Here is a 54,382-nt window from a genome sequence, read left to right on the forward strand (position 1 = left end):
AAGGATTCTTAGACTGAATTGAAAAAAAGAACCAAAAATACATTCAGAAATATATTTATAACACAATTACTAAACAAACACAAATAATACTATTTCAATTCAATATAATTCAATTCCAATAAATACTATTTTGAATTACTAACTCAAAATCAAACATTTTTGGCACCATTTTGCCATTAATATTAATTTTGTGGTGGTAAAACTCTCCTTCTCCACAGAGAAAATTCAGGTAGGTCCCATGATTTTCTTCTCACTCTTAGGTAGTAGGTAAGTTGAATATTTAATTTTCAATTTATTAATTAGGATGTCACTGTCCTAGATATTAATCAAAATTCAAAACTTGGGTTAGCATCAAATATGCCTTCTCTCAGCCTAGGCCTATTTCATACTGAAAGTCTACAGTGAAAAACTGGTGTGGAATATGCTTAGTTTCATCTCTTTTTCTCCATTTTGTCTCCCCAGGTAGCATCAAGAACTTTGGAGCCAGCATATGGGAAGGCAAGATTAGAAAAAAGCAGGCTTCACATCATCTAGGCATACAGGTATTTAAAGCTGTTGTCTTTCCTTCTTGGAAGCTCTAATTAGCTAGTATTCATTAACAATTTCTGTCTCTGCATGCAGTGCCAACCCAGTTTCATTTGGGCATCTTTCCATGTCTCAGGTGTTTCTCCTGAAAGACCTCACACAACCAGTCTGTCTATAGGGCCATAATATCACTCCGCAAACCATATAGATTCTGTCTTCTTGGCTCATTCTCCTGCCCTCTTTCCTCAGCCTCTCTCCTTCTTGGTATCAGTCACTGTTCCAGGATTTTCATCTGTTTCTGGGTCTCACAGTGGCCCTTCCAGCCCTGGCACTGAAGAGCCCACCTGCTGAGGTTGTGGAACTACAGCCAAAGTACAGAAACGGTGAGACCCTACTATGTAGGAGGCTCTCTGGGTTAGGGCAAGAGAGAAAGGAGGAGCCTGGGGAAAGGATCATGATGAAAGTTTTCTGGTTGCCAGGCCTTGCTCAAGCTTAGTCTCTCTCCGTAAAAAAATGACTCTAAGGGTTGGGAAGGTAGTCCTGGAGACATCTGTGAGTCCTTGGCCTCTCCATCAGTGAATCCTGGAGGTGTCAATAAGGTTTATTCTCAGGTCTGGAGCACTGACAAGAGCTTCTTGCTCTGTGCCTCCTGTACATGTGGCAGAGGCCTAGGCAGGGTGATGATCCTCTAGTCCAGGCTCCACAACAACAATGACATAGAATCTGATAACCCAGGAGACAGCAAAGCTAACAGGAGTCTGCACCTTAATGAGAAATTGACTCTCTGAAAGAAATTGGGAAGCGCCACATCTACTATCCTATTTTAAGTTAACTGTGCTTGTGTCCATTCTGTTCTTCCAAAGGCTTTAATACATTTGTATTATGTTACTGTTAGGTTTAAGCCATCCTTGTGGACTTTAAATTCTGGGCTGAGGCTTGAAGTAAATGATACAGGAAAAAATGGTAGCAGCTTAAGGCAGCTAGAGGTAATAGAGAGCACAGAAATCAGACATATATGAAAAGAGTGGATAGTATCCTGAGCCAGATGACTGACTGAGGTGGAATGATAATAAAGATAGATTTGTGGAGAAGGCAAGTATTTACCATGGACAAATGGAAATATTGGGGATGGGAAACCTGATCAAATAAGTGAGTTTATAAATCAGCCAAAAGGAAAGGGTCTTGAGTTACTGACATATGGACGTTAAAATAAAAAGTGGGGTTATATGAAAGGTAGACTATTAGGGTAAAGAAAGATCTCTTTGGTTACTGTGTGAAGCATAGGTTATGGTCTTCTACTTCCCACAATGGAAACCTAGATAATTTTTACCAATCATTTTGTAAAAGACAATTGAGAAAGCAAAATTTTATAGGTTCAAAACATAAACGAGCTGACAAAACAATAAGGGATTACTGGGGAGAGATCTGGAAAAGATCAGAATGCAAAGAGCTGTTTTGCGACAGTTTATTCCCTGTGGCAGTAAGGGGTGAGGGAAGCTGATATAAAAATGTTGATAAGGGACTGAGCTGAGATTGAGGTAGCCTTGTAAGGCTGGCAATAAACATCGAAGTCTAGGGTCTATAAAGGCCAAGGAACCTAGTAAACCACCCTCCCTCTTGAGTTGATATCTCAAAGGATTCCACTGCAGGTGTAAGTGGGAACTGGACGTAAACTGGCCCGCATACAAATTGATGCCTGGTTTCAAGTCATTTGGGTGCCCTAGAAAACCACACTGCCTGGACTTGGATTAAAGTGGCCCCATACTGTTACTGCCGCCAGATTACTGAGTTTTCCAAATATGGATTTTAGAAAACTAAATTTTCTTGGGAAAAAATAAAATCAAATTAGACTTCAAGTTATTCCTATAAACAAATTTTCAAATACAATATACACACAAAGATAGGCACACAAGGAAACAACACAGCATGAGTAACAATCAGGAGAAATAACAAGAAAAATCGAACCTTTCGTTAGGCTGATCAAGACAAAAAAAGAAAGAGGGTACAAATAACCAATATCTGGAATGAAAAAGAGGTCCTGATTATGTATTCTGAAGTTATTTAAAAATGAAATAAAAATAAAATACATGATTCTACTTAAAAATAAAAATTAGATGAAGTGGACAAGTTCCTAGAAAAGCTATCTTTTTCCAGGAAGAAAAATTGAAAAATAAACTGAAAAGGACATCAGAAGACATAGAATACCTAAATAGTGCTGTAACTTTTGAAATTGAACCAACGATTTAAAATTTTCCATAAGGAAAACTCCAGGCTCAGATAGCTTTATTAGGAATCCCACCAAATATTTTGAAAGAAATAACACCAACTTTACATGAACACTTGTAAATATTTGAAAAAGGTAATATACTTGACAAGCATAATTTTTCTCACATTTATTGCCCTACGCTGTTAGGATTTGTGTTCTTTCAGATTTTTGGGAATCCTATCTCATTACTCTTTATATTTCTGATAGTAGCTATTGGAGTTTCCAGAAGTTATCACCCACGTTCATGAAGCTGCTTCCTCAGGACCAACTGTGCTCCTGTGGGTATTCTCATGGTACCACTGGTGGGCAGTGGTGTACAATTATCCCAAAAGACTCAGAAAAACCTGTTAATTAAACAACACCAATGTCATTTGGCATCCCAGGTTGAGAATTTATTTCTAGTTACATTTTTCCACCCAAGTTAATTCCAGTAAGCTGTTCAGAGGTTCTGCAGTGAGATTGAACAATAACACAAGATCCTTTAATAGCTAAATTACAACAACACTGAGATGCTATAAACTTTACTGTAAACTCCTTCCCTTTTTAATATTCCTAAGAAGAAATTAAAATTCAAAGATTAAATTCCCTTGTAAGAAAAATTCCCGACACACAAAAATAAAAATAAGTTACAGTTTTGGGGCCAGTGGTGCAGTGGTTAAGTTCGCACATTCTGCTTTGGTGGCCCGGGGTTCGTGGTTTGGATCCTGGGTCTGGACATATGCACCACTTGTCAAGCCATGCTGTGGCAGGAGTCCCATATAAAATAGAGGAAGATGGGCATGGATGTTAGCTCAGGGACAGTCTTCCTCACCAAAAAGAGGCGGATTGGCGGCAGATATTAGCTCAGGGCTTATCTTCCTCAAAAAAAAAAAGTAATAAAAAATAAAGTTTTAAATCAAATCATCTTTTGTCAGTTAAAACTTAAAAGACATTAAAGTAACCCCTAGCCTCTGATATTTTATTTGGCTCAGTCTCAGCCTGAAGGAGGTTCTCAGTGTCTGGGTGGAGTTGAGATTGTTTGAGCAATTACTGTCTGGACCATCTCACAGTAGACTTGGATAATTTCTTTCAGGACCTTGGAGGTTGTGTTGGTTCAGTGCCAAGACTCTCATGAACTACAGTTAGTGAGTTCAAAGAATTAATAAGACATAAAAAATTGTCACATTACAGACCCCAAACTCACTGGACTTTTAAAAAGCTAATCTCCAACCCTAGAGCAGTTATACCAAACAGATTTGCACTCCTAGAATCCACATTTAACGTCTCCAAAGACCATAACAGAGATCTAGCCACATGTGACGAAGGGACAGCAGATAAAGTAATTCTTTGTCTAGCTTCAGTAGGCTGCCAGTCTGTTGGTGCCCATGGATACCAGTTAACCCAGAACAGTTGAATTTAAACTCAATTGTGAGGAAACCTTCCAGCACAATGTTGACATTAAGCATTTACTACTTGGGGCGGGGGGAGGGGGGGGCGGTGAGTGGAACCACCACTTCTGTGCCATTTTTCCTGTTAAGTTTATTCAAAACCTCTTCGTTTTCACTTCCCTTTTGAGTGAGGTGCTTCTGACACCTTGGCTCTGAACTGAGTGGAGCATCTCTTAAGTGACAGTGTCTGCACTCTCGGGTGAGCAGACCGGCTGCTGCTTGTTATAGAACTGCTTTGGCCTAAGAAGCCTGCAACCTGGGAGACATTTTCACCTTGCCCCCTCATTTATTTCAGATGGGAAGTGTATCTTAGCAGACTCCGGAAATGAAACTGCTGTATATGTTTCTGAAGCCCGTGTCCCAAGAGGCCCACTGAAAACCAATCCTTCCCAAATGTGCACCACAACAAACTGACTTTCCTCCTCTTATGAATTCTATAAATTTATTGGTCACATTTCCATAAGATACAGGCAAGATCTGCATGTCCATTTATAATAAGTATACAATCTTGAAACTTACTCAGTAATTCTTTAAATATTTTCCACTCTTGAGCCTAGGGAACACCACATGAATTCAAAATTGATTCCTCCAGTTTGTTCCTCAGGCCTAGATGCACAGTGGAATTTAGGGTGACTGATACAGGGAGCCTTTCTAGGCTTGACATTATCAATTTGGAGCTAGATCTTTACTGGTGTTTTGTAGCACACAAGGAAATTTATAGCTAAAAAATATTATTCTAGTCATCACTGTCTTAAAAAGCTATACAGGTTTCTATTTTCTCTAAAAAACATTATCTGCTTCAGCAGTGACTGCCTAGAAAAGCTAAGTAGGCTACCTTGGGCTTTTGTTGAGCCATTCTTGTAGTCCCCAAGGATCTGTGGCTGGGCAGCCCTTCTGATCATCCACGTGTCTACTCCCCACACTTAAACCCCTGCCTCATTTGTTCCTGTTTATAAAGGGCTTCGCTCCTCTCTTCAGACCTCTGATGAAGTTCTTGTACCTTTTGCTTATTGATATCCATGAGTGCAGTCTTGCCTCTGTAGAAACATACACTGGCCTATAAACAAAGCCAACAGAAGCTGATGTCACCCATCAAGGTCAGAAAGCCAGCCTCTCACCCATCTTAGTAAAGTTAAAAAGGCCCAGTATGAGCCTCTTCAATCTACAAAATATCCTGCTCTCTTATTTTTATTTATTTATTTATTTTTTGAGAAAGATTAACCCTGAACTAACATCTACTTCCAATCCTCCTCTCCTCGCTGAGGAAGACTCGCCCTGAGTTAACATCCGTGCCCATCTTTCTCCACTTTATATGTGGGATGCCTGCCACAGCATGGCCTGCCATGCAGTGCCATGTCCATACCCGGGATCCAAACGGGCAAACCCCAGGCCACCAAAGTGGAACTGCGAACTTAACCACTGCACCACTGGGCCAGCCCCCTGCTCTCCTATTAAAGCCCAAGGCTGAAAGCCACAGAACCTGGTCCCACCAAAACCTCACCTTGAAAATATATGATGTCCTTATGTTTGTTCTTTATTTTTTATTTCTGTTAAATTTAAGCCCATGCCCCAAATATTTGTGTCTCTGAGAATTTGCTCTCAAAATTCTAGATTCCCCCCCAGTTAAGGGCAAGTACATAGATCTACACTGTATATAGTCCTCTCTACCAGCAGCCTTGCATCCAAGATGAAAAGTGTGGAGCCCAGTTGAACATGCTTCACTTATTGTTCCCCAAAATTTACCCATTAGATAGGTCATTTCACCTCTCCTGTAGTGGAGTGAGTTAAGGAGCAGAGAGAGGAGCAGAGTTGGAGTTATACACACATGGAAGAAAGCAAGTGTTCTCTCACCACAATCACTCATTAATTTATTCATGCAAATTTAAAAGTGATTCTGTTCAGTTTAGTTGCCAGATTTAGTAAATAAAAACACAAGACTCCTAGTTACATTTGAATTTCAGACAAACAATAACTACTTTTTAGCGTAAGTATATCCTAAACATTGTATGGGACATAGGTATAGTAAAAATTGTTTTTTATCTGAAATTCAAATTGAACTGTATTTTATCTGGCAACACTACAATTAATGTCATGCATTGTGCTAGGTTCTGGGACTAAAATGTGAATGTGACATTGTCCTTGCCTTACAGAGAGGAAGATAGAAAATCCAATATTTCTGGCACTAGGTAGGCAATAACATTCAAAAAGCTACTTTCTGATCATCTCTTTCCAACCACAGGAAACAGTTGTTAGCAGGAATCACCAACATCTTCACCTTTGACCATGAAAAGAATTATATTTGGTCAAGTGTAGAATAAGTCTGACTTTGACATACTACATCTCAAAGCTATCCATCGTCAATTGATCCTTCCTTTTGTTGACAGCTGTGCTGTCATGTGAGCCAGAGCCTTTTCTTCCCTAATGATACGCTACTGAGAAATGCTGTCAAAGAAACAGGAAATTACACTACACTGTGGTGAAGGAAATCAAAGTGTTAGTGAAGCACATGAGAGGAACACCTAGCTCAAATTCAGAAGGTCAGGGAAGAGCTCTTAGAAGAAGTGGCACCCACACTCTGTAATCGTAGTTTACTATATGAATATAAAGACACCAATTCAAAAAGATATGTGCACTCTATTTCATTGTAGCATTACTTATAATAGCCAAGACATGGGAACAACCTAAGTGCCCATAGACAGATAAAGGGATAAAAAGGATATGAAATACACACACACACACACACACACACACACACTGGAATACTATTTAGCCATAAAAAGATGAAATTTTGTCATTTGCGACAACATGGATAGATTTTGAGGGTATTACGCTAAGTGAAAGAAGACAGATGGAGAAAGATGGATGTCACTTGATTTCACTTGTGTATGGAACATAGAAAACAACAATGACAAAGAAGTACATAGATACAGAGAATAGATCAGTGGTTACCAGAAGAAATCAGGGTTGGGGGAGAATAGGAGTAAATGGGGACATTTATAGGGTGATGAATGGAAACTAGATTTTTGATCGTAAAGATGATGTAGTGTATATGAAGTCAAAACATAATGTTGTACACTTGAAATTTATATAATGTTATAAACCAATATTGCCTCTCTCTCTCTCTCTCTCTCTCTCTCTCTCTCTCTCTCTATATATATATATATATATATATGGCAAAAAGTTAAAGTAATCAAAACAGTATAGTACTGGGATAAGAACAGACATATATACAAGTGGAACAGAATAGACAATCCAGAAATAAACTCACACATATATCATCAACTGATCTTTGACAAGGGTGACAAGAATACACAATGGAGAAAAGATATGTCTTCAACAAAGTTGTTGGGAAAACTGGATATCCACATGAAAAAGAATATAATGTGACTCATCTTACACCATACACAAAAATAAAGTCAAAATTGATTGAAGACTTAAACATAGAACACCAAAGTGTAGAATACTTTGAAAAGAACATAGGGAAAAAGACCCTTGATATTGGTCTTGGCAATGATTTTGTGGATATAACACCAAAAGCTCAAGAAACGAAAATAAAAATAGACAAGTGAGACTACATCAAACTAAGAAGCTTCTGCACAGCAAAGAAAACAATTGACAGAGTGAAAGACACCCTACAGAATAGGAGAAACTATCTGCAAACCATATATCTGATAAGGGCTTAATTTCCAAAATATATAAGGAACTCTTCAACTCAATAGTAAACAAATTTATAATCCAATTAAAAAATAGGCAATGGGCATTTCTCCAAAGAAGACATATTAATGGCTAACAGATATATAAAAAGGTGCTGATCGTCACCAATCATCAGAGAATTGCAAGTCAAAAACCAATGAGATATGACTTCAGACCTGTTAGGATGGCTATTATCCAAAAAACAAAAGGTAGGTGTTGGCAAGGATGTGGAGAAAAGGAAATTCTTGTACACTGTTAGTGGGAATAAAAAAATGACACAGTAGCTATGGAAAACAGTGTAGAAGTTCTTCCAAAAACTGAAAATAGAACTATTATATGATCCAACAATCTCACTTCTGGGTATTTATCCAAAATAATTGAATTCAGGATCTTGAAGAGATATTATTAGCACTGCTATGTTCATTGAAGCACTATTCACAATAGCCATGATGTCGGAAAAACCTAAATGTCCATCAACAGATGTGTGGATAAAGAAAACGTAGTATACACATACATTGTAATAATGCTCAACCTTAAAAAAAGAAATTCTTCAATATGTGAATGTGACAGCATGGATGAACCATGAGTACATTATACTAAGTGAAGTAGGCCAATTACAGAAAAACAAATACTGAATGATTCCACTTATATGAGATATCTAAAGTAGTCAAATTCATGGAATCGATGAGTGGAATTGTGGTTGCCAGGAAGATAAAATGTGGAGTTACTAATCAGTGGGCATAAAAAGTTTCAGTTAAGCAAGACTAAATTAAATTAAGCCCTAGAGATACGAGAATAATGTATTGTATTACAATAATGTATTATATACTTAAAAATTTGTTAAGAAGATAGGTATCACGTTGTATTCTTACTACAGAATCTAAAGAATACTGTAGTCATGTGGTATCACACTCAAAAAAATCATGACTTTTTAGACATTGGCTTGTAACTATAATTAGATCGTCTGCTCAGAATCAGCCCCAGTGGTCTCCCAGGGGACTACAGCATGTTCCCCATTTTGAAACACAGAGATGGACACATACATAGATCCAGACACAGAAAAACCAGACACCAGTAAACCAGTTCCAAGATTTGTGGTAGAAAGTCCTACAACTGTTCCCACTCTGAATGGTCATACATTTCTATCCTGGTATTTAGATTGCTGAGAAGAGTCTGTCTCTATATCTAGAGCATTCATTCCCAACAGTGGTGATATTGATATTGGCCCTGATATCAGTTGCTCTACATTAAACTAAGCATATATGAGGTTAAAACCTGAAGCACTCATCTCCTTTCCCTGCTTACTCCTTGGCTTCCTGGCACCAGAATCCACCATCCACCATGGAGGCAGACAACCAAGGACACCTACCTGAGGATTTCTTTATCTCACAATACTCCTCCTTGCATCAGTCTCAAAGACTAAGTGCAAGCTGGTGGGAAAGCACCAACTAGCAGGGCCACAGTGTCCCCCTCCCTACAAGCAGCTGCATTGCTCACAACCTTTTAAAACCCTTGCCTCCCATCTTTCAAGGAGATGAGATGAATTTGAGGGCTGACTCTTGTCTCCCAGCTGATATCACCTGAAATAAAAACCCTTTCCTTCCCATAAGCCTGGCATTCCAGTTTTTATTTGGCCCTCTTGTGTGGTGGGTAAAGAACTCGTGTTTGTGTCCTGTAATAATTTGGTGAGTGAGCCAGGAGGCTCTTTACTCATGGCTCCACAGTCTCAGGCCAACTGGGGTTTCCTGTAATCAGTCCAGCAGCTGCCTAGGTGATTTGCCCCAGGAACTGTCCCTAGTACTTTCTGTCTGACTCAGCACCACTGACCCTAGACACATTTTCTTGTGGCAAGGACACAGGCTCTAGATTCATTTGTGGTTTTTGGCTTCTGGTGAGTAGACGGACTTAATCTAGAACAGGGTAAGTCACCTCAGACATGCCCATGAACTCCCTTACCCTCCAGTTGGGGCCTTTCCATTTATGGTGGGGCCATCTGCAGTCCCTTCCATTCACAGAGTGGCCATCTGGGCCAACATTCAACCCACACCACATGAAATTAACTTAGTGGCTAATATCAGGTGCTAGAAGGATAATAAAGTTTCCCCTTCCAAGGTAAATTGGTCTAAGATTAAATGTACACTTAGAAAGGGGGAATTTCTTAAATGATTTGTGCAGACTTTTTTAAAAGGGTGATACATTGTCCGAAAGTTTCAAAACTACAACTGCTATGTCTTTGTGTATATGTGTGTCTATATATATATGTTATGTGTATATATGTGTGTGTGTGTGTGTCTTATATGATATTTTACCTCAGATGGAATGGTCAAAATTAAGAGGTCTATTTAATTGGCTTAAAGTGAGCACTTACATTAGCTTTTTCTAAATGTAATAAAAACTAACCCAAATGTCTTTCAAGTTAACATAATTTAAAATAACCTTTAAAACATAAAATAAATAAAAGCTTATTTAAGTTTGCTGTTTTGATCTAACATAGTTGTGTCCTCAAAGTTATCAGTATTGGATATGATGCGGACATACAGCTTGGGTTTACTGGTCAAATAAGCTCATGTTTTCTCTGTTACAAAATTTGTCAGTGAGATTAGTAACTCATAGTAATAGCTGATTTTTTTGGATGTCTCATGAGGTTTTTGTGGACAATATACATATAATTTTTGAGGACAGATAAACTAGATAGATTAAAAAAGATAAAAGTTCTTGGACGAATTTTTAACAATTATGTTTTGTGGTATATACATTTGAAAAATAACTTTCAAAATCTTTTTGTTAGCTTAAAACTTTAGTTTTGCTAAACTAAGTAAATTATAAAATGTGTTGAGTATCTAGTTCATTTCCACATAAGATAAAATATTAAAAATTGATTACTAACCATACATTTGCCTGCCTTTGGTTTCTTATGTAAAAGAAATGGAAAGATGCTTGAGTTTGTTGATAAACATGTTTTGTGCATGCTGAGGAATTTTCTATGGGAAAGCTCATTTTTCTAGAAAGTCCGTACACGAGGAAAGTAAAATGAATGTTTTCAGTAAAAGAGGTATAAAAAATGGGTATATTTTTGTTTATTTTGTTAAAGAAAGATAAATTTGTCCTAAAGTACTAGGAGGGAAAAAAGGAGACATGGGACAAATTCTAATTGTAAAAAAGGAAGTTATACAAAGCTTATGGAGAAATAATCCTGAGGAAGAAACAGTTATACATTGTCAAATTGACTAAGATTAAAATGAATTTAATTAATAATTACATTTAAAGATCAAAAGCAAGCTGATGTAAAAGTAGAATTTGACTTTCTCTCTCTTAAAAAGATGATTCTCTTGAACATTTGACCTGCTCTTGATTAAGAAGTTATAACAGGTTTTTCTTTATTTTTGAGTAAGTCTACCTAAAAGATAGAAGATCTATGCTTTGTTAAAATAATTCCCTGTGTTCAAAATCACTGAAGTCTCTTAATTAAAGTTTTTTGACTGTTTTGACTCTCTGTTTACTTTTGACATCTTCTGTTGTCACCTTGGTTGAATGGATACCTAAGTATTGTTTGCTATTGGACCAAGCGTTTTAAAACCTTTTGATATTTTTTGAAAAACTTCCTCCAAACTTAAAGTCTTCTTTTGACTTAAGAAAATTGAGAATTTCCAATCAACTCTGAAACTTCTCAAAATTTGTTCACTCTTTGTGCAAAGAGGAAGATATTAAACTAACTAAACTTATTTGGTATGTTAAACTACATGGGAAGTATTATAAAATAAATGATAATAAGCCTTCCTAGGTTATATTATGTGGGTAAATGTTATTGATATGCGTTTTAAAAGTTGTATAACATTCCTAAAATTCTCATCTGTACTGATTGTGAGTCACAATTCTGGTTATTATCTTAAAGTGTTGTATGTCACAGAAATAGCCAGTTTCTTAGTCAATTGCCATTTTTAAGTCTTTTGTCATTTTCAGCCAGCTGTTTTACTCTGGGTTTTTTTGAAAATATGTTTCATCTTCAGCCAGATTCATGGAAAGGACTCTTATCCTTGCTCTAGAATACAGGTTTCTAATAAACTTTCAGATTATGAAACTGAAATGGGTAAGAAATTACAGAACTGTAAGTGAAAAGCTGATGGCTTCATAAAATTGGTAACAGAAGATCAAGAATTGATTACATGAAACCAAATGAAGTGGTAAGGATGTGTCCAATTTTTATGACTTTTGATTGAAATATTGCTGATTTTCAAATTTTTTTTTATATTTAAGGAAATTTTTTCTCATTTCTCTTAAGGAACTATGTCTTATAGCAGTTTGTAAACAAGTTTAAAAAATTTGTCTTTTTCTTCCTACCTGATTCCACCAGAATTTGGAAATTCTTAGTGAATTAGTATTGTTTTCATGATAATATGGTTGTTTGCATAAGTTCAATAAGAATCTTTTTTCCTTACGTCAGGATGCAATTGAAAAACACTAGTTGTATAACCAAAGCATTGACTGGAATATCATATTTGAGAAAAATATATATAGACTCAGATATGACCAGACAACTTTTAAGAATGAAGGTTAAATTTATGGAGTAAAGCCATTTGGTAAATATTGGCCTAACACCTTGCTTACAGGGTTCCCAGCAGCCTTACCAGGTAAGTAAAGAATGTCACTTTTCTGGCAAGTGCAAGGAACCTCAAACTATTGTGGGGAACCTCAAAAAAGAGAGGAAATCACCCAAATCTATAGGTATTACAGACAGAATCTGACAACAAGTCCTTGGTATGGGTTTCCTGACCTCAAGAGGCCTTTAAATTTCAATTTAAAGGTACCAGGAATCTGCAGAGTTGGGGTCAATTTAACAATTTAACAATTTAAATTAACTTTAACAATTCCTTGTTAAAAGTTCCAGCAAAGCAGATTTAAAATAGCCTATATAAATTACTATTCTTACTGTACTTATGTAGACAATTGGGATAAGTTTTTTAAAACTAGACTTATTTTACAAACAGTGAGTCTTAATTTGGCTATCTTTGATAAAAATGAGTGTGATTTTAGAGAGAAAAATTACTTTTCAATAAAAACTTTGTGGATGTTAGATTTTGATTCTGTTAATTGTCTCTGAGGTTTTTGTTTTCCATCTGTAAAACTGACTGGATCCTGAATTCTTCTAGTCTCCTGAAATATCTGTCTACAAATCTCCAAACTAACATTTTCAATTTTTCCCATCATTTTCATTTGGAATCATTGAGAACTGAACCTACCCTTTTTCCTGAAGTCCTGCAAACTGAAGCTGAACATCTTGATATAAACTTAAAAAATGTTCACGTCTGTTGCTATATTAGCCACTCAGAAATATACCTGAGTGCCTGGTGACACCATCAGAGACCTTTCAAACTGCAAAAGATGCTTTGACACTGACTTCTAGAAATCTTCTTGATTGGCTGGCCCCTGGGCTCAGGAGCTGGTTTATAACTTGCTCGAACCATTAACCTTGTTTTTTCTTTTTGTTTATCTGGAAATACTTCTTATTAAATACCTGATTACTTACTTACACAATGTTGGCCTAACTTGGGGGCCCACCTGCATCACCGCCTTAGTAAGAGACTGGTTCAAAGAGATGAATCAACCTATGCCCCTTATCAACAGTTTTATTACAGGGAAACTGATATCCAGAGCATATCAAGAAGCTGAAGCTTCCCAGACCCCAACTCTGCAGATTCCTGGTACCAGAATCTACCACCCACCATGGAAGCAGACGATCAAAGACTCCCACCTGTGGCTTCCCTTATCTCACCACCCTCCTCCCTGAAAGAAGCCTCACAAGGCCAAATATAGGCTGGTGGGAAAGTGCCAACCAGCAAGGCCACAGTCTCCCCCTCCCTACAAGCAGCCACATTCCTTGCAATCTTTAAAACCCCTTGCCTCCCATCTTCCAGGGAGATGAGAGGAATTTGGGGGCTGATTCTCTTCTCCCAGCTGATATCAAATAAAATAAAAACCCTTTCCTTGACATAAGCCTGGCAGTCCAGTTTTTATTTGACTCTTCTTGTGTGATGGGTAAAGAACCTGTGTTTATGTCCAGTAACAATATCATCCTCAAGGCAGCAAAAATTGTTTCTTGTGAGGTGAAAAATGTCTTATTTTTATGTATAAAACATAGGTATGTATACAGTACATAAACATATATACAGTATATCTGTGGTCTTAATGTTTCATGGAGGAGGGAGTTGGCTACATAAAATTGTCAAAAAAGGCCCCTTCAGGGAGTGATAGTGAAAAAAATGTTGAGAAACACTGGTCCAGACTTTCTCACAGTCCCTCAAAAATATTTATTAAATTCCTACGTTCAAGAAAGAATTGTTAGAGGCAAGGGGCATATAATGGTGGATAAGATAAACATGGGCTGTTAGTGTTAGTCAGGGAGAAGACACAAAAACAGTAAGAAAATAGAGGAAATAATTACAGATTAAAATAAGTGCTGTGAAAAAGGCACAAAGGGGCCTGAAAGAGAAAATAGTCAAATGAGACCTCTTTGACCACAAGGCCATGGGAGGTATCTCTGAGAAGGACTTTGGCTTTGAAAACAGGGCTTCTTCAGTGTAAGCTGTTTTTGCCTTTTTCTAGTGCAAGTGACTCCCTTAAGCTTTGATTGCTGAGACCTACACCTCAAAGATGGCAGTCTTGAATAAATACATTGCCAGCCACCAGACAAAGAGCCACACCACCTGCCATCCCTTGAGCCCAGCCTCCTAGAGTCCTTTGTTTTAGAGATCTTCGTTGATTTCTGGCAGCTGGCCATTTGGGTGGCTTGATTTTTCTCTTCCCTTGCTTTAAATTTTCAGTCTTAAGTTTTAAATTCACCACCCTAGGCCCCCACTCTCAACCTCCATAAAAGCAGAGTGCCAGGCTTGTGACCTCACTATGCAGCCCCATGTGTGCTGTGTCCTTCTCAAGACCTATGAGTAAGCAAACCTTTTTTTTTCAACATTTTATTGTGGTTAATTAGGAAGGCATCTTGTAGTCATAGTAAGAACCACAGCATTACTCATCCATAGGCTGTGACCAGCACCAGACAAGATCCTATTTGTATGGTTATTCTTTTATCTCTTAATTTACACGTATCTGGGAGACTTAGTGGCAGCCCCTTTTGCTAATCTGTGCTTTTCTATTATTTTCCTCTTCAGCAGCTTCACGTCAGCTTATGTAAATATAAAAAAAGCTTTTGCGTCTGCTTTGACACTTTGTATGACTAACACCATAAATCATAGTAAGACACCACCCTCACCAGGTGTGTCTATATTAGGAGCCTCAGTGGAACCAAAGGTTTTGTGAATTGGTAATAAAGGGGTTTTCCATTTGAAAAATGAAGAAAATATTGTTTGAATACTAGCAAATCTACAGTTTGGCATTTTCCGAGAACCCAGGCACAACTTTGGCGATTTCTCCTGAGAGACTTGAACTGTTGGAAGATGACCACCAATATCTAAAAGTGCACAGTTGCCAGTGTTGAAATACAAACAGAATTTAGGAAGCTAGCCATGTTAATATTTTTAGAACCCAAGGCAAGACATGATTCTTTACTTCCCCTTTTATAATTATTGCAGAATTCATCTGAGTGCAACTCTCCTGTCCTCCTGTGTGGATGGAAGATATGCTGGATTTTCATGAGACAGACTTTCCTTGCCCTCAGTGAGGACAAGGTCACCATGCATCTGTGGCTGCTGCTGCTCATCCTGGGTGAGTAGATGATTGGACTGGGACAGGGGCCTCAGTTTCTAATGTCAGCCAGGGGAACAACCAAGGCGCTTGTCTCCACTTCCACTTAGAGTTCAGAGACAGCTAGTAGGAGAATGAAAATGAGCAGAGCTGGGTTCCCAGTGTTGGGGAACATAATCCATAACCAATGTGTAAGTCAAAATTAGGGTGAGTTTATTATGAACCAGATCTGAGGGGCATATAGCCTGGGAGAGTCGTTTCATGAAGGAATGGAGCACTCCAAAGAAGCGGGAGTTGACACAGTAGTTATATGCTATCAAATAGTATGTATCATGTATGATTGGAATATCCCTTTTACAATAATCACGAGATTGGTTTGCTGGCACAGCCATTCACACAGCAGGTAGCAGGTCTGTGGTCTTGAGCTGGGTGGTCATAAGGTGAACGCAGCAGGCCAAGAATTAATTCCTAGTGTAGGGAGAGATGTTTATCCTTAAGGAAATGCCAATGTGGGGAAAGTTACATCTTTATCTTAAAGGGCATTGGTCTTGTCTTTTGGGCATAGTAAATACTTAAAGCAGATATACAATGCATATTCAACGGCCACATCAGGCCTTTTTGGAAAAATAAGATCAGACCGAATTAGTTTTACACCAAATTGCTTCCTCATATACTCCAATATATCCTATTGTTTGCTATTTATTTATCACCAGGAAAACCAAAGGCTCTGATTAAAACTAGCAGAGCAAGTCGAGAATGTCACCCATTTAATTTTCATCTCATAGGAAGCTTGGATTTTTCTTTCTGCCAAATCACAGCTCTAAGACCCTCAGATAAAAAAATTACTTCCAAAACTTAGGCGAGTGAGGGAAGACCTACTGAGAAACATGACATCCTTCCTGAGATTTTAAGCCAATATTGAATCAGAGATTGAAAAAGTAGGAGGAAGAAGGTCCAAGAAATGAGGAGGAGGATAAACCATTTCTCCAAGCCCTTTTCTGCCTCTGCATTGCTACTTTTTAGCTAGAGAAGAGAAGGAGGGAATGAAGTATGCAACAGCAAAGAGATGAGACTGAGTTGTGAATACAATCAATCAAGTTTATAAAATAAATTATAGACTACTTTTTGTTTGTTTATTTGGGGGCTATAGGTGGTATAGAATTGATGTAACCAGCAAAAGGGTTCTTCTATTATCTGCAAAGGCAAGCCAACAGTCAAGAGGCAAGGTGGTAGGAGAGAAAGGGTCTTTTCATTACAGCTTGTTAGCAAGTAGGAAGATGGCAGACTAGTGTTCTAAAGAACCATCTTAAAACTACAAAATTTTGAAACAGTTATATAGGGCAAGTGGGCTGAAGGGGGGTGGTCATGCAATGTTGACCATTTGGTGCTGTAGTCTTGGAGACTCCAGATCATCCCTTCCTCTTGTCACTGGTGATGGATACCAGCAGAAGGATTTTTCCTGAAGGTCATTACATCCCTGGGAAAACTTAAAGAACAAAGTTATTGGCTTATTGGAATAGGGAGGTCTACGTATAAGCCAAGATTATTAAAATAGCAAAGCATGCATATTTCTCACAAGCAGGAGTGTACTTATCCAGGCTACGTGCAAACTAAAGCATTGCTGACAAGGAAAAAGGGGGGGATGTTTTGTGGATCAGGGTCATTTATAGTCCTAACATTGTTCCCTGCTATAAGATGGCTTTCCCTCATGCTAACTTATGTTAACCATTGGCTGTATTTATCTTAGCTATTTAAGCAGCACTAACAATTTCTCCCCTGTCAGTTGTATCCCTCCACCCCAGGGCATAAGCATATGCTGGTGTAGATAATAGGGCCGTCGTGTCCAGTCTGCTACTTCCTGCTGAAGGTGGGTGGCATGTGGGCACCATGGCATGGGATAGATTTACTCTCTTTTAAAAATGAGCCAGGGGTGTCTAAGGGGGAACCGTTGCACTATTGACTTGGAAGCTTTGGTGGTTAAGGTGGATATACATTTTATTCCACTTTTAATGGCTAAATATCTTACTAAACCTACTAATATTACTGTTAGGCCACTTTTTATGATACCCACAAGAATGTATTGAATTCCTGCTGGTATCCAGGAGAAAAGGTTAGTAAACCAGTCACCTGTTCCTGACAGGAAAGGGGTTTTATGATTTTAGGTCATTTGTATCCAGGTGGCTTGTTCTCTTATTTTATTAACACTGGCTTCTACTTGGGAAGAAGTATTGATACAAGCACGGCCGGTGGTGTTAGCGACCATGCACACACCGCCTTGTTCTGCAAGGATGTCATCCAGAGCTGTTCTGTTATCCAAGATGACTTTGGTTAAAGAGTCAAGAGGGGTTTGTAAATTAGCAAGAGCTAAAGCTGTTTCACTAGCTGTCATTTCAAGAGTACGAGATGTTGGTGGGCTGCAACTCCCCACCAATGTAACAGAAGGTACCCAAAGAAATAAGCATCCCCATCAGGAATTCCACAAGGAAAATCTCTGCTGAATTTAGTGAGCAGTTTTAGGGAGTTTGCCCTATGTTTAGTTTCTTCATTAGAGCATAAATTAAAAGGTATTATTAGGGTGCCCTATAGATGTTGTCCTGAGTCTGCTCTACTCCATAGACAGTTGTGTGCCCAGGTGATTCCATTATGACTGCATATGAATATATATCCTTTAGGGGTACAATACATATGGTCAATGTCTGTGCTGATGGCCAGTGCAGGATTTTTCACCCAATTGTGACCTGGAAAATTTGAGTCTGTAGGTTCTCTAGGAGTGATTTTTATTGCAGACAAGGATGGTTTGGTGTTTATAATAAGTTGTGTATCTATGCCAGATTTAATCACAAGCCTTTTTGAAACTTCATAAAGAAATAAAATCCAGCATCCAGGGAGGTGACATTGTTAATATGGATTGAAAAATCCACATTATTTCTCTTATTGGTATCTGCAACTTGTGACCCCAGGGAAATGGTGTCCATTAAAATGGAAGAACTGTTCATAGCCCATTTCAATTTTTCTAAACTAGATAACAGGGCCCATTGGGGAAGTAGAAGGTAAGGCACAATGTAGGATAACATTGTTGCCAGGTGTTACACTGAGCACCATTTTTATTTGAATTATCTGGGGAGGCTTAGTGTCTGATATTTGAGTTCATGAGTGAGAGCTCTTGTTTGAAAATAACATCAACGAATTTCTTAATTTTTGCTGTCTAAATCCATATGTGGGAATTTCAATTGGGGAAGTTGTACATGTGGGCAACGTATTGATTTCTGGAGAAGACATATTTGTGCAGTTTTCTCTTTAAGGGTACAGTGAAGCAGGTAATATTTCCCTGTATTTCAGCTGAGAACTGGGCTATTCTAACCCAATATATAACTCTTCTGATTATAGGCCTTTTGGTCTAACCTGGAGGAACCTGGGAAAAATTACATATGGGGCAGACCAACAGATCCCGATTTTCAAAAACAGAAGAGGGCTTGGGATGGCAAACCCAGCATTTAGTGACATTAGTAGAAGTTGCAATAACCTGAGTGATACGGACCAAAGCACTGCTTTTCCAGGTTACAGTAATAGTCAGAAGAGAAAACAAATATAAAAGGCTAAGTTTTTTTCTTGAATACATATTTTAATTCTTTAAGGGGGTTGACTTGCTAAGTATGCCTTTTATTACAAGGTGTACTTTCCTGTGAGGTTGGACCTGCCTTTATCTCAGAGTGATGTAACCACACTTTTATTCTAGTGAGCCTGACAGATGAGTGTGCGGTCAGCAGTATGTCAAAAGGGCCCGCCCATCTGGCAGCTAGTTGATTTTCAGGTCCTTGTTCCATCCAAGTCTTCAGCAGTACTCGGTCACCAGGATGGAAAGGATGGAGGTGTACATCAGATGGGCAAGCTGACCTGTTAGAGGCAAACTCTTGAATAGAAGTTAGTATAGCACTTAATGATTTGACATAAACTGAGTGTGACATCCGCTAGAGTCTCAGGTGATTCGCCTGAGAAAGAAGGCTGCATAAAATTTCAAAAGGGCTCAGTTTAAGCCTACTTCAGGGAGCCACCCTAATCCACAGCAAGAAAATAGGCAACACTTTGTCCCAGGTGAGATGAGTGGGGCTTTTTTTCCTTTTTTTTTTTTTTTTTTTTGAGAAAGATTAGCCCTGAGCTAACATCTGCTGCCAATCCTCCTCTTTTTACCGAGGAAGTCTGGCCCTGAGCTAACATCCATGCCCATCTTCCTCTACTTTATATATGGGACGCCTACCACAGCATGGCTTGCCAAGTGTTGCCATGTCCGCACCCGGGATCCGAACAGGCGAACCCTGGGCCGACGAAGCAGAACGTGCAAACTTAACCACTGCACCACCGGGTCCGCCCCAATGAGATGAGTTTCTTGACAGTTTTTAACAATATTTCTTTTTAGGGTATGATTCATCTTTTCCGTTTTTCCAGTGGATTGGGGTCTCCAAGCTGAATGCTGTGTCCATTTAATATTTAACGCCTTGGAAACCTGCTGAGTGAATTGAGAAACAAAAGCAAGTCCATTGTCACTCTGTAAGATATTAGGCAGGCCAAATCCAGGAATGATCTCCTTTAATAGAACCCTGACAACTTTCAGTGGCCCTCTCCAATTGGATGGGGAGAAAGCCTCTACCCACCCAGAAAAGGTATCCACCAATACCAGTAAATATGGGTAATTTCCAGCAGCATAGGGCATTTAGGTGAAGTCTATCTGCCAGTCTTCCTTTGGCCGTTCCCCCACGTGTTAGACTCCTAATTGTTGAGGCCCTGGAGCACTTTTGGGATTATTTTTTGCACAAATCATACAACTAGTAGTTACTTGTTGCACAGTCTTTTTAAAATTAGGTCCCAAATATATTTTTTAACCCAATGTATTGTCTCTTCCATAATGGGTGTTCTCATACATCCATTTTAGGAGTGGGCAGAGGAGAGCTTCAGGTGCAAGAATTAGTTCTTGGTTATAATCTTCCAGCCTGCCTGTGGGTCTGAGGTAAAATCCCAGTCTCTTGCACACTCTAAGTCCCTGTCTGAGTAAGCTGGCTGATATTCAGACAAGTTTATTTGAGGAAGCAAAGGGCCAATTATGGCAGAGCCTTTTACCACTTTCTTGGCTGCTTGGTCAGCCAGGTGGCTTCCTTTAGCGACAGGGGCTTTGTCCTTTTGGTGACCAAGTGTATTATGGCCACTTGCAAGGGCTCATTAATTGTCTCTAATAACTGTCATGTTTCTATAGCATGTTTCATTTCTTTTGTATCAGCAGCTAAGAGTCCCCTTTCTTTCCCTATCACCCTGTGGGCATGGACCACTGAAAATGCATACCAGGAATCTGTATGAATGTCCACCTTTCTTCTCTGAGATACGTGTAAGTTTCGGGTTTGGGCTGTGATTTCTGCCTTCTGAGCTGAGGTTCCTAGAGGTAGGGCTTTGGCTTCTAAAGTCTCATGTAAGGTCACAACTGCATATCTGGTGCTTCTCTGACCTTGATCCGTGAAGCTGCTGCCGTCTGTAAACAGTTCCAGTTCAGGGTCCTCAGATGGTTGATCTTTTAGGTTTGGTGGTCTGGAATAAACCATTTCTATAACTTGTAAACAGTTTATGGTCTGTTGTTTGTGAAGTTTCATTGGGGAGCAAGGTGGCCGGATTCAGGATTGAAGAGACTTGCAACCTGACATTTCGGATATCTATCAGAATGGCATTCAGCTTGGAGACTTCAATCCACTGGAAAAACGAATCACACCCTAAAAAAAGAACATTGCTAAAATCTGTCAAGAAACTCATCTCACCTGGGACAAAACATTGCTTATTGCCCTGCTGTGGATTAGGGTATCTCCCTGAAGTAGGCTTAAATTGAGCCCTTTTGAACTTTTATATGGCCATCCTTTCAGGTTTCTTCTTTCCCAGGCGAATCACCTGAGACTCTAAAGGATGTCACACTTGGCATTCTAACGTCTGTCCAAACGACTGATGTTGGACTTTGCCAGAAACCCCAGTTATCGGAGTTGACCTGGTTGATTTTTTGGTCAGTTTTGTATTTAAAACAGCGTAGGTGGCGCCAGTGTCTACTAGAAAATCAATCAGTTTGTCCACCACTGACAATTTTACCTGAGGCTCCTGTGGGGAGAAATATGAATAGGTTATTTTAGGTTCAAAGGAGCCCCAGGACCCCTTCAATCTTTGTCAGAACAAAGATCCTTTTCCACCATCAAGGGGGCTTTTTCCTTAGTTTTCTCACCTAGGGGGAGGTTTTGTTTCTCTTAGGAAGATCCTTCCTGCTTACAATAAGAACATTGATTTTTCCTGAGGGGGTGCTTACCTGGTGTCCCAGTCTCTTCTTCCAGTAGTTTATATTCTTGCCACTTAAGGCAGAGGCCAGGAGGGTGGCAATTGTCTGGCACGCCCTCTTGTTTAATTCGGTGTTCTCAGCTATTCTAGACCATAAAAGCAATATGTATAAGCTGAGAATGGTCCATTGCTAAAACCCCATCCATTTTTGCAGTTTTCTCTTAATGTCTTGGGCGCTTTGCCCTAAGAAAGTCATGTTGACCATCCTGAGGTTTCCAGGGGCCTCAGGATCAGAGCTGGTGTAATGCCCGTAGGCCTGGTAAACTCTTTCCAGAAATTCAGAGGGGTCCTCATCAGGTTTCTGTTGCAGTCCCTGAATCTTATTTAGATTCTTTTGTTTGGGAACCCCTTTTTTGAGGCCCACCAGAATACACCATTTAAAATGTTCCATTTGGGCTCAGCCCCCCGCTTCTTTGGGGTTCCAATCTGGTTCTACTAATGGGACAGCCACATTAGATTCAAAGGTGTTATTGAGGTCTTCCACATGGAATCTAGTGGCTTCTCTAGCTTTATGTAATGCCAATCTCCTTTCAACACCAATTAACAGCATATTTATCAGAATATGAATGTCTGCCCTTGACGGATAATAAATGGCAAAAATGGAAGAGAACAAGTCAGTCATTTGCTTGGGGTCCTCTTGGCAGGGTGGGTTGTTATTTTTTCAGTTGAACAGATGAGAGGTGGAGAAGGGGTTATTCATCCATATGAAACCAGCAGATTGTCCGTCAGCATTAACTCCTATTGGCTATTGCCTTAAGGAAAATTGCCTAGCTCTGGGGGTAGCACCTGGCCAATTGTGTTCCCTGTCTAGTCCTGGGGGGTAAAACCCAGCCAGCTAGCCTGTGTCCTTTTCAGTATTTCCCTTGTAAGATGTTGAGGCCTCAGCTCCCATGGCTAAAGGAGCCTCTTGGGGCTGAGGAGCAGGAGGAGCAGTGGCAGCTGTTTGTGCTTGTGCTGCAGGGGGAGGGTTGAGGGTTTGAATGATTGTCATATCTTTCTCTTCCTCCTGAGTTCCTTGTCAAACCAGTCCTCTTTCTCCTTTTGTTCTTTGTACCATAAGGAAATCTTTGCCCTCTCTTTCCTTATCCTGATATAATAGCATAAAGGGCTGGACATATGGGATCTCATCATCTTTACCAGCTCACTTGCAAAACAACTCTAGCTGTAAGATGGTTAACAATTCAGTGAGCCATTAACTGGCCATTTCTCACCTGAACCTAGGGAATATTGTGTCCAGGCAGTGTCGCAGTAAAAAATCATCTTTTTCTTAGTCCTTGGCTCATAGCTATAATCAGACCAATTATTCAAAATTTGCCCCAAGAACTGATGGCGAACTTCCCATTGTTATTACACAAAGTTGACTTGTTCTACGCATACACACAGACACAGAAACACAAATGAGCACTAGATAAACCAGACACTAATGAAATAGTTCCCAGATTTCAGATAAAGTCCTACAACTATTCCCACTCTGAAAGCACACCCAGATGGCCCTACCATAAAAGGCAAGATCCCAGATGGAAGGGAAGGGAATTCTTGGGTATTCCCAAGGCAATTTACCCTGTTCCTGGTTGAGCCTGTGGACTCCCCAGATGTAGCTGTTTCTCGCTTTACCACAGTTAGCCTAAGGAGGCAGCTGGTGTCAGCACAGGAAAGCAGGAAAGGCAAATCCCTGACGGAAGGGGCCTCAGCAGCTGCTAGGGACTTACTGTCAGGCTGCCTGTCTGAGGTCAACTACCTGTGAGCAGGAATTATAGTCCCATCGTGGTCATAAAATTTGTAACTGCCAAAAGGGATGTTCTACTCTCCACAAAGACAAGCCAACAGTCAAGAGGCAAGGTAGTAGGAGAGAAAGGGTCTTTTAATTACAGCTTTCCAGCAAGGGGGAAAATGGCAGACTAGTGTCATAAAGAACCATCTTAAAACTACAACATTTTGAAGCAGTTATATAGGGCAAGTGGGCTGAAGTGAGGTGGTCATGCAATGTTGACCATCTGACATTATAGTCCTTGAGACTTCAGATCATCCCTTTCTCTTGTCATGAGTGATAGATACCAGCAGGGCCTTTTTCCTGAAAGTTGTTACATCCCTGGGAAAACTTAAAGAACAAAGTTATTGGCTTATTGGAATACGGATGTCTACATATAGGCCAAGACTATAAAAATAGCAGAGCATGCATATTTCTCACAAGCAGGAGTGTACTTTTCTAGGCTACATGCAAACTAAAGCATTGCTGACAAGGAAAAAGGGGAGAGGGTCTTTGGATCAGGGTCATTTATAGTCCTAATATTGTTCCCCTCTATAACATGGCTTCCCTTATGCTAACCTATGTTAACCATTGGCTGTATTTATCTTAGTCATTTAGGTGGCACTAACATTGGGACAAAGAAATGAAGAAAAACTAAAGATGTGGTTGTGGCTAGATTGTTGGAAAATTTCTCAGAGAGTATCTAACTGATAATGCTTGAAAAATATTGCTCTATGCTAATCTTTAAATCTTGTCCCCTCACAGCTCCTGGAAGAGAACAATCAGGTCAGTTTTCCTTTCTCTACATTCCTCCTGGTCTCTGGGCATTGGACCTCTTGGCCAGCACAGCCTGCCTCCATAAATGAAGGATACAGGGCTGTGCCAACGTTGGTGGTTTTGCTACTCTGAGGTCAGGCCTGCTGCTATGGTGGCTGAGCAGACCCTCCCCTGATTTCTCCAGTTCTTTCCCTATTATCAGGATGCTTCAGTGTAGAGAGGAAGGAAGCATTTGCAGAGGGAAGAGCAGAAGCAGGAGGCTCATGTTGGGAGAGCCTCAGATCTGATCTCCTCTATTCCCTAAGACCCTTCCCTCTGTATGTCCAAACTAGTGCCACTAACAAAGGACATAGAAATAGCTCCCATCCACAGAGGAAATGCTACAGTCAAATCTTTATATATCTCCAAAAGGAGCTCATGTCACTCTCGTGCTTCTGCTTCTGGTCCCATTAGTCAGTTGCAATTCTATACAGAAGTCTGATTTGTATATATGATTTCTCAAGCGGCCCATGCCTGTTCATTCAAATTCTTTCTATCCTTCAATTATTGACTGTGTCCAACTTAGATGGAGAATAGAAAAAAGTTGCCTTCCCCATAGAATCTCAAATTAAGCAAGGTTTAAAAGTAATGAAAATTAAAAAAGAAAAAACCTTATTCAAAATACTAACAAAGTTGGAAGTGGTTTTTCAAAGTCTAGAAGCTCCCTCTGAGGTATATCCATCTCAGGCTCACCTTTAGCTTGACAAGATTGCATAGGAGAGGATCATTTCAGAATCAGCCCACCTTCAGAGGCCCTCACAGTGTTTTCCCAACTACAAGGTGCATCTCCTGAACTTTTCTGAGCCCACACCAGGGACCTGAGAGCTATCCCCTATGACACCCACCTACTCACATCCAGGTCAAGAAAAGAATGAGGAAGAACAGATTCTGTCCCAGGCATTTCCCCAGGTTGTTTCTGTTCCATTTCTAATCCAGGTCCTAATAGGAATTAGCACAAGAAAACTCCCAGCTGCAGACCAGGGCCTCCCCTGTTCTCTATTCACCTCCCATTCACCTTCATGTGCCTTCATCTCTCTATTTCCTCTTCAGGTTTAGCTCCAAAAGCTTTTATTCACCTAACTCCTCCATGGTCTGTGAACTTCAATGGAGAGAAAGTGACTCTCACATGCAGGGATTCCAATTCTCCAACCAGGGGAGACATATCCTGGTATTATAATGACAATTTGTTGAAAGAAGAATCTGGAGAAATTCAAATTATGAAGACTGGATACTACAAATGCAAGACCAAAGGATCTTCCCTCAGTGACCCTGTGCATGTGAGATTTTCATCTGGTAAGGAAAGAAAGGAAGAGTTTTTGAAGTAAAGCCACTGGGCAGCATATCTGAGGGCTGGGTTAATGCAGAGCCCTTCAGGCATGAGGCTATTGGAAGTGCTGTCCCCAGGAAATAACAAGATAGAACAGCAGCACGATGCTTCATAGTCCTTCTTCTCCATCCAGAGAAGCGTCAGTTACCCAGAAGTCACCAGACAAAGAGGGACTGAGGACTGAAGAAAGGCATGGCATAAAATTCCTCTTCTAAAAATGTGTATGAGAATTTCTTAAGGACCTATCCTGGGGTTAGTTCACTATCCTAGAACAAGGGAGAGTCGAGGATAGGGGCTATGTGGAAATGTTGATGGAGGACATTTGCAACTGTGTACAGGACTGTAGCTCTTTCAAAGTGAGCAAAAATTACAGCTTGAAGAATGAAGCAGCAAGGATAAATTGATTGTGTTCCTCCGTTCTTTGCAGACTGGCTGATTCTCCAGGCTTCCCACCCTGTTTTTGAAGGAGATTATGTATATCTGAGATGCCGGGGGAGGAAAGAAGAGGATATTAGTGAAAAGATTTACTACAAAGACGGAGAAGAACTTGGTGGCAATTATAATTCAGACTCCATCACAATAAATTCAGACTCCCTGGACAACAGCAAATATCATTGTACTGCTTCTAGAAGGGGTTTCTGGGGCTCACGGAAAGAAACTTCAAAACCTATACAGATCCAAGTTCAAGGTAATGGCTACACTCCTGTGGGTAGAAGGGCTTGGCAGGGAACCAGTGGGTGTGGATTGAGGGAAGGTTCTCATCAGTGGGGATTTCATGAAAAGCCTCTTTGGAGCCAGCCACGGGAGGGAGATGAGAAGTGGTTCGATCTGCATGAGTCTCTATCTCCTGATGGCTGCTGCTGAGAACACATATGCATCTCTCCAGGCATGCTGAGCCTCACTACCTTGGGAATTGTATTTGTTCTTCTCTCTAGAGTTGTTTCCACCTCCTGTGCTGACAGCAAGCCCCTCCCAGCCCATAGAGGGGAGCCCAATGACCCTGAAATGTGAGACCTGGCTCCCTCCGGAGAAGTCATACATTCAGCTTCAATTCTGTTTCTTCAGAGAAGATCAGGCCCTGGGGTCAGGCTGGAGCAGCTCCTCAGGGCTCCAGATCCCTGCCATATGGAGTGAAGACTCAAGGTCTTACTGGTGCCAGGCAGAGACAGTGACTCACAGTACCATGAAAAGAAGCTTGAAATCCCAGATACGTGTACAGAGTGAGTGTCTATGGGGCTGCTCATTCGGAATCAGAGCTGAGGAGAGAAGAACAGAACATGACATCTCCTCCCTGGGATAACGAACATAACAGTGAGGAGACTCCAGCTATCCTAGTATCCTTCTTTTGTGGTTCAACATTGGCTTAATATCCCTAGACCATTCTTTTCCATCTAAGTCAGGTGATAGTAGTTATGGATCAGTTACTGGGTGCCCAGTGCTGTAGGGACTACAGAGACCACAAGATCTGTCTCTCATGTGTAAACAGATAACTAAAAGCACAGATGACCACATGCTGTCTTTAGAGGTCCCTACGGTGAGTGCATGTTTTGATGTAAACTTGTTCCAAAACAATAAGAAAAGAGGAACATAAACACAAACCAGAATAGCCAAAGAAGAATGTGGGAAGAGGGAGATGAGGGTGAAGTCTTGAAAGATAGAAGAGGAGTTTGGATTCTGAGTAAAGCCACTTCAGGATAGAAGTAATATTCCAAGTGTTATCTCTTATTTTGTGGTCCACTGGTGCATCAAATTTTCCTTAGAGACAAATGTCCATAAAATGTGACAGCATTCAACATTAGGTTTAAGATTAAGGGTCCGATGCCAGCATTACTCAAGAATGGGAATTGTCCATGAGAGGAGGAGTATTACTCCCTTTATAATAATATATACAATTAATTCCTTAATTCCTACTTTGGACCCCTGTCTATTGCACCTGCTTCTATTGGCTTATTCACGGCAGCACCAGCCTTCTCCTTGACCTTGAAGTCCCTTCCATCAAGACCCTCATGTGTCATCTTTTGTCCTCCCAGGAGTCCCTGTGTCTGATGTGAATCTAGAAATCCAGCCCCCTGGAGGGAAGCTGATTGAAGGAGAAAATCTGGTCCTTATCTGCTCAGTAACCAAGGGGACAGGAACTATCACGTTCTCCTGGCACAGAGAAGGCACAATAAGAATTTTGGAAAAAAAGACCCAGCGTTCCCTGTCAGCAGAGCTCCAAATACCCACTGTGAAGGAGAGTGATGCTGGGAGATACTACTGTGCAGCTGACAACATTCATGGCCCCATCCTCAGTACACTGATTACCATCACAGTGAGAAGTAAGTTCCCTATTCCTTTTACTCAGCCTTGGTTTGCAAGCCAGGGTTTAGGTTCTCTGTCAGGTTCTTCTAAAGAAAGCAACGGAACAGAGGTGTAAAAATTTAAAAGCTAATTAAGGAATGGCAAAGAGGGCAAAATAAGTTGAAGACACCTTACTTTCTGTGGAGAGGACTTAGTAGTGATGAAGACAAAATTTTCCAGGATTGCTCCTCATGACTCAAGGGATATATCTATTTTTAGCCTCCTCGAATGGAGTTCTGAACCTGTCACAGCTTCAGAGTCCTTCTCTGACAGCTTTTTTCTCTCTCAGTTCCAGTGTCTCGCCCTGTCCTCACCATCAGGGCTCCCAGGGCCCAGGCTGTGGTAGGGGATGTGGTGGAGCTTCGTTGTGAGGCCTGGAGAGGCTCTCCTCCAATCCTGTACCAGTTTTACCACGAAGTTGCCACCCTGGGAAGCAGCTCAGCCCCCTCTGGAAGAGCAGCATCCTTCAACCTCTCTCTGACTGCAGACCATTCTGGAAACTACTCCTGTGAGGCTGACAATGGCCTGGGAGCCCAGCATAGCGACAAAGTGATTCTCAGCGTCACAGGTAAGTAGGATATGTCCATAGCAGTTGCAGCCAAGAACAGATAATGTCTTCTCACAAACAGAGACCCTTTGGGCTATTTACTGGTGTGATGTCCCAGAAGACTCCCCACGTTTTCTGCCTCCACCTGAAGGTTCTGGGATTCTTCCCTCTGGCTATACATTCAGTAACTTAGGCAATTCCTTTATTTCCTCTGTCATGAAAGCCATATATTCCACATAGTCTTCTAGTAGAGGCAAAAAGACTTTCCAAAATACCAGATATATGATGGTTTAGCAATTTCTGATGAAGGAACGTCATATAGAAAGCTTTATATCTAAATTCCTTTGTCCACGAACAAATGACCCAACTGACCCTTGCCAAGGTTTTCTTCCTCTGCTCCCCTCCAATCTAAATTCCTACTTGGCTCTCTGGATTACTAGACAAAGTGTCTCTCCTTGTGGACACCCACAGCTATCAGAGCAGCAGAGCTTTCTCTTGGCCTTCACACTGATGACCTGTCTGGCCTTCTCACTTTCGCCACATGCCTTCTGACTCTTCAAATGTTAGGATATCATTGAATATGATGTTCTCGGTATCTCCAAACAAAATTTTTCTTCACCAGAGCTATCAAGGCATCTTTATTTCCCACTTCCAGCATATGTTGGCAATTAGCGATGTGCCCACCTATTTAGGAGAGACCCGTAGTCCATGCCATGATCATTCCAAAGTACCCAGCATTTGGAAGGTGAGGAGAAGCACTGAGACTTAGGAGGAGGTGGCAGGATTAAGAGATGTGGCGGTGACTCCCAGTGCCTCAAACCCTTACATTCTCTGGATTTTGCCATGGCTTCTTGTTCTCCAACTATTCCAAACTATTGGAATACTTATGGTATCTAGGTTAATAATGACTCTTCCTATGGTCCAAAGTTGGGTTATGATTTAAGGAGGATTTGAACCTGGGAGAACCAGATAGTGTGCTGAAACTGGGATTCCAGTCTTGAACAAGAAGATATCTATTTATTTGACGGTGAACAAGTCTCTTTTCTAGTCTTGTCCTCAGTTTCCCCACTTATAAAGTAATTGATTCAAGTAAATCACGGAGGCAAAAACATTCCTGATCCCACATCACTTTCAGCCAAACTTTTTATTAGTCACATACATGTTCTACTGTAGTAGCTTAATATATACACTATTAAACACAGAAACATAAATTACATAAGGATGAAATAAACAATATTTTAAAATATTCTTAGAATCTTTGATTAAAATGGTAATTGAATAAGAATTTTTCATTTTCAACGTCTTGGTTTACTCTTTGTGGTACAGTTATTTGATGCCTGGCTATGAGTTTGAGTTATTCCAATTGGTTTCAGTGGCTGCTATCACATAAAAGATGTCTTACCAATGTATCCAGATCCAAGTGGAAACAAAGCATCTATGATACCCATTTTTCAATCCAATACACTAATTATGCAAAGATTTTCCTTGAAATTTGGCTAGTACATTTCCATTTTTATTGATGTCATTGTTATTCTTGCAAAATACATGAGAAATGTTGCATATTTAAATTTATTACAGATGAGTTCAAGCTTTGAAAGACATATAAACTGGTTAGTACATGCTATTTAAATACAATTTTAAATGTGTAGATATAAATATTTGAAGTTGACATATTGACATATTCTGATAATAAAACCACATAGAAGTGTAATTATTTTTAAACAACCATTTTACAAAAGATTATCTCTATCGCATGAGTTTACTTAGAAAGTATTAATAATGAGTTCTGTTAAAAGTCTTTTTTTTTAATGTCGAACTAAATATTATACTATTGAGTCACTGATCATCAGAAAAAGAAAGAAAGAAAGAAAAACACCAAAAGTAAAATAATAATCTTTCTTCATAGAAAAACGCATGCATAATTTTTATATTTACCTCCTCTTTTTAGAACTTGACCACCAAATAATTGAAAAACTTTTATGTGGTTCAAAAAGATGTTGTTGTTATTAGTCAATTTCATTGAAAAGTATTTTAAAGTCTTTAATTATTTAAGTTGCAATAATATGTAAAAATACTGAAATAGACGACTTGGAGGGCAACATGTTCCCATATGCTGAAAATGAACAAACAATTGAAGGTCCTGCTGTCAACTCCTCCATGCGGTTGGTACCCCACTGCCTTCACAAGAACTCCCTTACAGATCTCAGCACAGGCTATGACACATGGCCTGAGTAAGAGTGCCAATGTGACTATTGGCAAAGCTGAATTTCTTGCTTACTGTCAAGTTAAAATACTCAAACATTCTCATATTTTCTTCTCATACCCCATTCGGTTGGTTTGCATCCCATCGTGGAGACCACTGAACTTGGTGATAACCATGGTCTCTTTCAGCACTAAAATTCTCTGACTTTATTGGGATGTGCATGTAGAACCAGAAGTTTGGTGAACCCTGGAGGGAGAAATACAATGGAAGAAGCTGAGAATCACTACTCCGAGCTTAGGAATCTGTCTTCTTACTTAGAATTGCACGGGAAAATCTGTCTGAGGCAATTATTTTGGGATTCTAGAGTCTACTGGAAGCTTGCAACTCCCACAGGAAGGCTTGGTCGGTAAATTGCAGTTAATTTCCATCAATTTCAGCTCTTAGCACAGTAGCAGCTACCCAACTCCCACCCTCAGCCCTGTGGCAGGCTGCTGTGTATGTGTTCCTGGAGCAGCTTGCACACAGCTTGTGGGGAGCTGAGGTGGGCAAAAAGGACCCTGTCCTCCAAATATTGGGGAATCTGTGCTCTGAGCCCAATTGCTGCTTCTGATCACAGAGGTGTGCAGACAGACGCAGGCAGCTACAGACGGTTGTTGTACCTCCTTCCTCTGTTGCAAGCCCCTCACTCTCCAGCTGAAGGGACTTCCAGAGGGTTTAAAGGGCTGCCACCCTTTTTTTCCCTTCTTAACTTTTTTTTTCCTTCCTTTTGGAACTGGACGTTAAGGACTAGGACATTCAAAAACAACTGCATATACAGGGATATTTTGAAAGTGAGTGTGCATGCCCAAGGAAAGTCTCAGAAAAAACCTTAGAAGACCTTAAGTCTACACCTCAGGGTGATCTTTGGCACAGAGATAGCCTACAACAATCAAAAAGCAAAAGAATAGGGGCTGGCCCCGTGGCTGAGTGGTTAAGTTCGCGCACTCTGTTACAGGCGGCCCAGGGTTTCTTTGGTTCGAGTCCTGGGCGCGGACATGGCACTGCTCATCAAGCTACGCTGAGGCAGCGTCCCACATGCCACAACTAGAGGGACCCACAAAGAAGAATATACAACTATGTACTGGGGAGCTTTGGGGAGAAAAAGGAGAAAAAATAAAATCTTTAAAAAAAAAAGCAAAATAATAAACAAAAACAATAACAAAAACAGCAAAACCTGGGGAAGGAGGAGAATCTGACTTTCAGAGCTACCAGATTATTAAATTCAAATGTCCAATTTTCAAAGAAAAAATCACAGACATACAAAGAAATAGGAAAGTATTGTCCATTCAAAGGAAAAAAGGTAAACCAACAGAAACAGTCTCTGAAAAAGACCTGATGGCAGATACGCTAGACAAAGAATTTAAAAGAACTAAACGTCCCTCCTTATTTGTTGGGGATATGTTCCAAGACATCCAGTGGTTACCAAAAACCAAGGAGAGTACCGAACTCTATCTTAACTAAGCACTTATTATGCACTGTCGTCATAACTTTTGCCGTTTGAGTTACGACAGCAAAACTAGCATGAATTTCTTGTTCCTTCACAATTTCACAGATAGAAAATTCATTCTTACCTTAGATCAGGACAATTTCACTATACGATTTTCTTTTTCATTATTAAGTTGAGAACTTGAATCTTCTCACTTAAAGGAATCACTTTGTGGCCTCTTTTTGGCATATCCAAATTACCAGCATCACTACTCTTGTACTTTGAGGCCATTATTAAGCAAAATAAGGATTACTTCAACACAAGCACTGCAATACTATGACAGTAGATCTGATAACCAAGATCGCTACTGAGTGACAAATGGGCAGGTAGTGTATACAACGTGGATATGCTAGACAAAGGGATTATTCATGTCCCAGGCAGGGTGGAGCAGGATGGTGTTCCTCTAAGAACAGGAACAAGGCAAGGATGCTCGCTCTTCCCACTTCTATTCGGGATAGTATCAGAATTTCTAGCCAGAGCATTTAGACAAGTAAAGGAAATAAGAGTCATCCAAGTTGGGAAGGAAGAATTTAAAATTATCTCTGTTCACCAATGACATGATTTTATATGTAGTAACCCTTAAGGATTATACACACCCCCCAAAATACCTGTTAGAGCTAATAAATAAATTAATCAAAGTAGCAGGATACAAACTCAACACGTAAATATCAGCTGCATTTCTGGACACTAACAACGAATAATCTGAAAAGGAAATTATGAAAACAATTCCATTTAAAATGTCTCAAAAAGAATGAAATACTTAGGAATTAACTAAGGAGAGGAAAGACTAGGACAATAAAAACTACAAAACATTGCTGAAAGCAGTTGTAGAAGACAAAATAATGTAAACACATCCCACGTTCAGGGATTAGAAGACTTAGCATTGTTAAGATGTCAATCCCACCCAAAGCAACCTACAGATTCAATGCAATATCTATAAAAATTCCAATGTTGTTTTTTGCAGAGGTAGAAAAATGCATTCTAAAGTTCATATGGAATCTCAAGGGACCCCAAATAGCCAAAACAATCTTGAAGAAGAATGGAACTGGAAGCATCATACTTCTTGTTCTCAGAATTTAACTATAAATCTATGGTAATCAAAACAGAATGGTACTGGCGTAAAGACAGACATATAGACCAATGGAATAGAATAGCAAGCCCAGAAATAAACCATCACATATATGGTCACTTGATTTTTGACAAGGGTGTCAACACCATTCAATGGGGAAAAGACAGTCTTTTCATTAAATGTTGCTAGGAAAACTGAATATCCACATGCAAAAGAATGAAGTTGGACCCTTACCTAACACCACACACAAAATTAACTTAATATGGACAACAGACTTAAATTTAAGACCTAAAACCATAAAACTCTTAGAATAAAATTTAGGGAAATTTCATAACATTGGATTTAGCCATATTATTTTTGATAGACACCAAAGATACAGGCAAAAAAGAAAAATAACCAACAAATTGGACTTCATGAAAATTTTTAAAAATTTTGTACATCAAAATGCAATATCAACAGATTGATAAAGCAACCCACAGAATGGGGGAACATATTTACAAATCATATATATAATAAGGGATTGGTATCTAGAATTAGAGAACTCCTGAAACTTAACAACAAGAAAAAAAAAAAACCCAGTTAAAAAATAGGTAAAGGACTTGAATAAGCATTTCTCAAAAGAAGGTAAATAAATGGCCAATAAACACATGAAAAGATGCTCAACATCACATGATTATTAGGGAAATGCAAATCAAAACTACAATGAACTAGGGGCCGGCCCAGTGGCTGAGTTGTTAAGTTTGCGTGCTCAGCTGCAGGCGGCCCAGGGTTTCGTCAGTTCGAACCTGGGCGTGGACATGGCACCGCTCATCGAGCCATGCTGAGGCGGCATCCCACATACCACAACTAGAAGGACCCACAACTCAGAATATACAACTATGTACCTGGGGGCTTTGGGGAGAAAAATGAAAAAAATAAAATCTTAAAAACAAAAACAAAAACAAAAAAACTACAATGAAATACCACCTCACACCCATTAAGATAGCTATCATAAAAAATAATAGAAAAGAACAAGTGTTGACAAGGATGTGGAGAAATTGAAACCCTTATGTTCTGTTGGTGGGCATGTAAAATGGAGCAACCATTATGGAGAACAGTATGGAGGTTCCTCAAAATTTGAAGATAGAACTACCATATGATCCAGAAATTCCACTCTAAGGTATGCATCCTCAAAAATTGAAAGTGAGTTCTCAAAGAGATATTTGTCCACCAATGTACGTAGCAGCATTATTCATAATAGCTAAAACATAGAAGCAACTCAAGTATCCATCAATAGGTAAATGGATAAGCAAAATGTGGTATGTACATACAATGGGATATTATTCAGACTTAAAGAAAATTCTAATGTATGCTACATCATTTATGAATCTTGAGGCCATCATGCTAAGTGAAAGAAGTCAGTCGCAAAAAGACAAATACTATACAATTCCACTTACATAAGATACTTAGGGAGGTCAAAATAATAGATATGGAAAGTAGAATGGTGGTTCCACGGGCTGGGGAGTGGGGAAATGGGGAGCTACTTTTTTTTGTTTTTTTGAGGAAGATCAGCCCTGAGCTAACATCTGCTGCCAATCCTCCTCTTTTTGCTGAGGAAGACTGGCCCTGTGCTAACATCCATGCCCATCTTCCTCTACTTTATATGTGGGATGCCTGCCACAGCATGGCTTGCCAAGCGGTGCCATGTCTGCACCCGGGATCCAAACCGGCGAACCCCTGGCCGCCGAAGCGGAACGTGCACACTTAACCACTGTGCCACCGGGCTGGCCCGGGGAGCTATTTTTTAATGGGTATAGAGTTTCAGTCTTACGAAATGAAAAGTTATGGATGGTTGTTATGGTTGCACAACATTACGAATATATTTAATACCACTAAATTGAGCACTTAAAAATGATTATGATGGTAAATCTTATGGTGTGTGTATTTTACTGCAATAAAAAGAAATTGGAGAGCCAGCCCCGTAGCCGAGTGGTTAAGTTTGCAGAACCTCTTTGGCAGCCCAGGGCTTTGACTTTTTGGATCCTGGATGTGGACACGGCACTGCTCATCAACCCATGCTGAGGCAGCGTCCCACATAGAACAATCAAAGGCACTCAAAACTATAATATACAACTATATACTAGGGGGCTTTGGAGAGAAGAAGAAGAAAAAAAAAAGAAAAGAAGATTGGCAACAGATGTTAGCTCAGGTGCCAATCTTAAAAAAAAAAAAAGGAGATAAAAAGAAATATGAGGCCATAATGTGGGTGGAAAGGCACACTGAGATGCACAAAGTACATATAAAGACTTACCCCTGAGGCCCTTAGCATTTGGCCCAGGTCACTTTATATGTCAAAGGATGTACAGAAGGGCCAAACTCAAGCCATCTGTTTAGATTTAGCAGGAAACCTACACTTCCAAAAGCCAGTGTTGGTATTTCCACCCTGAGGCAGTTGGTGCCATCTGTTTTGCAGCCAGCAGATGGCGCATTTTCAAGAGAAACCATTTCCGTTCAAGAATTGATTCCCGTGCTTCCCTTTGAGTCAATCTCTGATGCAGAGCAGAGTTTGAGATCCTTACCAACCTTCTCTTGCCAATGACACACACAGCTTATATCTAAAGCACTGCACACAAATTCGCTCATCCAGGTTCCCTCACGACTTAGCAGAACAAGCAATCACAGTTCACATTCCACATTATTTATTAATAATTCCATATATTAGTAAAAATGATTTTTCTGTTCTTCCTGGCTGACCTAGTTCTATAATCATCAATTAAAAAGGAAATCATTGTTGCTATTGCTGTATCTGGACATTTTTATGCCAATCTGATCAGTTTGGTCACCCATGCAATCACCAGTTATTGAGGAACTATTGCATGCCAGGTTAAGTTCCAGCAGCTGGAAATATAATGAACAAACAGACAAGTCCTCATTCTTTTGAAACTCACATTCTATTGGGGGAATCAGATATACAACAATGATAGATAGATGAAAGAGAGAGAGACATAGATAAATAGATACACAGATAGATGTTAGTGCTAAATGCTGCATAGAAAAATAAAGGAAGGTAATTGGCTAGAGTAATGAGGTCCTACTTTCGATAGATGTGGAAGTGTAGGTTTAAAGCTAGTACTCAGGAGTCAGTGATGCTGAGAAGCGAACCTTGCTTTTAATTATTATTTCTATCAATAGTAATAGCTAACATTTACTGAGCACTTTACATTCATGAGATTTATTACTCATAGCCTGAGATATAATCATTATTAATTATATCTTACAAAGGAATAAACTGAGACTCAGAGACATTAAAAAGTTTTAAAACATCAAGATTACAGAGCTAAAAAAGGGCAGAGACAGGATTCAAACTCAGGTTTTCCTGAATCCTGGGTCCATGTTCCTACTAATAAACATGCTGGATATTTCCTTTATTAAATTTTCCTGTATATATACTGAACTAAAACTTCCGGTGAACTATGTTTCCTCCCTCAGTTCCAGTGTCTCGTCCTGTCCTCACTCTCAACCCTGCCGGCACCCAGCCTGTGGTGGGAGATGTGTTGGAGCTTCGCTGTGAGGCCCAAAGAGGCTCTCCCCCAATCCTGTACTGGTTTTATCATGACAATGTCGCTCTGGGGAAAAGCTTGGCCCCCTTTGGAGGAGGAGCATCCTTCAACCTCTTTCTGATGGCACAGCCTTCTGGGAACTACTTCTGTGGGGCAAACAATGGTCTGGGGGTGCAATGCAGTGAGGTGGTGAGACTCAACTTCACAGGTGGGTTGGTGGTACCTGGGCTATAGGTTATAGTTATGTTGATAAAATATTTCTCCAACAGATTGTACAAATTCTACCAATGTCTAAGAGATTTTGAAAATGACACCAAGGCTTGGGGCTTCTGGAGATTGGTACTGATTTCATGGAGGAGAAGAAAAGGAAATAAATTTTAATCTTAGATGCTGCCAATCACCCTCCATGTGCCATTATTTTGAAATTTACAAATTATACCAGAGATAATTCAAACGGAGAAATCAGAACCTGGCAAAAATCTGTCCTGATAGGTCTCTAGCTCCCACCCACATGGTCTTTGCCTAGATCAGAAATATTTGCTACTGGAACTCAACTATAGGTCTCTCCATTTAGTGCCTTCCAGGAGCAAAATAATCCTTATCACTGTGGGAGTCATCTCAGGGCTGCTAATTATCCTTGTCCTTGCTGCTACTGCTGCTCTGGTGTGCAAGTTCAAGACCCAAAGGAAATCAGGTCAGTACCTACTTCTCACCCTTTGATGTTGTGACTTATGTGGACTTAATTTATGTGACTTAATTTGGACTTGTGTGGTGCATCTGATAAGGGTCAATTTTTCCCTCCAAGTAATAGGCTCTTAGTTCTACTGTCTGGCACTCTGCAGGCAACTGTGACAAAAAGGTAGAATAAGTATTTCAATGAAGTTGTTACTCCATGTGTTTAATGTGAGATTTAAATCAGGTAGCAGAGCTTTGCTTCCAATTAAAAATTAGAAAGTTAAGTATTTACTGTTCCACCCCCAGCCAAAGCTTACTGAAAACAAAAAGAATGAGAAATAAACTCCTCTATTTATAACAACAACAAGACAATAGCCCTAGGTGTAAACCATAAACTCTGAAATATATTTGAATACCTGTCAAGTATAGTGAAATTTGGATAAAACTAACAAAGAATGATGAGCATGAAATTAAAATTTTAATTTCTGTTTGTTTATTGCTAGTATATGGAAATACAGTTGATTTTTATATGTCCTCACGTCCTGCAACCTTGCTAAACGTATTTATTAATCTCTGTTCAGATCTTTTGCCCATTTTTTAATGGGGTTGTTGTTTTTTTATTGTTGAGATGTATGAGTTCTTTGTATATTTTGGATATTAAACCCTTATCAGATATATGGTTTGCAAATATCTTCTCCCAGTTGGGTTTCTACCTTCTAACTAAAGCATTTAGACCATTTACTAATGTGATTATTGATAAGCTTAGATTTATTTATTATTTTGCTGTTTCTTTTCTATTTGTCTCAGCTGTTCTTTTTTCCTTTTGCTCTGCCTTCTTTTGGATCAACTGAGTATTTTTATGATTCCATTTTATTTATTTTGTTGGCTTTTTTATTACATAGCTCTTTGTTTTGCTACTTTAGAGACCGTTTTAGAGTTTATAGTGTACATCTCTAACTCATCACAGTATATCTGACTTTAACATAATCTAAAAATCTTATATACTTACTCATGAATTCACCACTTCCAACGTCCTTTATTCCTCTTTGTATATCCATATTTTCATTTGGTATCATTTTGTTTCTGCCCAAAGTGTTTCTTTTTACATTTCCTGTAGTATGAGCCTGCTGGTGATGAATTATTTCAGCTTTTGTATGTCTGCAAAAGTTGTTATTTTGCATTCATTTGTGAAAGATATTTTTGCTGGCATAGAATTCAAGGTTGAAAATTCTTTTTTTTCAGTATTTTAAAGACGTTGCTCTACTGTCTTCTTGTGTGCATTGCTTCAGACAAAAAAACAATCTGCTATCATTCTTATCTTTGTTCTTCTGTGACTGTTTCTTTTTCTCTCTGAATGTTTTTCCGTGGATCGGGAATCTTTGAATGTGTAGACTGTTTTATTCAGTGCTTTGGGTGTTTGTAAGGTTTGAAGACTTTATATTTTGGAATTACTAATCTTTTACTTTCTGTCTTTCTCTCCGTGTGACGTAACATGGCATCTCCTTTTCCATCAGGCTAAATGCTTCTTTCTGTTCACACTTTCTCAGGGCTCATAATGAAAATCAAGAAAATAAGCAAAAAAATAAATAAAACATCTGGATCTCAGTTTAATGAAAAAGCTTACATATTTTTTTCAATGATGCTGGTCAAGCATTGTCTTCTTACCCCTCTTTCCAGGTCAATCAATTAGCCTCCAGCCTTCTATTTCTTTGTATGAAAAATGACATCAACATTTTGTGATTGATATTTTAAAGCTACTTAGTATTTTCTTGAATAACATTACATATAAAATCATACGTGTATATAATTTTTAAAAAATATGTAAAGAGAATAACAGCACTAACCCCAATGGTACTCATCATAAAATCTGTCATTTATTTTGTGTCTATTAGTGCTGCCAATTGTTCAATAAATAATTTCAGTTAAATTCAACTAATATTATTATTATCATATTAGAGATGAAGAAATGGAGATTTGGGGAAGTTAAGTAACTTTTCCAGACTCACATATCTATTAAGGTAGGGCTTAACCTGGATCTTCCTAACCCTCGAGCCCATATTCTTTTCATTATTCCTTGGTGACTTATAAAAGGCTGGTCTCACCTCCTAATTTCAAAATTACTTTTCTATCTCATTGCCTATCCAGGATGTCATTTATTAATAAGTAACATGCTAAAAGTGAAGACATTAGAACCTCAGTGTTGAAGTTGATAATTTTTGAAAAACAGATTTGCTCAGTCAACACAACATCAGCTTAAAGAAAGATTACCAACCGTCATTTTATATAATCCATGAGGGCAGAAACCCAGGAAATCCTGAGACCTAGGGGAAGTGTCATTTTAAATAGCAAACTCAGCTAAGGACTTCTGACAGTCCACCAATCAGATGTTCTCTGCCTTTCTCACCTCAAAATCTTGCCTAATCTACTTCCCTAATAGTAAAGTCTTCATTCTAATTATTGGCCAGACTTCTCAGAGAAGAACTGAACCCTTCCAAATTTTTCCAGAAGTGAAGATTTTTGCTCCTTAAGCCTGAGTATATCCTACAAGTTACTAAAGGGAGTGATAAATTTATTGACTTTATCATTAATTGTGTGGATTAAAATTCCAGCAATGTAACTTGCCAAATACTTGATATTTGGCAAGTAAATTAAATTCTCCAGACCCAAGTTTCTGTAGCAATATGATGGTCATAATAATAGTGTCTATCTTTTAGATACTATGAGACAATCTATGTAATCTGCTTAGAACAGTGCCTGGCGCGTGAATATTGGCTTCTATTATAAATCGCCAATTTCTCATCTCTTTTACAAATGAAGAGAAGTGGGAATGAGGGAAGCAGTTGGCCCAGAGTTAAACATTTAGCTGTCTCTCTTCTGCTACTTGGTCACAACTACTTAGAGTTCATGCTGTTATTACTGAGTGAATAGTGAGTCAAAATAAGTGTGATCCTGTGCAAATGTCTTTCAAGATTCCGCCTTCCTTATCTATAACATGACACAGGGGGATGCTGGTGGGTGGAGCTGGATGTTCTCTAAGATTCTCAATGACTGAGATCTAGAATGAATCTGATTGCTAGGAAGGGACACTCTAACATACAGCTCATTGTCTGCGCAGCTCACTTATCATCAATCTTCCTTTGTTTTTTCAGGAGGACTTTCTGCCACCGGAATACCTAGGTGAGGTCCCTGCTTCTTGTGCTGTGAACATTTTCATGATTTATTTATACCCACAAGATAGGAACATGGAATATGTACATTAAAAAATATCTGACTGAACTTCCTATTTACATTTTCAAATTCTTATGAAATCCAAAAATGTGATTAAGAAGGCTGCTTTCAATCACATTTGTGAAAAATACTCACTTATACTTACTTATACACAGAATTCATGTTATTTGCTATCCATATTAATTTATCTACTTCCTTAGATGTGCTTCAGTACAGAATTGACCACTGATAACTTAATGACATCATTTCTCTTAGGACTACAATTCATTTATTGCCTTATTTCTCATTCCTCCACTCACACACTCATTCTGGAAATGATTATTGAATGCCAACAATGTTCGATTCATAATATTAACTGCAGAAGGAAATGATATTGAGAAAAAAAACACAACACATTTCATGAAGAGCCTTCATCGTTTCTTACAGGAAAAGTAGATTGTTGTAATATGAGAGAAAATTGAAAGGGACTTTTAACAAAAGACAAAAGTCAAATTCTTTGGGAATGCAGAAGTCTTTGTGTATCAATGTTGAAGCATTTAAATTTTGGAAAACAATAAAAAATCAGGCAAATATAAGTATTTGCTCTATCTAAGGTGCCTTGAGACTGTGTAGCTTTAGCCCTCTAACCTTGCCTTAGACAGCCTTCTCTGTAATGCTGCCCTGGGCTTCATCTTGTGCTACACCCCTTCTGACATCTTCTCGAAAAAGTCATGCAGTCTCTTAGAGTAGCCATGATATTTTTACCTGAACTATGCTGGGCTCTTCCTGGAAATTGATTTCCCTGAGACTCCGTATGATCCACAAATACTTGTCTTCCCTGTCTCTCTCCCCCTCTGTCACAGTTACAGTCCCAATGAGTGTCAGGGGCCTTCCTTGTCCAAGCCTTTCAGGACAGGCACCCAAGAGCCAACTCACTCTGAGCCACCAGTCCTGATGGATCTGCAGCCAGTGTACAGCAATGGTAAGGACTTCCTACGGCACAGAGGGAGGGAGGAGAGATTAACCAACAGTCCATGGCCATTCACAATAAATTTAAAAATGGCGTTCCTGTCGCTATGTTGGGGATAGAACTTGGTAGCTGGGAGGAAGGGTCTAGAGTGTGGGCTATTGCCTACAGCCATCTTTGGTCTATTCTTTGACAGTGAATCCTGGAGATAGTGGCCTGGTTTATTCTGAGATCTGGAGCATCCAGCGTACAAAAGAAAATTTAGGTAAGACACCTTCCAGACAAGTAGAGATGAGGTGACAGTGTATTTTTAGATCTAGCAAGGAAGCTTTGATCAAAAAGTCATCTCAAATATGAATCCAAAATGGAAGAAACTACCTGCTTCTCTTGTATTACCAATCATATAATCATATCTATTCCCTTTTACCTCTCTACACTGCCACCACTACCCCACAAACTCTTTGAGGACAGACACTATAATTTTTCACTAACGTATCAATAACATCTAGTGCAATGCTTGGAAAACCACAGGCTCCCTCAAACATTTTTTGAATGAAGGAATGAACATAATTGCTAATAAGCTTTTCATAATCTAATATTTAGACAATTGTAATTCTCTTAATTAATCTCTTTATTTCTAATCTTGTTCTCCTCCAACCTTCCAACAATATGTTTCCAGCATGATCCCTCTGAGATGCACAGTTGGTCACATCATTGCCTAGATTAACTGCCCGTGATGACTCTCCATTTTAAAGTATGACCCTTGGCTCCCTCTGTGCTTTGGCCCTCCTCTATGAGCTTACTCTAGCCATACTGAACTCTTGGCCATTTTTCTGATTATACTGGGCTTTTTCATTCTTTGGTGCTCATGCTTCTTATTTGTCCTATAATATCCTTGCCCTTAGTTTACCTGGGGAACCTTGCTCACATTTCAAGACACAGTTTAGGAACCACTGTGAAACTTGGAGTGATTCCCACCAGCCCTCTTTATGCCCTAACCGGGGAGGAACTGATTACCCTTTCCTAGTTACATAGCATAGTTCAATGTGTATGTCTATCTTGGTGCTCATAATACTCATTGCATTTTTCTCATGTCCATTCCTCCCCTTAAAAACTATAGGCTTCTTGATAATATGGACAGAGTTTGTGTCATTTCTGTCTCCTTATAGCTTACCAGTTCTTAATAGAAGGTCATTGTTCAATGAATGCTTATTGGCTAATAAATAAATGAAAGAGATCTAAAATACCCCTTGGAAGGATGGAAGGAATACATATACTGAATTTTCTTAATGCCCTGCTGCAAATCATTGGCTTCCTGGGAAATTGCTGCGTAGTCTTAGAATACTGAGCCCCTGTTTGTACTCCTCCACTTTTCCTCCATGCAAAGTGTAGTGAATCACATTTGCCACCTTCTCCCAGATGATGAATATAGTCATAGAAGCTCTGGGGGGTTGGGGTGGTGAGCTTCTTTGCTGGGGTTGTGATGGCAGTGGAGAAAGAAATAAATAATCAAGAAAGTCATTCTGGGCATTTGGTGGGCAAGGGAAAGGCTTATGAGTGTGTGTGAGTGTGTGTAGGAAGGTAATTTTTTGTCTGTGAGGGCTTGGAAGAATTCAGCAGAGGAAACAGTCAAGAGATGAGTCAGCAGAGGAAAGATTGACCTGGAGTGCATTGTGAGTAGGCTGTAACTTGGAATATATCACCCACAGTTTAAGACCTTTTTCCCTTCTCCCATCCAACAGCAAATTCACCAAGGATGCATCAGGAGCATGAGGTGGGTCATACTTACTGGCTTTCCTTCCCTTCTGCTCTTCTTCACCTATATTTAGGCATTTACTGTTTGTGTTTTTTCCCACCAGGGACTCACAGTCATCTATTCAGAGTTGAAGAAGTCACATCCAGATGACTCTGCAAGTCAGGCCAGGAGTAGTGACAGGGCCCATGATGATGATAGAGAAAACTATGAGAATGTTCCTTGTGCATCATCGGCCTTGGGCCACTAGCCCTTTACCCTGAGTGACCTCCAAAGCCCTGAAAGGCAGCCTGTGCCATTCTCCCTGTTTTCTCCAACCATGCACCCTCTGCTTCCAGGACTCAGCCTCCCAGGAGGCTAGGCTTTAAGGAACGTGAGGCTGTGTGAAATATCTGCAGGCCTCCTCTGTCCCTGAGTCTGTTGATCTCTAGGAGCAGAGTGGGCAGCATTTGAGTAAATGCTGCATTCTTTTCACAGTAGAGATTCATGTGAAGGCAGGTGAGCCTTCAGCATCTGGGCCTATGGAATAGAAGAGGACAAGGAAAAGGTCTAGGCAGGATCACAAGGGTACGACATGGCCATTTGATCAAAATGTGATCGAAAGCTTTTAGTGTACTATCTTGCATAAACAATTAGCCCAAAACGTTTTTTTTTCCTTTTGTTTGTAGTTGATAGAGGCATTGCTGATGTTCTGCTGTATATGCTGTCTTCTAGCTACCAAATGGAAATGACCAAAAGGATTCATTCTATCGACATACATCCTATTTTTTCACGAAATGTGCATCAGTACTAAGAAATATCTAAAATATAATCCAGTCCATTTAATGGGAGAGCGCTTTCAAATTATCTGATTAAGTATTATTACGGGCTGGATTGCGTCCCCTTAATATTCATATGTTGGAGCCCTAACCCCCAATGTGACGATACTTGGAAATAGGGCCTTTAAGGAGGTAATTAAGATTAAACAAGGTCTTGAGGGCAGGCTGTAACCCAATTGGACTGGTGTCCTTACAAGAATAAGGGACATTGGGGACCTCTGTATCTCTCCTCATGCATGCGGAGGGAAGGCCATGTGAGTACACAGCAAGAAGGCAGCCATTTGCACAACCAGAAGGTGACCAAGAAGAGAAGTCTCACCAGAAACCAACCCTGCCAGCCACTTAATCTTGGACTTCCAGCCTCTAAAACTGTGAGAAAATAAATGTCTGATATTTAAGTCACCTAATCTGTGGCATTTTGTTATGACATCCAGAGCAGATTAATACAGATTTATACGTAGATATATAGATGATAAATGATTGGTGATGATGATAATGATGATGAGGAGGAGGTTGATGGTAGATAAATAAATAAATAAACTAGATGCAGATATATGACACATCTCCCAACCCACGCAGAATTTTTGGTCTTCAAGATATTTTTGCTCTCACAGGATCAAACAGTCCTCCTACATGGAGCAGCTCAGTTTTGCTATTTAATTATTCAACATCCATTATTTGAAGGCTACAGAAGCAACAGCACCAACCTTGGAAGGCCAGTAGAGCCAATGATTCACATGACTCAGATGGCAAAGCTTAGTGTCACTCGGGAGCCCTCATGACCTGAGCTGACAGTGGATGTAGAGATAGATGCAAGGCAATCAGTAGGCTCAAAGGAGGACACCCACTTCCTTTGCTCAAAGACTCCTAATTCATTATGCAACTGACTGACAAACACTGGGTGTCTACTACCGAAGACAAACATCTTGAAATGCATGCCATTTGTGTTTAAGTTTCAGGAAAAATGGCAGAATCACTTTTATTCATATAAGTTCTACTGAGGCAGGAAAGAAGTAACTAAAATTGTTACCTCCTGTCACCTAGTGTTACACTGAACATTTTTTTTAGTTCTGAAAACAACAGACCTTAAGAAAAGAAGCTTTTGAGTTCACTGATGACTTATGTATATCAACTGATACAATTTATGGACATCGTTGATTTTACACCAGCCATCGTTCATGACTTTGCGTAAATAACATGATGCTTTGCAAATCTGGAAAATAACTCAAGCACAAAAGTGTACTTCAAATTTTATGCTTTTCCCCTTCGGAGTCAGAAGTTTAGCCAACAGAAAGTATAACATAGACTTTAGAAAAGTGCAATCTGATTTGAGGTTTTTAATCATAGGCTTGTGAATTCAACTAGCAAGCTAATTTGCTGAGGAAAAACAATTGTTTCCTTCTTAAAGAGGAAATACATAGTTTTATTATGAAAGAGGACTTGTATGTATTGTCTCCATGTTAGTAGGTTCAAAATGCAATCTGGAATGTATGCCTGGCCTTTCGAGGGTACAAGGAATCCAGGTGTAATCTATGTCTGTGCTTAAATTTTGCTCCAAATGCCTCCGTACTTTGGGTTCCAGGAAGAATAAAGCTGTATTTGGGAGAGGGGTCCATGTCACTAAGTGCCAGCTGTGGGAAATCCATCTGAAAGAGTGGTGAAAAGGGGCAAATGTTTCTTTATTGACTTAAGAGAGAGAAAATTCCTAAGGGGGAAAGACAAGATATAGGCAGCATCCCATGGACAGTGAGAGTCACTCTCCAGGAGTGCCAGTCAGTGGTGCAAGCAGCACCAAGGACAGCAGCCTCTAACAAGAAGAGAATCAGCAAATGGCAGCAAGAGATGTGGACCAGAGAGACTTTGGAGTGCAGAGAATAGTTCCGAGCTTATGAGGACCTCCTCCCAGAACACCGCATCCAGGTCCTCAAACTGAGGGCAAATAGTAGTACCTGTAAGCAGTCAGGAAGAGTCTAAGAAATGTATGGGAGAAGGTCCGAGAGGAAATTATGTTTCCAACTAGTCAAAAAAGTAGATTTGAGGCATCAAGATTTAAGTATAATTTCCTTTTATTTATTTTTTATTGCAGTAACATTGGTTTATAACATTATATAAATTTCAGGTATACATCATTATATATTTCATTTTCTGTGTAGATTACATCATGTTCACCAACCAAAGATTAATTACAATCCAGCACCACACACATGTACCTAATCATAACTTTCTCCCTCCTCCCTTCCCCCTTCTTCTCGGGTAACACCATAATGTTTTCCATGGTGGCTGCATCAGTGTGCAATCCCACCAGCAGTGTATGAGAGTTCCCTTCACTCCACATCCTCTCTAACACTTGGTGTTTTCTGTCTTGTTAATTACAGCCACTCTGACAGGAGTGAGTTGACATCTCACTGTAGTTTTAATTTGCATTTCCCTGATAGCTAATGCTGTTGAACAGTCTTTCATGTGCCTGTTGGCCATCTGTATATCTTCTTTGGAAAAATGTCTATTCAAATCTTTTGCACATTTTTAACTTGGGTTGTTATTTTTTGTTGTTGTTGAGATGTATGTGTTCTTTGTATATTATGGATATTAACCTCATATCAGATATATGGTTTGCAACTATCTTCTCCCAATTGGTAGATTATCTTTTCGTTTTGTTGATGGCTTCCTTTGCTGTGCAGAAGCTTTTTAGTTTAATGTAGTCCTGTTTGTTTATTTTTTCTATTGTTTCTCTTGCCCGGTCAGACATGGTACTTGAAAATGTGCTGCTAAGACCAATGTTGAAGAGCATACTGACTATGTTTTCTTCTAAAAGTTTTAGGTTCTCAAGTCTTCAATTCTTTTTTTTTAAACTTATATATATATATATATATATATATATTTTTTTTTTTTTTGAGGAAGAGGATTGGCCCTGAGCTAACTACTGCCAATCCTCCTCTTTTTGCTGAGGAAGGCTGGCCCTGAGCTAACATCCATGCCCATCTTCCTCTACTTTATACATGGGATGCCTACGACAGCATGACTTGCCAAGTGGTGCCGTGTCCGCACCGGGGATCCGAACCGGCAAATCACAGGCCGCTGAGAAGCAGAACGTGCGAACTTAACCACTGCGCTACCAGGCCGGCCCCTTAAATCTTTAATCCATTTTGAGTTAATTTTTGTGTACAGTGCAAGATAATGATCTGCTTTAATTCTTTTGCAAGTGGCTGTCCAGTTTTCCCAACAGCATTTATTGAAGCAGCTTTCCTTTCTCCCTTGTATGTTCTTGGCTCCGTTGTCAAAAATTAGTTCTCCATAGATGTGTGGGTTTATTTCTGGGCTCTTGATTCCGTTCCATTGATCTGTGTGTCTATTTTTGTGCCAGTACCATGCTGTTTTGGTTGCTATGGCTTTGTAGTATATTTTGAAATCAGGGAGTGTTCTAACTCCAGCTTTGTTCTTTTTTCTCAAGATTCCTTTGGCTACTTGGGGTCTATTGTTGTTGCATATAAATTTTAGGATTCTTTGTTCCATATCTGTGAAAAATACTGTTGGAACATTGATAGGGATTGCATTGAATCTGTAGATTGCTTTAGGAAGTATGTCCATTTTAACGTTAATTCTTCCAATCCAAGATCGTGGAATATCTTTCCATTTCTTTGTATCTTCTTCAATTTCTTTCAACAACATTTTATAGTTTTCAGTGTACAGATATTTCACCTCTTTGGTTAAGTTTGTTCTTAGTTATTTCGTTCTTTTTGTTGCAATTGTTAATGGTATTGTATTCTTAATTTCTCTTTCTGATACTTTGTTGTTAGTGGATAGAAACACAACTGACTTTTGTATGTTGATTGTGTATCCTGCAATTTACCATATTCATTTACTGTTTCTAAAAGTTTTTGGTGGGTTATTTAGGGTTATCTATACATTAAATGATGCCATCTGCAAATAGTGGCAGCTTCACTTCTTTCTTTTAAATTTGAATCTCTTTTATTTCTTTTTCTTGCTGGATTGCTCTTGCTAGGACTTCCAATACTATGTTAAATAAGAGTGGTGAAAGTGGGCATCCTTATCTGGTTTCTATTCATAGAGGGAGAGCTTTCAGTTTTTCGCCATTGGGAATGATATTACCTGTGGGTTTGCCATTTATGGTCTTTATAATGTTGAGGTACTTTCATTCTATACCCATTTTAATCAGAGTTTTTATCATAAAGGGATGCTGTGCCTTGTCAAATACTTTCTCTGCATCAATTGAGATGATCTTGTGATTTTTATTCTTCATTTTGTTAATGTGGTGGATCACATGGATTGATTTAAAAATGTTAAACCGTCCCTGCATCCCCTGAATAAATCCAACTTGATCACAGTGTATGATCTTTTTAACGTATTGTTGTATTCGATTTGCTAGTATTTTGTTGAGCATTTTTGTGTTGATGTTCATCAGTGGTATTGGCTTGTAATTTTCTTTTTTTGTGCTGTTCTTGTCTGGTTTTGGTATCAGGTTAACGTTGGCCTCATAGAATGAGCTAAGAAGGTTCCTATCCCCCTCAATTTTTGGGAAGAGTTTGAGAAGGATATGTATTAAGTCTTCTTTGAATGTTTCACCAGGGAAGGCTTCTGGTCCTGGAATCATTTTTTGGGAGGTTTTTGATTACTGTTTCAATCGCCTTACTGATGATTGGTCTATTCAAATTCTGTATTTCTTCTTTATTCAGTTTTGGAAGGTTGTATGATTCTAAGGATTTATCCATTTCTTCTAGATTATCCAATTTTTTGGCAGATAGCTTTTCATACTAATCTCTTATAACCTTTTGTACTTCTAAGGTGTCCTTTGTAATTTCTCCTCTTTCATTTCTGATTTTATTTATTTGAGCCTTCTCTCTTTTTTTCTTGGTGAGTCTAGCTAAAGGTCAGTCAATTGTTTTTATTTTTTCAAAGAAGCAGCTCTTAGTTTCATTGACTTTTTTCTATGCTTTCTTAGTCTCTATTTCATTTATTTCTGCTCTGATTCTTATTATTTCCTCCCTTGCTGATTTTGGGCTTCTTTTTCCAGTACATTTAGATGCACTGTTAGACTCTTCATTTGAGGTTGTTCTTCTTTGTTGAGGTAGGACTGTATTGCTATAAACTTCCCTCTTAGAATTTTGCTTTATCCCCTAAATTTTGGCATATTGTATTTTCATTTTCATTTGTATCCAGGAATTTTTTTGATTTCTCCTTTCATTTCTTCATTGACCCAATTATTGTTCAGTAGCATTTTGTTAAATCCCCACATATTTGTGTTTTCTTCTGATTTTCCTCCTGTAGTTGATTTTAGTTTCATAACTTTGTGGTTGGAAAATATGCTTGGTATTATTTCAGTCTTCTAAATTTATTGAGACTTGTTCTGTGGTCTAATATGTGATCAATCCTGAAGAATGTTTCATGTGAATTTTAAAACAATGTGTATTTTGTGGTTTTTAGATGGAATGTTCTGTATGCATCTACTAATTTCTTCTGTTCTAATGTGTCATTTAAAGCCAATGTTTCTTTATTTATCTTCTGTTTGGATGATCTATCCGTTGGTGTAAGTGGGGTGTTAAAGTTCCCTACTATTATTGGGTCACTGTTTATTTCTCCTTTTATGTCTGTTAATTATTGCTTTATATATTCAGGTGTTCCTATGTTGGGTGAATAGATATTTATAATTGTTATATCCTCTTGTTGGATTGTCCCCTTTTTCATTATGTAGCGCCCTTCCTTGTCTCTTGTTAAAGTTTTTGTTTTAAAGTCTATTTTGTCTGAGATATGTATTGTTACCCCAGCTTTCTTTTCATTGCAATTTGCATGGAGTATCTTTTTCCATATCTTCACTTTCAGTTTGTGAGTGTCTTTAGGTCTGAAGTGTGTCTCTTGTATGCAGCATATATATGGGTCTTTTTTCTCGTTGTTGAGTTCATAATAATTTACATCAATGTGAAATTTCAGTCGTACATCATTTCTTGACTGTCACCACATAAGTGCTCCCCTTCACTTCCTTGTTCACCTCCCACCCCGTTCTCCTAATAACCACTGAACTGTTTTCTTTGTCCATATGTTTGTTTATATTTCACATATGAGTGAAATCATACGGTGTTTGTCTTTCTCAGTCTGTCTTATTTCACTTAGCATATTTCCCTTAGTTGTTGCAAATGGGATGATTTTGTATTTTTTAAGGCTGAGTAGTACTCCATTGTATATATACATAGATGTATATGTATATATACCATGTCTTCTTTATCCAATCAGCTGTCAATTGGCACTTGGATTGTTTCCATGTCTTGGCTATTGTGAATGGCACGGCAATGAACATAGGGGTACATATGTTACTTTGGATTGTTGATTTCAAGTTTTGGGGTAGATACCCAGTAGTGGGATAGCTGGGTCGTATGGTAATTCTATTGTTAGTTTTTTGAGAAATCTCCGTACTGTTTCCCACAGTGGCTACACCAGTTTTCATTCCCACTGGCAGTGTATGAGGGTTCCCTTTTCTCCACACCCTCTCCAACATTTTTTATTTTTAGTCTTAGTGATTATAGCCATTTTAACAGGCATAAGGTGGTATCTTAATGTAGTTTTGATTTGCATTTCCCTGATGATTAGTGATGTTGAACATCTTTTCGTGTGTTTATTGGCCATCTGTATATCTTCTTTGGAAAAATGTCTGTTCATATCCTCTGCCCATTTTTTGATCAGGCTGTTTGTTTTTTTGTTGTTCAGTTTTGTGAGTTCCTTATATATTATGGAGATTAACCCATTGTCAGATATATGATTTACAAATATTTTCTCCCGATTGGTGGGTTGTCTTTTGGTTTTGATCCTAGTTTCTTTTGCCTTGCAGAAGCTCTTTAGTCTGATGAACTCCTACTTGTTTATTTTTTCTCTGGTTTTCCTTTTCTGAGAAGACATGGTATTCGAAAAGATCCTTTTAAGTTCGATGTGAAAGAGTGTACTGCCTATGTTATCTTCCAAGAGTTTTGTGGTTTCAGGACTTATCTTCAAGTCTTCTATCCATTTTGAGTTTATTTATGTGTATGGTGTGAGATAATGGTCTACTTTCATTCTTTTGCATGTGGCAGTCAAGTTCTCCCAACACCATTTATTGAAGAGACTGTATTTTCTCCATGGTATGTTCTTGGCAACTTTGTTGAAGATTAGCTGTCTGTAAATGTGCAGTTTTATTTCTGGGCTTTCAGTTCTGTTCCATTGATCTGTGTACCTGTTTTTGTACCAGTACCATACTCTTTTGATCACAATGGCTTTCTAGTACATTTTGAAGTCAGGGATTGTGATGCCTCCAGCTTTGTTCTTTTTTCTCAGTATTGCTTTAGTAATTCTGGGTCTTTGGTTGACCCATAGGAATTTTAGCATTCTTTGTTCTATTTCTGTGAAGAATGTAATTGGGATTCTGATTTAGATTGCATTGAATCTGTAGATTGCTTTGGGTAGTATGGACATTTTAGCTATGTTTATTCTTCCAATCCATGTATATGGAATCTCTTTCCCTCTCTCTTTTTTTAAATTTTTATTGAGTGTATGATAGTTTACAATCTTGTGAAATTTCAGTTGTACATTATTGTTTGTCAGTCATGTTGTAGGTGTACCACTTCACCCTTTGTGCCCACCCCCCACGCCCCTTTCCCCTGGTAACCACTAATCTGTTCTCCTTGTCTACATGTTTAACTTCCACATGTGAGTGGAGTCATACAGAGATTGTCTTTCTCTGTCTGGCTTATTTCACATAAGATAATTCCCTCAAGGTCCATCCATGTTGTTGTGAATGGGATGACTTTTTTATGGCTGAGCAGTATCCCACTGTATATATATACCATATCTTCTTTATCCAATCATCAGTTGATGGGCACTTAGTTTGCTTCCATGTCTTGGTTATTGTTAATAATGCTGCAATGATCATAGGGGTGCATGGGACTTTTGGAATTGCTGATTTCAAGTTCTTTGCATAGATACCCAGTAGTGGGATGGCTGGGTCTTATGGTATTTCTATTTTTAATTTTTTGAGAAATCTCCACACTGTTTTCCATAGTGGCTGCACCAGTTTGCATTCCTACCAGCAGTGTAAGAAGGTTCCTTTTTCTCCACAACCTCTCCAACGTTTGTTACTTTTTGTTTTGGTTATTTTTGCCATTCTAATGGGTGTAAGCCAATATCTTAGTGTAGTTTTGATTTGCATTTACCTGATGATCAGTGTTGATGAACATCTTTTCATGTGCCTTTTGGCCATCTGTATATCTTCTTTGGAGAAATGTCTGCTCAGATCTCCTGCCCATTTTTTCATCAGGATCTTTAATTTTTGTTGTTGAGTTGTGTGAGTTCTTTATATATTATGGAGATTAACCCTTTGTCGGATATATGACTTGCAAATATTTTTCCCCAATTAGTGGGTTGTTTTTTTGTTTCAATCCTGTTCTTCCTTTGCCTTGAAGAAGCTCTTTAGTCTGATGCAGTCCCATTTGTTTATTCTTTCTATTGTTTCCCTTGTCTGAGAAGACATGGTGTCCAAAAAGATCCTTTTAATACTGATGTCAAAGAGTGTACTGCCTATATTTTCTTCCAGAAGCCTTATGGTTTCAGATCTATCTTTAGACCTTTGATCCATTTTGAGTTTATTTTTGTGAGTGGTGGAAAAGAATAGTCAAGTTTCCTTCTTTTACATGTGGCTGTCCAGTTTTCCCAGCACCATTTGTTGAAGAGACTTTATTTTCTCCATTGTAGGCCCTCAGCTCCTTTGTTGAAGATAAGGTGTCCATAGATGTGTGGTTTTATTTCTGGGCTTTCAATTCTGTTCCATTGATCTGTGCACCTGTTTTTGTACGAGTACCATGCTGTTTTGATTACTGTAGCTTTGTAGTATGTTTTGAAGTCAGGGATTGTGAGGTCTCCAGCTTTGTTCTTTTTTCTCAAGGTTGCTTTAGCAATTCAGGGTCTTTTGTTACCCCATATGACTTTTAGGATTCTTTGTTCTATTTCTGTGAAGAATGCCATTGGGATTCTGATTGGGGTTGCATGGAATCTGTACATTGCTTTAGATAGTATGGACATTTTAACTATGTTTATTCTTCCAATCCATGTGCATGGAATGTCTTTCCATCTCTATGTCATCATCTGTTTCTTTCAGGAAAGCCTTGTAGTTTTTGTTGTATAGATATTTCACTTCATTAGTTAAATTCACCCCAGGTTATTTTTTTCTTTTAGTTGTGATCATGAATGGTATTGTGTTCTTGAGTTCTTTTTCTGTTAGTTCATTATTAGAGTATAGAAATGCTACTGATTTATGGAAATTGATTTTATACCCTGCAATTTTGCTGTAGTTGTTGATTATTTCTAAAAGTTTTCCAATGGATTCTTTGGGGTTTTCTATATATAAGATCATGTTGTCTGAAAACAGTGAGAGTTTCACTTCTTCCCTCCCTGTTTGGATTCCTTTTATTCCTTTCTCTTGCCTAATTGCTCTGGCCAAAACTTCCAGTACTATGTTGAATAAGAGGGGTGATAGAGGGCATCCTTCTCTCTTTCCTGTTCTCAGAGGGGTGACATTCAGTTTTTGCCCATTGAGTATGATGTTGGGTGTGGGTTTGTCATATATGGCCTTTATTATGTTGAGGTAATTTCCTTCTATCCCCATTTTGTTCTGAGTTTTTATCATAAATGGCTGTTCGATCTTGTCAAATGCTTTCTCTGCATTTATTGAGATGATCGTGTAGTTTTTATTCCTCAATTTGTTGATATCATGTATCACGTTGATTGATTTGTGGATGTTGAGCCATCCCTGTGTCCCTGGTATGAATCCCACTTGATCATGATGTGTGATCCTTTTGATGTATTGCTGAATTCTGGTTGCCAAAATTTTGTTTAGAATTTTTGTATCTATGTTCATCAG

The 54,382-nt window shown here is 39.0% G+C and overlaps 1 protein-coding gene across 2 annotated transcripts; it reads left to right on the plus strand.

The window, feature by feature from the left end:
* The first annotated feature begins 15,310 nt into the window (after positions 1–15,310).
* On the plus strand, positions 15,311–44,888 carry LOC100630470 (Fc receptor-like protein 3). Of its 2 annotated transcripts, XM_023640945.2 has the most exons (14): positions 15,444–15,624; positions 24,470–24,490; positions 25,571–25,813; positions 26,275–26,535; positions 26,783–27,067; positions 27,878–28,165; positions 28,477–28,755; positions 37,000–37,278; positions 37,645–37,764; positions 40,895–40,922; positions 41,816–41,934; positions 42,116–42,184; positions 43,662–43,693; positions 43,779–44,888. In XM_023640945.2, exons 1-14 carry the CDS (start codon positions 15,552–15,554, stop codon positions 43,920–43,922), a joined length of 2,241 nt encoding a protein of 746 aa, XP_023496713.1. In that variant the 5' UTR covers positions 15,444–15,551; the 3' UTR covers positions 43,923–44,888. The 2 variants fall into 2 exon arrangements, with proteins under 2 accessions (XP_005610048.2, XP_023496713.1); XM_005609991.4 differs by lacking the exon at positions 37,000–37,278 and having other exon boundaries at positions 15,311–15,624.
* Positions 44,889–54,382: the final 9,494 nt, after the last annotated feature.

This window comes from Equus caballus, chromosome 5, assembly GCF_041296265.1.
Source record: "Equus caballus isolate H_3958 breed thoroughbred chromosome 5, TB-T2T, whole genome shotgun sequence".
Taxonomy (NCBI): domain Eukaryota; kingdom Metazoa; phylum Chordata; class Mammalia; order Perissodactyla; family Equidae; genus Equus; species Equus caballus.

Excerpts from the sequence above, each read along its gene's own strand:
- LOC100630470 (XM_023640945.2), top strand. The coding sequence starts at position 15,552 with ATGAGACAGACTTTCCTTGCCCTCAGTGAGGACAAGGTCACCATGCAT. Across the intron at positions 24,491-25,570 it reads TCCTGGAAGAGAACAATCAG|GTTTAGCTCCAAAAGCTTTT; the intron begins GTCAGTTTTCCT and ends TTTCCTCTTCAG. Across the intron at positions 27,068-27,877 it reads ATCCCAGATACGTGTACAGA|GAGTCCCTGTGTCTGATGTG; the intron begins GTGAGTGTCTAT and ends TTGTCCTCCCAG.